The sequence below is a fragment of the Trifolium pratense genome, linkage group LG7, assembly GCF_020283565.1.
Source record: "Trifolium pratense cultivar HEN17-A07 linkage group LG7, ARS_RC_1.1, whole genome shotgun sequence".
NCBI lineage: Eukaryota > Viridiplantae > Streptophyta > Magnoliopsida > Fabales > Fabaceae > Trifolium > Trifolium pratense.
Window position 1 is genome coordinate 24344107 of NC_060065.1, and position 72089 is coordinate 24416195.

Sequence of the window (72089 nt, forward strand, 5' to 3'; positions counted from 1 at the left end):
ACTATTTTTAGTATTTTTTTTAAAGATATTTTTAGTTGTTTTAACACGTGGAATATACAAAACACATTATTATATATGGATTATAACTAAGGAGCTATGCCCCTTTTCCCATAAAAAAAAAATTATAGATTATAACTAAATTAAGTTTTTTTCGAGGTCTTTTAGTCCAAAAAAAAAAAAAAAAAAATTTGAGGTCTCTTTTTAACCCAAAATTGTGAGGCTTAAATCTCTAACTTAAGTTGTTTGGCCTTGAACCGACTATTTAAACGTTTGTATTAGTATTTGTGAACTTGAATCCTCTACATTCACCTCACCAAAAAATTGGTTATAAATTAAGGTACGGATATGTACCTTGATTGGTTAGAAAAACTAATATATATGTATTAGCATAAATTAAAGTATGGATATGTATTCGGTACTGGTACTCTTCTTCAAATGGAGTACATGTGCATTATAGTAAATGATACAATAAAGTAAGGCTATTTGTTTTGAAATATGCAGTTCATGTCCTTTATGTTATATTGAAATGGAGCAAACATAATAATTTCAAAATAAGTATATAATGTCCTTGTGTCGTATATTGATCAAATTAAAGTTACAAATTTAAGGTGGTGCACCAACACTACAAGATTTTTTTTTTTTTTTTTTTTTTGCATTTTATAACTTGCAGCTAAGGAGTACATATTTTCAGCAATAAAAAACGTCGAAAACGATATTGGTGGCTTTTTAGGCGAGCTTTACCGGTGGCCAAGCCCTAAATAACAGTGGCGTGAAAAATTTAAATATTCAAATTTTAGATTTATCAAAGATTAATGTCTTAACCAAATTAGATCTTCGTCTTTCTTCTCCAATTTTAGTTTCAATCATCCTTTTAAATTATTTCATCTTCACAAATTTCTAAAGTCACTTAAATCTTAATTGATCACCGTATAATAACTTTACTAATGACTTTTTAATATTTTCGAAGGCCTTTGTGGCCGTCGATAATGCCAATTTTTCTTGTAGTACAATGAGGGTACATAAATATTGCTACATATTTGTTTGATCACTATAAAGCATGTTATGATTAATTGATATAATTTGGGAAGATAAATATTATCCTGCTTTACTGCGTGCATCCTATGTTTGTGTACACACAAGCAACCTATCCAATGCATGAAATCATGCATAAAAAACAAATTAACATCATGGCTTGAAGTAATAAGTATACTAGGTTAATGGTTTTTTTAGTTTAACAACATAGTTACAACCAAAATCCATTCACATATAGTACATTGGTAATAATACTAATTGATAATTAAACATCTTCTCAAGACATGATTAACTTTATGAAACCAATTATGTGGTCCCTAATATCATGCTACCATTTGGGTGTAACAAGGAAGAAAATTGTCAGTGGCAGCCCTAACATGGAGGAAACATTTGAATGAATCCATAAGGAATACATCATCACCCTTTCGTTAAGCTAGGACTACCTTAAAAGTTATAGTAATATATTTGGATAAAATTAGCATAGTTATTAAGTAAAGTGCATCTTTTTGGACTTCATGCTTATTGGCTATTAGAGATCCAGAGAGACTCTAGTAAAATTTTAAACTATTTGTCCATCACATGCACCTTTTTTTGCTTTGGACATATATAACATTGCATAGTCGAGGTAAAAGGTATGACTTTTTTGCACCTTTTCCTTGAAAATCAAGAGGACATTGAATCTTGTAAATTTTTATTACTTTTTATGAAGTAGAAAAGATATTAAGGGTGTGGCTGGATGAACAACTTTTTGAGGGTAAACAAACATATCTTGCATTCTAGGTAAGATATGTTATCCCGTAGTACTTACTCATAAATAAGAATAATATCTCAATTGCCACTAGATTTCGTCTACTAGTAAGAGATTTCGATAAAATGTTAGAGGCTAAATTTGACCCTCAGCTCCATTGTAAATAATAAAAAAACAAAGAATAATATCTTAATTCAACCACAAAATATATGGGAGTTTGTTAGAAATATGCTTCTAATAGTGTATTTTGAAAGAAAACACTATTGAAAGCACATTTTTACACTTCTGTTTAATGGTATATTTACTTCTTCCGGATGCTCGGATTCAATTAAAAAAAATGTTATATTTTGAAAGATTTGAACCAATCAATCGGTACCTTAACCAAATTTACTGATACTATAGGATAGATAATGTTGTGATAATAAATAAATAAAAAAATATATAATTTGCCAATTCACCATTTCGCAATATTCAAATCAAAATTATGATTTTTTTTTATAATGTATTTTTTTTTTATAATCAAAATTTTATTATAAGGAGTACAAAGGGGTACTCAAACCCTTACAACAAATAACACTAAACTAAGTGCTCATAATACAAGATTTTTATTTTTTTTTATTTTTTACTTTTATAATGTATGTTCACAATCACTCAATGAAAAATAAAATATTGGACTCCAAAACTTGAATGAGTTAAATTCTATACTAATTTTCTATAATATTTGCGGTTTGCCAAATATGAAAGAAAATATGACTCTTATACATTTATTGACTATAATGACAACTTATCATATTCTGAGACAAAAATTGAATTTTTTTTTTTTGACAGGAGACAAAAAAAAATGATAATTTTTTTTTGAGGTGATATAGCTTTAAAGCGTAACTCAAATTATTCTACATAAATTCCATTGTTTAAATGATAAATTTGAAGAATTTTTCAAATGAATGAATTTTATGAATTATTTTGTCAAAGTTAAATTTTGGGAAATTTTAAATACCACCTAAAACTAAGAATTTGAAGCTCATTTCTCATATACCAATTTATAATTCTTTCATATTATGCAAATTGATTCCTTGTTTTTTTTTTTTTTATAAGCAAAAAATGAATTATAAGGAGTACAAGGGGTACTCAACCCTTACAATTCAGAATAGATCACTTTAGATACGTTGAAAACAATCTAAAGGATTATTACGCCATTCAGAAAAAACTAAATTAACATTGTTCCCTGTTCGGCCTATAAACCAAAACCAAGAAAAATAAACAATTTGCTCCACTAAAGATGATATGTTGACACAGTCTCCTCTAAAAATAATGTTATTACGCGTATGCCAAATACTCCATATCGTCGCCAGCCAAATTATATGACGAATTCGCTTGCTATGATTGTCTTGTGCTAATTCACCAAACAAAGTGAAATGGCTTGTGACGTCCTCAAAAGGGATCACATTAGTGCCCAACCAAACAAATATTTTCTGCCAAATTTGTGAAGTAATGCGGCAAGTGAAAAAGATGTGTTGTATGTCTTCTACCTCTTTGAAGCAAAATACGCAACTTCTCTCATGATTATTCGTGATAATACCTTTGCAAAATAAAGCCTCCCGGGTTGGTAATTTTTCAAGTAACAACCGTCAACCGAAAACGCTAACTTTTGATGGAACATTGTTCTTCCATAATCTTTTCAATGCTGCCACTGTATTTGTATCAAGAGTAGTACCTACACGTTTGTCCTGCAAAACCATGTACGTTGATCGAACCGAAAAAGAACCATCAGAATTTGATGACCATCTTCGCCTGTCGCTAGAAGCTCTGTTAGGCCGAACTTGTTCAAGCAATTGATGCAATTCATTGAGGGATTCAATATCTGCATCATCAAGTGCTTCCATCCAATTAAGTTTCCAAGACCACGTGTTGTTATTCCATATCCCCATATTTGAAATGCAAGCATCTTTATGAGTTGATTTTTGGAACAAAGATGGATACAGTTCACTTAACGGTTCCATTCCTAACCATTTTTCCTTCCAAAAAGCTATATTGTTACCGTCGCCGAGAATGCTACTAATATTATTAACAAACCAACCCCCTTCCTCCGCTCCTCCTGTTTTCCACATATCCCGCCACCAAATTGAAGCATGTTTGAGACTCTCCCTCCCTTCCCCATATAAGAAATTAGCAGCAAAAGAACCATAACGAAAATGCAAAAGATTGAACCAAGAAGCAGACAAATCATTCAGACACCGCCACTTCTATTTACATAAGAGTGAATCATTAAATGACTCCAAATTTTTTATGCCTAACCCTCCTTTATCCTTTGGTTGGCAAATATTATCCCAACTAACCCAACATATTTTTGATCTATCAATTCCTCCACCCCATAAAAAATTCCTTTGAATGCTCACCATTTCCTTCAACACACAAACCGGTGCTTTAAAAAAAGAGAAGAAATAGAGAGGTAAACTAGAAAGAACTGAATTTATGAGAGTGACTCTCCCTCCAATAGATAAAAGACGACTATTCCAAACACCAAGTCTCTTTTTCATGGAATCAATAATAGGTAGCCAAGTAGCCTTTCTTCTCAGATTAGCACCTACCGGTATGCTAAGAAAGCGAAAAGGGATAGAATCCACACCACAATGCAAAAAAGACGAAGATGCGCGCAAAAAACTATCATCCAAATTAATACCATAAAGCTTACTTTTGAAAAATTTTACCTTTAATCCAGATACTAATTCGAAGCTTCTCAACACCGTTTTAATAGTCCAAAGGTTGTCCCAATTGCCTTCGCCTACTATAATGGTATCATCCGCGAATTGCAGAGTATGAAACATTAAATTATTGTTTACCTTGTAACCATGAAAAGAGCCGCTTCCAACCGCTTTATTCATATGTCCCGAAAGACCTTCAGCAACAATCAAGAAGAGGAACGGTGACATTGGGTCACCCTGCCTCAATCCTTTACCAACACTGAACTCCTCCGTAGGACTGTCATTGACCAGTACGGACATAGAACTCTGACAAACACAAGCACGTATCCATCGCCTCCAACCTTCTGCAAAACCCATTCTAACCATCATATAATCCAAAAAATGCCAGTTCACCGTATCATAGGCTCTTTCAAAGTCTACTTTAAACATCAAGCATTTATCTTTCTTTCTTTTTGCCAAATCTATCAATTCATTCACAACCAACACACCATCTAATATCTGCCTATTGGGCAGAAAAGCCGATTGGATGGTCGAGATTACCTTTCCGAAAACTTTCTTCAATCTTGCCGCTAAGACCTTTGACAAAATCTTGTACAAACTAGAAACCAAACAAATAGGTCGATAATCCGATAAAGTTTGCGGATGATCCTTTTTGGGAATGAGAGACAGAAAAAAATTGATTCCTTGTTTGAAAAATTTACACAGTTGGCCCTATTTATTTTTCAAATTTTGCAACTTGCCACTAGATTTTCCAAATATTCCAAATTAACCCTATAAATTTTCAAAATATTGCAAAATGGTCCCCATTTTTTATGTTAAGAAATTAGTCCCCAAAATCTTCAATAATTCTTTTTTTTTTAACCACTTTTTATTATATATATTTATAATTACGCTAAAAATTTACAAAATAATTTAGAGTGCACCTAATATGAACATCTAAAAAATGGGTATAAATGTGAATCCTTACCATTTTTAGTCAATTTTAATAAAATACTACATTTCCCCCCCTTTTTTGAATTGCCTTTTAGTTCTAATTTTTCTAGAATGTCCAAATTATGCATGCAAACACACTCAAAGGTTTAGAAATGTTATATGTTTTTTGACAAAAGAAATGTTATATGTTGTCAATTAGATTTTGTTGGAATTAGTGTGTGGCCCGATTAGTTCGACATCAACTATAATTAAGTTAAATGAAGAATATACAAACAAACAAATGTGAACTATATATTTAACGTATTAAAGTTTTAGATAGAAATGTAATATTAAAGTCTTTTGGTTATCTTGGCAATTAATTAAAAAGTGATTTTTTTTTATAAGTAGAGATTGAATTATAGGGAGTACTTGGTATACTCAGCCTTTACAATTCGAGAGAACATCATTAGATGCCTTGTAAACAAGCTGACGGAGCATTGCATCAGTCAGAAAAAACCAAAGAGGAATTATTTCCTTTTCTTCCTATAAACCAAAACCAAGAAATATAAATTATTTGATCACAAGGGAGGACAAATTAGCCAAATCTCCTCTAAAAATGATGTGATTATATGCAAGCGCCATAAACTCAACATTGTTGCTAACCAAATAACATGACGCCCTTTGCATTTAAATAATATAAATGCACGTTTATAAAAAAAGAAATAAAAAATTATATAAATACACGTTTTTTTAGAATTAGCGACATCATTTAAGTATTTATGCACTAAAACTATAGTACTAATGCCCATTTTTAAAAAAAAAATTAAATAAATAGAAAGGATCTTTACTCATTATTGTTGTTTTCGGTGCTCGCCCGAAGTCCCAGCAAGGTTTGGCAAGCAAGGGTTTTTACAAATTCATGCAATGATGATATTAAGACCTTAAACTATTACTGGTCTAGCAGCCCCACCTGGTGACATTATTGCATCAAACTTTGTTGAGATGAAAAAGTAATCAAGTAACAAAATGATGAATATTCTTTTCCTTCTTAAAGTTAGTTAGAAAACACGTTGAAAGCAGGAAAAATATGGCAGTATATATACTTGACAGTTATTGTGTTGCCAATGCTATATATAATTTCCTCCTCAATCAAAAGAGGTTTCCTAATTTTGCTCTATGGGTCCGTATTATTAGTGTGACTTCAACAGTACTCAAACGTGGTGATTTGAAACTCTCAATGAAGAAATCAGTCAAAAGTACATTTCTATAAATACACACAAAACTCTTAGTTTTATATAACTATTTTATTTTCTTTTTCAATTTACAATGTTTTGTCACATCTAAAATGAAAATGTTTATATGCTATGTATTAATTCATTTGAATGTGATTAAGATATATATATGATGACTTGAGTGTAGCATAGTTGAGTTTAAGATAGGGTTGGAAGGATATAGCTTAATTGGTTGGACTAATTGAGTTAAGTGTTAAAAGAGTTAGAGGTTCAAAATTCAAGTTTTGACAATGTGTAAAAAGAAAAACTAACATAACAATTTTCCGACAAAAAAAGATTGGTGACAAAATATATTTTAGTTTCTGAAAGTTGACATTAATCCACATCCATTCTTCAAGCATGCTTATGCTAAATCTTCTAACACTTATATTAGCAAATACAAAGGATTTTTTTTTATTTTGGGTGACAAATATTATAGGTCTAGATAATTAATATAACTTAACCAACATCTCTTTTTTTGTAGCTTCAAGAATTCAAGTGTGCTCTTCTCTTTTTTGGTTTAATCCAAATATTTTTAGTGCATAATTACAGAAATTAATTACTTGAGTTAGATAAGACTTACAGAAAGTAAAATCTTCCACAAAGTTTTTAACATGTTGTATATTGAATTCTTGAAGCTAAATTCAAACTCAAAACGTTTAGTTAAATTAAGAGACGCCAACATGAACGTTCTTGGATTACAAGCGTTCTCTTTAGTCAAAGACATACACTCCATTTTTAATACACAATTACAAAGATTAATTACTCGAACTAGATAACATAAAGAGAAAGTAAAACACTTTCACAAATTTTTTAACATATATTGAATTCTCGAAGTTAAATTCAAATTCAGAACATCTAGTTAAATTAAGAGCACGGATATGAGTGTTTTTGAATTACAAGCGTGCTCTTTAGTCAAAGACATAAACTCTATTTTTTATTTTTGGATTTCATACACTCCATTTTTTATTTATGTTTGTTATATGTTGGTAGAAGATAATTAATGTGACTTAATATATAATGTAGTCAAAGGAATATGAAATAAGTTGAAGTAAGTATATTTTCCACATTGCACTTTTCCTTTTACTTTGTAAGTTGGAAAACTTTTTCACCGACACACAAGGGGAAGTGCTTAGGCCACACTTGACCGACAAGAGGATCATCACAATATGTTGAAAGAAATGAAAGTAATATGACTTTGTATGTACTATGCTTGTACCTCTACCAGGACGTGTCCTTACAATGCTTCAAAATTCAAACTAAATTTTAAATAAATGACTAAAAGAAAAGTGAAAAAAGTTGAATAAAAAAGGGCAAAGAAAAAGGAACTGTATAAAGGCAAAGTTAACCTATATAGCTATATAGATCAATGGTTGTTTGATGAGCATTATGATTTACCTTGTCCACCACTTCATGCAACAAATATATAACACACAGTACACCAATTATATTACAAAAGTATAATTTGCTGTCAATTTCTGATTTCTGCACCAAAGTGTCAAAGACAAAGTATTTATGGAATTTCAAGAGATTCCTTATGAACCCTTTATCTCAATAGTTTGTTCATACTTCATGCATAGCATTATTACTGTTGAGAAGATGATCAAATGTCATTTTGAATGTATGCCAATAATATTGTACTTTAAAAGACTTTATTCACCCTACTACTCCTATATGCTTTTACTTTTCCTGATTCACTGCATTTAGAAAAAGCGTGCACTGACTGAGGTGGATAGCTCAACTGATTGAGTTAAAGATAAAAGGAGTTAAGAAGTAAAACTTTAGGGTTTAAGTTCTGTCGAAGGTGAAAAATAGTAACACTAATAATTAATACTAATTTTGGTCGTTAAAAAAAAGTGTTGTGAAAAAATCTTGATCATTCGATGAAGATCAGACAACTCGTATTTTAACTTCATGAAATTAACTTTAAAATACAACGTGGAATATGAGTAATCTGATCTTCATCTAACAACTTATAAACCGCTCATGGTTTCAATCATGATACATATGACCGTAATTATTGTGATTGCTATATAAGGATTTTGAGTTCTCTGCAACAATATCACAACTGCAATCTTTACCATCAACTACATTTTTCAACAATATAAAGGTTTGCAGTGTAATCACAAATATGAAACTATCTAGTTTCTGTAGTCAAATATGACTTGGCCGCTAGACGAAGGTCTACAATACTTTACTAACACTTTACCTTTGAATTTGGATTCATTGCACTAAAAAAAACATGCAGATAAAGAATCTTCAGACAATTTATATTTTTAACTTCATCGAATTAACTTTAATGTAAATCTCAAAATATGAGTAATCTGATCTTAATCTAACAATCTCAAAAACCATCTAGTTGTTACGGTCAAATACATTTCAACGACTTTATGAAGTTTAAATATAACTATACCAAGTCAAATTTAAAATACAAATCTTGTAATATAAACCGGCCGTTTGATGTTCACTTAATGGATGAGATCAATCGACTATGAAAAGTTTTTTTTTTTTTTTTTCACTATACCAAATCATATATACAAGCTTGTTTTACATTTTTTTTACAAGAAGCATGTTTTACATTCATATTTACCCTAAACATAGAAATATGATAAAAATGTGTTCAAGGGATGTGATCATGAAACTTATAGATGCATTCAACTTGCACTCACTATTCAAACCATCTTGTTAGTCAAGTTTCACCTGAAAAAGTACTGTGTTCATTAATACCTATAGATAGGTTAATCAATGGGCTACTAGAAGAATCAAGATTATTGAACATTAAAATTGGTAGCATTAAAATAACCTTATATATATATATATATATATATATATATATATATATATATATATATATATATATATATGGTGTCTACTTCTCTACCCGTACATAAATTGAGGATATATGTCCTATGCTGATGTGGCATGATGTGGCACCAATGAAATTCATTCATATGTATTTAAGTCAAATATAAATAATTTTTTACCACAAATTAATTTTGACTACTTTTATTTTCAATTAATTATATTTTAGGTTACTAATTTTCTTTAATTATATTTTAGGCTATAATTTTCACTTTCTTATCATCGCCCAATTTCATCCAATTTCATCACAGAGCTTCAGCCACCATTTTTTTCTCCAATTTCATCACCAATTCTGTTTCTCCTCTTCTTTCTCCATTCTTATCATCGGCCAAACATTGACGAAGGAAAACGAAAACAATAAAACAAAATACAGCGATATCACACTTCTTCTTCGTCGTCGCCGCTTCTTCTCTTCTGCAGTCCTCGTCGCCGTTTCTCCTCTGCAAATGACGTTTCTTCTTACCCTTCCTTCAACCTTAAATCGCTGATTCATCTCTTCCTTAGGCTCCGGAATCACTTCTCCATCATCGGCTACGTTTGTTCCAAAATCGGGTTCGTCTAGATAACATTGATTTTATTTTTTATTCTCTTGTATGTTTTCATCACTCTTTGTCGATTGATTTAATTCAATTGGCTGATTTGTAATTGCTATTTGAATTGTTAAAGTTGTGTTAATGTGTTTGGGATTTAGAGTGTTTATTTTTACTGTTGTTCATTTTGTGTGATTGAATAATTGTTGAATGATTGAATAATATGAATGGTGCTGGGATTGAATAAGATCGAAGCTGAAGGTTGAACGAATCTGAGGAGAAGGTTGAATAAGGTGAAATCAGATAACGAATCTGAAGCTTGAAGGTTCCATACAAAAAACGAATCTGAAGCTTGAAGGGAAAATCAGAGAGCGAATCTGAAGGTGAAATCATCTGAAGGTGAAATCATAATAAAGATGAATTGAAAGTTTTTGGACGATAAGAAGAACGTGTTTTTTTATGCGAAGAAGAAAGTTGTTTGAGACCGTGAAATAATTTGAAAAAGAAGCAAACAAATTAGAAACAATTAGGACGAAAATATAAATTCATAGAATATAATACCTAAAATATAATTAATTTAAAAATAAAAATAGTCAAAATTACTTTGTGGTAAAAAATTAATTATGTTTGACTTAAATACATGTGGATGAATTTTATAGGTGTCACATCATGTCACATCAGCATAGAGTATATACCCTCAATTTATAAGATGGTTAATTAGAAAAAACCTGCTTTAAAAAAAATATGAAAAAATTGCTTTATGTATTATTAACTTTCACATCACTTGACAGAATCAAGATAATATATCATTTCACTTTCATACTTTTGACTCCTGTTAGTTATCTGCAAATGTTTTTTTGAGTAAAAGACATATACATGTATTTATTTTTTTGGTGAAAGAAGACATACATGTAGTCATGTGTTATCACACTAATATGACTACTAATATGACAAGAAAACACTAATTTGTACAAAATGACAGAAATTCATAGGGTGGATTCCCTTTTCCTTTCTTTAATCAGTAATCCCTGATAGTGTAAGTTATCACAAGACCTAATCCAATTCATGCATTGCATATTAAGGAAAAAATTATATGAAAGGAATCAAAAAACACTAACACAGACCTAAACTTTGGATATAATATCGACACTGATGATAATTGAGAAAATTAAATCAATTGCAATTCGTCTACAAAGATGCATAAACAATAAGGTCGGCACCAAAGCAAGTAAGTTTTAGTTTTACAATATAATACTGCCTTCGCTCCTATAAGAATTGAATTATTGTTAACTCATATCGGTTGTGAGATGGCCTTGACAAGTGTTTATACACAAGTGGCAATCTTCACCTTAAGCCGGTTTTATAAGTATCAGTTAGGCCCAATACCTAATTTTAAGGATGAGTTGGGCCACCCGTTATCAGGTTTCCGCTATTGGGTCATCCACGCACCAAGCCTAATAGTGCTGGGCGTAAGGGGTGTGTTAAGAAGTCTCACATTGGTTGTGAGATGACCTTGACAAATTTTGACAACTGTTTATAAGCAAGTGACAATGTTTATAATCAGGTGGAAATTCTCACCTTACAAGCCGGTTTTGTAATGATGAGTTAGGCCCAATACTCATTTCTAAGAATTATTTGCAACAAAATAAAATCTCAGAATAGCTATTACTTTCAAGTCGATTATTGCGAAACAGATTCTCCGTTGTCCATTTTAACACAGTTTTCACGTATTACTATATCAGGACCACTTGATCTATATACGGTCGAGATCATTTTAAGAGATTTTATAATAGGATTAAAATGTACCGTGTAATATATAATTAATAGCTCAGATTGAAAACACTGTGAAAATTGTATGATAATCTACGGTAGGAAATCTTGATATTTAGCAGAGTATATAATATCTTACTAAGTGAAAAATTTAAATACAAAACAAACAGGAGATATTACATCCTAAATATCTACAGAACATGCATTATTCATTCATTTAATTTAAAGTTTCTCATAATTAATCTTCCTTTGACTTGAACAAAAGAATAAATAAGTAGCTAACTAAAAGCATTCAAGTGTTAACAAGAAAATGAAGTTCAAGCAAGTTGCATCAAAATTCAGTAGTATTCAAACATGATCAGTGAGAGTGAGACCAACCACTGTTAAAGTTAAAATAAAATAATATAAAACAGTTATTATATGAAAAGATTTAGCAGGAAGAATCTAATTGAGCTACTTTATCTCCTGGCTGGACTCAGCTTTTCTAGAATTTGGTGTCAACCAATGACATCTGTCAAACATAATCCCTCCAAGATTTCCATTAACATGGAGCTTAGATTATAATCATTCATGTCAGATTTTGAAACATAATACTTCATGACATAGTCATATTAATTAATAAACATAAAGAAAACATAACATGCAAGGAATAGGTTGATTAATGAGTATTGGCTTTATTAGGCATGTTTGCTAATTAAGGAAATTTAGAGCAAAGGGCATTTAAGAAAAATTATGAATGTTTGTTTATATATATGTTATTCTAAATTCTTAGGCCCTTTGAAGTATCATACCAATAAAGAAGAACCAAAAAAATGGGTGACTCTCACTTTGTTGAGGCCACAAATCACATGGTAGAACCAATAAAATGAGTTTGTCGGCTACTTTTGAAGGCAAAGGATTGAAAGCCTATAGTGAACAAGGCACAAACATTTTGATTATGGTCTAGTATGTAGCAGAGGATAAACATTAATCCAAAAGTTGAACGTATACATGTCATTGACAAGATGAATCAAAAAGAAAGTGACAATGAGATTAGCAAAGTATATTTAGTGACAATAGCTTAATTAGTAGGTGGTTTTCTGATTCTAAAGCAATGATGTTTAGTGAAAGCATCAACTTTTATTTTCCACCGGTCCACTAGACCGCCTAATTTGGTTCGAGGTCAGTTTTGACATCAAGTGGTTTCAGCCCCCTCTCGTTCGCAATTGCGGGGGGTTGAACCGTGGTCCTCTCTACCAAGTCTAACGTCAATCATCACTGAACCAACTAACGATTAATTAAAGCATCAACGATTTTGTATATTAATAATTGTGATAATTTTGACACTCTAATTAAATGCAATTGTAGTAGTCATATTTTAAATTACGGTTGCAGTTGCAATGACAATGTAAACAAATGTGGCTGACATCGATTGTAATTACAGTTGTGATGTTATTGTAGAGACCTCTAAAATTGTTATATTATGGCCACAATAACAACTGCGGACTGCAATTTAGAACCATTATTATGATAAATATATAGTAGTGATTTAGACTATGAAGTTCATGTCAAATCCTAGAGTTCAACTGGCTTAATTAGCTTAGAAAATCTTTCGTCCCATCGTTTCATGTCGCCCCATATGCTAGGTAGTGGGACCTTTGAAATGCAAATGCACTCTTGACCTCAAGTACACTACAAAGTATATCTCTTTTAGATGATGATTGCAGCCATATGGACTGTTGAAGAGGGGCATGCTTTGATTTGATTTCATCACTCTCTTAATTCCATCTTTCCTGTTACCTTTTTGCCTTTTAAGTTTGTTTTTTGAGAAAAGACTAGTGGGGCAAACAGATAAATAAATTAATAAAAGGATAATAGAGAGAGAGGGAGAGGTTAAGACCATGCAAGGTGGGGAACATATTCATATAGATGTTGAAATTAAATTATGTTCATAGGTTTGTAGGTTTCATAAGGGCTTTCCTTGCTTTAAATGGGATTAGAATTTACAAAAATTTCCAATATAAACAGTGTTAACAGATATAAGCTGTGACCTGTGGACCATCATTGGTTGAAAGTGATGCTGGTTTTCTCTAGATAGTGCTGTGTGATGTACAGATATAATAACAATGTTTTTTGCAGAATTGAAATTTGACTTGTATTCTCTAAATTTGTGAGGTTGTAATGTTGAAAAATTAAGGTGAATAGGGTAACTGGTCCCATTAACAAAATTCATCTAAAACTAGAGAAGGGTGGTGTGCCTTGTCCCCCTAAAATTGACCCCCCATGAAAGAATGGAAAGGGAATTACATAATTGTGTCTTGTTTAGCAGTTTGTTTGTTTGTTTGGCCCCCTTCTATCTCTCATCCTTATGGAAAGAAGTGGACGAACATAAGAACAGCTGAGTTTGCCCCCACAATTCCATTTTCAATGAACTCATATTTAATTTAATGTTCCTTCAATAATGGTTTGTATTGATTACAAGTACCTAGACATTGTCTGTGATGACTTTCTCTTTAATATGAAAAAGTTTAAGTCAGTTAGGTCCTGATACTCAACAATATTCGATAAAGCCTCAAATCTTAGAGAACATTGATAAAGATATTTAAATATTATTCGCCAATAAGGCTTTCGCACCGGCAATGACAATCAAACTCTCGTCCTCGTAGGATATGGTTTGAATCTTTATCAACCTTATGCTGGCATTGTCTTTGATGACTTGTGAAAAGGGTAATTCACTAGGTTTGTGTGAGTTGATGAGTTTGTTGCTACAGAACTACATTTTATTATGTAGAAATATCCTTTTACCATAATATCTTTTAGAAAGTTATAAGGTCAAGAAAATCTCTATAGTCATGAACACCATATTTATGTCTTCTTTATATTCCATAGTGGGTGTGGAACAGGTTCATTATCAGCCAATTCAGAAGCTAATGGCAAACAACATCCCTGTCCATCTTTACAAAATGTAATACCAATGAGTACATATTATCAGAAACAGTTCTTCAATAAGAGGGCAATATATCAGAAACATTTAAAGCACTTTAATTTTCATCCATCGTAATAACTTTCTACACTATTTAATAACAAACTGTCACATCAGTATAGTTACTATCATATTTCACTATTGGTAAAAATACTTTAAACTGTTTTCAAAAAAAGATAGAACATCAATATTCACTACAATTATAAATTGGGTGAATAAACATTAAATCTTGCAGGAAAACAGTGAAAGCCATACATGTATGAAACAATCACAACAGTAAGTGTAATAGCCAAATGGATATTCCTTGACCCTTTTGGCAGTAAAATAGGTGCTATCAACAAACTCTCTTTAATTGGTTAAAATTCAAATGGATCTCGTAAATTTAACATGATAGAAAGTGCGTGTTGAGAAGAGTATGGTAGAAAGTGTTTTGCTAGCATAGTTATTGACAGAATTAAAACTAACATGGAATTGTTGGATGGTAATAAGAAACTCTACTCAAATACCAAAATACTTCCATCCCATGAGCATGAAGCAATAACATTAGGCATAACTGGGTGAAAGGCAATGTCCAAGCATGCTTGATCAAAGGCCTTTATTTTCTTCAAAACTTTGGAGGACTGATAATCATAAAGGTAAATAGATCCATCTGAAGAGCCAGATGCAAGCTTCTTCCCATCCAAGTTGAAATTGCACTTAATTGGGAACCCAGAAACTCCATGGTTCTCATATCTCTTATATTTGTTGAGTCTGTACGGTGAGGTTGTACCAAAGATTGCAATATAATTCCCGTTAGACTGCGCAACAAAAACTGGATCAAAGGGGTGCCGTCTAACACAGGGGCAAGTATAAGCTTCCACATAAACCTGATTCAGAAGCATAACATCTCATTAAAATTTAAACATACAGTATATTCGTATATACGGTCAAATTGATATTTGGAGAATAATGCATGCTTATAGCACTAGTAGCTATTGTTCCTTGAGTTTTATCTCAGCATTAAAATTAGTTTTTGTCTTTCGAAGAGGTGAAATATGATCTTTTAAATATTTGTTATTACTGCAGATCAAGTTAGTAATATCTCACAAACTTATTAATCTTCTTAGAAAAGTGAATTTTGCATTATTATTTATTAACTTGCACCTATAAACAAATCTCTATTTAGCCAAAAGACAGTCCCTTGAACAAAGACAAGTTAACATGAATAAAATGTAAATAAAACATTATGGAAGATTAATCTGATAGTAGGTTGTTGAAAGTCACATGTTGAAAGAGAAATAGCCTGGAAATGTGTTAATAAGGGGGATACATCCCTCACCTTACAATTCGTTTTTGTAGGGTTGAGTAGGACCCAACCCAAATTTTAAGATAGTATCAAAGTCTATCCAAAATTTGTTGGTCCATTCCCTATCGTGCCACGAGTCACGTTCAAGATGCGTGAAGGTTGTGTGTTTAAGAGTCTCAAATTAAATGAGATATGGTCTAAAAAGTGTTTATAAGGGTCATATATCCCTCACCTTACAAGCCGGTTTGTAGACTTGAGTTAGGCTCAACCCAAATTTTAACATTAGCAATGGCAATGTGAAATTTGTGAGCATGGGCATTTCAAACAATAGAACATATAACTTGATTGATAATTTAAACTCAATTACTTCTGGAACTATTAAAGTGATGAATTTAAAGAAACAACAGCTTTCTTCAAAAAAGAAACAACAGCAAGACAGGAGTCGGTCTCTAAGTTGTAAAATGACTAAATTTGTCAGTAGTCCGGAATACTAATTAATGTTCCGTTCACTCATGTTTTTCTATCCTCCATTAGAAGAGCTTTTTTCATTGAAAACTTGGTAAAACAAATTATAAAAAGTATTTATGTTAATTGAAAATAAAATAAAAAATACTTCGATTATATTTCAGAAAATCTATTTCAATTTGGTATTGTTGAGAGCTCGCTATGTGTTGCCTTCATTGCAGCTCTTTTTGGGTTGTCTTCCTTTCGTTAGGATCAGCGCTTTCTATTCATCAGTACAACCTAGAACCACCAATAATTTCCAGGGTTGCTATCAGAGAGGTCTGTTTTGTTCCCTGTTATGTGTTGCTGTTTTTCCTCATTTTCCTATGGTTGGAACCGATAAAATACAAACATAAACAAAGACCTAGGACATGACACTAATATGAGCAGTGTCTAATATATAGGATACTGGGAATTGGCGTGTATGTGGAGCATATAACACGAGGATTCTAGATACAGTCATATGATCATGATTATCTCTATTTACGTACTCACTTGATAAGCCTCCTAAATATATGCATGTGTGGGGCACATAGGATGAACAGGTGAAGGAACAATATGCTTGAGTGTATGTGAGATTTTTCTTAACATTTTTCTTTTTTTTTTTTGACGGGAAAATAGAGAATTATTATTCTTAACATTTTTCATGTTTAAACAATATTCACATTTTTTTCTATATTTTATGCTGATGAAAGTTACGATTAGGGAATAATAAGTAGTAAAACTACTTGATGACAGTAATTAGGAAATAATTAGTGAAAAAGCCGTTTAATGGCAGTTATGAATAAAAATTATGGCAGTTATTTATGTGATAGTAGATGTGACAGCAACTTGTAACCAATAACAAGTGCTGTTTTGCTCAAACTTCAGTGGAATACTTGAGACAAATCATATCCATCAAAAGGGGTTGCAGACTTGCAGTATACCCCAGTGAGGTTAAAGATCTGACAAATTGGCCGCAGCCTAAGAATGCAAAAGGGATGCAGGGGTTCTTAGGATTAACCGGGGATTATAAAAAATTCATGAAAGACTACGGAAAAATTGACATGCTTTTGATGGAGCTCACAAAAAAAGAGGAGTTTAAATGGGGGGCCTCACACTCAAGAAGATTTTGATGTGATAAAAAGAAAACGACTATTGCACCAGATTATATTCATCAAAGACGATGACTACAGCACTGGTTCTAACACAGCCTGATTTCAGCCACGAATATGTTATGGAAAAAAGTGATGTGTCATTAGAAGGGTTGGGGCCATTCTCACCCAAAATGGAAGAACCATTCCATATTACAGCAAGACATTAAGAGAAAGAAATTTGGACAAATCATCCAATGAAAAAAGCTCACGGCCCTTGCTATACAACACTGGCATCCTTACTTACTAGGCAGGAAATTTACTGTCAAAACAGACCAGAAAAGTTTACGGGAATTTTTGCTGCAAAAGATTACCACAATGGATCAGCAGACTTGGCAGCAAAGCTATTTGATGACCTTCAGCAGAACAGGGAGGCACAAAAGGGGGGGTTTTCTTATACCAATGGGGTGCTGCAATATGAGGGTTGTTTAGTGCTCTCTTCCAAGTCGTCTTGGATTCCTATTTGATTCAGTTCCATTCCACCCCTCAAGAAGAACTTATAGAAGGACTGCACTAATTCTTGGTTTGGCATGAAAATTTATATAAGCAATTTGTGAGGGAATGTGATATTTTCCAGAACTATTTAGCAACAGCTCCAGGGGGATTGCCCCAACCCCTAAATATTCCTGATAAGGTTTGGGAAGAAATTTCTATGGACTTTGTCACGTGACTCCCAATGTTGTGGTGGTTGTCCAAGTACGGTCATTTTATTACTACTAGTAAGCATCCCTATACAACCATGGTAGTCAAAATCGGGATAATGATCGTACGAGTTTACGATTCAGAGCAGCTGCAGTGATTACGTTCATGCCCAAAATCGTTGATTTGTAAAATCGTGTATAATCGTCCCCGTTAATCATGAAATCGTGTAATCTACGATTTTTTTCGATTCTGCAATACTGGACGCAGCCATGGAGTTCGTGACGGCGCGCTAGGGTTAGTTACTCATTCCTGCAATCGCGGGCCAGAGAAGACCCATTTCCGTGGGCCGGGTCAAAAGAAGCCTGTTTAGAAAGTATGTTTATTTTTATGGGAAACAGGGTTTTTAAAGTGGCCATGTGCAGATGCTTTAACAGTACAGTAATGACACGTATAATTCCAATACTCACAACCGTATCATTCCCTCCTTTGCACAACTATTTGCCTATAAAATTGGAAGAGGCAAAGTAACTTCTCCATTACAACTCTCACTATCAGTGTTTCTCCATCTTCCATTCCTTCCTGGATTTAAATTTCCTTTTTATCTCTGTTTTTCCAAATGGCTCCAAACTGTCAATATGCAAAATCTCAATCTGCTCGTGCTACTAAGTATCTGCAATTCCCCCCACCGTTCCTAAGCCTAAGATTGCTCTTGGAAATAGGACCGATCCTTCTTGGAAGTGTGGAGTTTCAATCAATGGAGATGCTTTAAAAATAAAGTGTAAATTTTGTAAGAAATATATTTATCAAGAGGGGCTTATCGCTTCAAGCATCACTTGGCTGGAACAAGCCAAAATGTGGCTGTTTGCAAAGCTGTTACTGATGAGGTGAAGCATGAGATGTTTCAAATTGTAATGGATTGTAGGGGTGGGCATGGTTCGGTTTTTAAGGAAAACCAAACGAACCGAACTGAACAAAACTGTTTTCAAAATTCATAATAACCGAACCGAACTAAACCATTTGTCTTTTAAACCGAACCGAACTGTTAAAATGATTTGGTTTTACGGTTCTGAACCAAACTATAACTAACTTTTGACTAAAAAGAACTGAACCATTAAGAGAACCGAACCGAACCAAACTGATAATCATGAACCGAACCAAACTGTTTCATTTTAGTTTTAAAACTGTTAGTTATGGTTCAGTTTTTTTTTTGTTTGGTTCGGTTTAGTTCTGCAGTTCGGTTCAGTTTTTGGTTTTTTTTTTGCCCACCCCTAATGGATTGCAAGAGAGATTGCTAAAGAAAACATTTCCTGCTAAATTCTACACGATCATTAACAATTTGAAACATTTCCTGCTTCACCTCATGAGTAACAGCTTTGCAAACAGCCACATTTTGACTTGTTCCAGCCAAGTGATGCTTGAAACGATAAGCCCTTCCTGATAAATTTTTCTCACAAAATTTACACTTTATTTTTAAAGCATCTCCATTGATCGAAACTCCACACTTCGAAGAAGGATCAGTCCTATTTCCAAGAGCAATCTCATGCTTAGGAACGGTGGGGGAAATTGCAGATACTTGACCAGTAGCACAAGCAGATTGAGATTTTTCAGAATGATAGTTTGAAGCCATTTGGAAAAACAGAGATAAAAAGCTAATTTAAACGCAAGGAATGAAAGATGGAGAAACACTGATAGTGAGATTGTAATGGAGAAGTTACTTGCCTCTTCCAATATTATAGGCAAACAGTTGTGCAAATGAGGGAATCAAATGGTTGTGGAGTATTGGAATTATGCTCATTACTGCACTGTTAAAGCATATGCACATGGCCACTTTAAAAACCCTGTTTCCCATAAAAATAAACCTACTTTGTAAACGGGCTTCTTCTCTGACCCGCGATTGCAGGAATGAGTAACGAACCCTAGCGCGCCGTGGCGAACTCCACGGTTGCGTCCAGTATTGCAGAATAAAAAAAAAATCGTAGATTACAGGATTTCACGATTATACACGATTATACAAATCAACGATTTAGGGCATGAACGTAATCCCTACAGCTGCTCTGAATCGTAAAATCATACGATTATACGATCATAATCCCGATTTTGACTACCATGTTGGGGGCTATATACACCCTTCTCATGCATTTTCTTACCTGAGTGTCGAAAGTCTTGCAGGTACACCCGCCCTTGGTACCACTGTTTGGATCAGCGTTTCACCGACCACTATCCTCCTGAGCAAATCGGTGGCACCGACTGTAGGGACCGCCTAGTTTCCTCATCTTTTCCTAAACTACCCTAACCAACCCAAAATGGCCGGCGAAAACAATAGTGTTGCTCCCAATACCAACCAGGACTTTGACATTGTCGTCCTTAGAAAACATAGAAGTTGTACTGGATTATCGTGGAGTCCAAGGAGAAATCAAGTGCACGTTGTTTCCCACAACTTTGAAGAAAGGCGCTATGAATTTGGTACAAGAGCCTACCCCCGGGGTCTATTGACTCGTAGAGAGATCTTTGTCACCAATTCACCATACATTTTACAGCATCTTAAAACAGAGGCAACACTCGAAGCTATAGTACAAGGGAATTTTAGTATCAATTTTAGTATAATTTCTCATTTTTGTAGGAGCTGACAATCTTGTTACAATCTTACATTTTATGATCTTCTACCCACTTCCCAATCCTAGGAATATATTGATCTTTACAACATTGGACAATTGAATGGGAAAGCAGATTGAAACAAAGAAAGCAGCATCTGATATTTTCTTCTGCCAAGAAAGAAATGTCGGACGAATGCAATTAGAATCTCAATCTTCATCTGACAGAATCTGTTAGACCATTTATTAGTATTGTTGTTATATTATTAGTGTTGTGAATTCGTCTTAAAAATCACACCAATGAAAAGAACTTGATGTGTGGAGCAATAGAACGGCAACCAATAATTAAACGGAATAAGCAATAATAATAACCGATAAACAAGATAAAGGAGAAGAAAGAACACGATAATTTGTTTGCCCAGTTCGGTCCAATAATGACCTAGTCTGGGGGAGAGAGCAGCCCCTCCGTTCCACTATATCAAAGAGTAACTTTACAAAGAAATTCTCAATTGGGTTACAAGAATTAATCCTAATTCTACCCAAAACCTGAATCTCTTTCGGTGGCCAAGAGACTCAATTTTATAAGTGTTTCCCAAGGTGTACCACAAAGATAGTTCGCTCACCCTAGAGTTGTACCAAGAGAAAACTTTTTTTCCTCTCTAAAATCCTAGCCCTTGTGTGGTGGCAAACCCTAATGTTTGCCTCTACATCTCTACTCTCTTGAGTTGCTCTCTTAATTTTTATATTAATAAAGCACTCCCTATTTATAGAAAATGTATGCCAAAAAATTAGTAACAAATCTGTTTTAAAATAAAACAAATCCAAGTCAGAGTGACATCCAAGAAAAGATATTTTTTTCCCTAATTAATTTCTCCCTCAAGGACGAACAAGGAATGCACAGCCAGTTTCCCTTAAAAAGAAACTCTTCATGAACATGAAAATCGTCACAAGGATGTTCACTGCATTTAGCCCATAATTCTTTGAACTCGGCATCATTCCCATACAACTCCTTCAGACATTCAAAACCTACTACCTCCTCTGCTAAAGTGACAAGCAAAGAATCCCTCCTCCTCAAAGCATCAGCTAGGGCTCCAGATTTATGTTGAATAAAAAAAGGGAACTTCTGCAGAAAACTAACCCACTGAGCATGCATCTTGTTGATCAGTTTCTGACTATGGAGAAATTTCAGAGCCTGATGATCAGTGAATAAAATGAATTCTCTATGAATCAAGTAGTGTTCCCATTGGCGAAGAGCTCTAAAAACAGCATAAAATTCTTGATCATAGGTACTCCATTTGCGGCGAGCTTTACTCAACTTTTCACTAAAGAAAGCAATGGGTTTCTTCTCCTGAGACAACAAAGCCCCTATTCCAATTCCACTGGCATCACACTCAATTTGGAACACTTTATCAAAATCAGGAAGAGCTAAGACTGGGGCGGTACACAACTTCTCTTTAATCAAGGCAAAACTATGCTCTTGCGCAAAACCCCAATTGAATTTTCCTTTCTTCAAACATTCAATGATTGGTGCAGTGATAGTGCTGAAATCTCTGATAAATCTTCTGTAGAAAGTAGTCAACCCATGAAAACTACGTACTTCAGTAACTGATGTAGGTGCAGGCCAGTCTCTGATAGCCCTCACTTTCTCTTCATCCACCTGATTCCATCGTCACCAACTACAAACCCCAAGAAAAGTAATTTGTTGGTACTGAATGTGCACTTTTTCAGATTAATGTACAGCTGATTCTCTTGTAACACTTGCAAAACTAGCCTCACATGTTCTAGGTGTTCTTCCTTGGTCTTGCTATAAATCAAAATATCATCAAAATAAACCACCACAAAAGAACCAATAAAAGGACGCAGAACTTGATTCATCAATCTCATGAAGGTGCTAGGGGCGTTAGACAACCCAAAAGGCATCACCAACCACTCATAAAGTCCATCCTTACTCTTAAAAGTTGTCTTGCATTCATCTTCAGGACTAATTCTTATCTGATGGTATCCACTTCGTAGGTCTATCTTTGAGAACACCTTAGATCCTGCCAACTCATCAAGCATGTCTTCTAAACGGGAAATTGGAAAGCGATACTTGATAGTGATCTTGTTGATGGCCCTGCTATCAACACACATCCTCCACTGATTTCCTTTCTTAGGAATAGGCACCACAAGGACTGGAACGACACAAGGACTCATACTCTCCCGGATGAACCCTTTTCTTAGCAAATCTTCAATCTGCTCCCTTAAAATCTCATTCTTCTTAGGACTCGTGCTATAATGAGGAAGGTTTGGTAGACTTGAACCTGGAATCAAATCAACCCTCATGGGCAGTAAGTCATTTGGCAGCTCATATGCAATCAACTCGTTGAAATCCCTTAGAATGTCTGAGATTTCTCCTGGAATTGGAACCTCTTCTTTCACAGAATTCATCACCCCTTTGAAAACAACCGGACAAAAACACTCGGCTTCTCTAACAGCCTTATCAAGTTCCCTCTCATCCTGAGTCATCAATAGGAAACTAGATTTCTTTTCTTTCAGATTCTTATCAAAATGTAAAACAGGAGCCATAGCAATTTTATGAGTGCCCCAAGTAAACATCATCACATTATCTCGTCCCCGTAATATCATTATCAAACTGCAAAGGCCTACCAAGTAAAATATGACAAACATCCATATCAATAACATCACCAAGTACCTCTTCTTTATAATGTTTGCCAATGGAGATGGGAACTCTGCAGGACAGCGTCACTCGTACCTGGGATCCCTTGCTGACCCAACCAAGGGCATACGGCTTCTCATGAGGATCTGTTGGTAACTTAAAATAATTCACCAATTTTTGTGACCTTAGTCCTCTGTGCTTCCATTATCTACTATGAGATCACATACCTTATTCTTGACAGAACAATGAGTCTTGAATAAGTTTTTGCGCTGCCCTTCTTCTTTAGATGCTAGTAACATCCGCTGCAACACAAAATTCACCCTTTCATCAGATTCTTCTTCGGCGAACTCTACCTCTGCATATTCATCCTCGTCAGGTTGCTCTCTCATCATCATCATCATCCCGTTCTTCCACCACAGCTGCAACTCTCCTTGATGGACAGACATTGGATCGGTGACCTTTCCAATTACATCTAAAACAAGTATCGATAGTGGGTTTAGCATATGGATTGTTTTGTTTTTGGGTTGGGGCCTTGCCTTGTGGTGCACTTCTAGAACTGCTAATTGCCTTATAACCAGGAGTAGAATCCCTGGTTGTTGCACTCTTCTCTTTGTCACCTGATGATTCATTATTGTTTTAGGGAGAATACTTTCTTAAATAGGAGAAATTTCTGGGGGATTTCTCCATCAATTCTGCCTTCAAAGCTAGGTTGGACGCTTCAGCAACGGTCCAAACGGTTTGCAAACCCATCTTCTCCATCCTTTCAATCCACTGATATAACGAGCCACTTTCTGATTTTCTGATTCACTCAATTCATTACGTTCAGAAAAACGCACAAATTCAGCGGTATATTCCGTCACTGATCGCTTGCCCTGAACACATTCAATATACATCTTATACTGAATTTGTCCATAATCTTCAGGTAAAAATCTCTCAAGCATCAATTGTTTCATCTTCCGCCAAGTTCGAATGGGATTCTTTCTCTGCCTCTACCTCTGAACGACGAGTTTGTCCCACCAGACAGCGGCGGTACTTTTCAGCCTGATTGTCACCATCTTAACCTGCTTGTGCTCAGGGACGTCCATGACGTCGAAAAATCTGTCAACATCAATCTGCCAATCTAAAAATTCCTCTACACTCATCGTTCCGAAAAACAATGGAATATCTGCTTTCACACGGTAATCATGGTGATTGCCACGATCGCTTCCTTCTTCAGTCACGACCTCCTCCTCTTCTGAATTCGAATCATCCATCGTATGATTGTTTCCACGACCTCATCCCCTGTTCAGATTGATTCTGTTGTTCTTGTTAATGTTGTTGTTGTTGTTGGATAACGTTGTCACCTGTGTTGTCAGAGCGGTGATGGTCGCAGTTAAAGCCGCTATGGCACTGTCAAACTCTGCTTTCGTCACCGGTTGATCTCCCATCTGATCACTTCACGAAAGAACAGGGAAAACCTGCTCTTATGCCAATTGACGCAGAACGAAAGCACTAGGTTAGCAAAACGCTAAAAACCTAAATGATAATGACAAGCCGCCAGCACAAACTTGTCAAAATAGGGTTTCGGAGTCCAACGAAGGTTGAGATGAAGCTCGAATATTTTTATTGAATGAAAAAAATTGACTGTCAGTTTGCAACCGTTTAGCTTAAATAGGGAAAAGACAAAACCCTAATGGGCCGAAATTAACAAAGCGAAAAATAATAATAAACTGACTAAAATATTAAATTGCTAAATAAACCCCCCTCCTACATCAGTATCTATGAGCCATAATTATAGACTTGAACCATTGGCACCACAAAAGGAAGTTATGTTCACTGTGCTTTTTTGTGACTAGATGAGAAAACATCACAATTAGCAAAATAAGGAATCATGGTGGAAACATCTCTAGTGATCCGAGAACGTGTATTCAGCGAAGCTTGAAACACATGTGGAAGGTAGTGGATGAAGAGAATCTTCGAGCGAGACCATCAGTGACCTAGGGATCTTGTATTGATACTAACATGAACTTCACTTTCTTCTTAAAAGAAAATGAAATTATGTCTTTTTTTTGTCAAGTAGTCTAGTGGCTAGAAATTCCATCCTTAAGGTGCTTAAATGGGATGACCAGGGTTCGAACCCCAGCCCCCTGCATATATAATGTAATATCCCTGCCAACTGAGCTAAGCTCGCGGGACAAATGAATTATGTCTTTGAGTTAGCAAAAAGAATTAATATTAAAAAATAGGCTTTAATGCAGTTTTGGTCCCCCTATTTTGAAAATCATGAACTTTTGATCCCCTATTTTAAAAGCCAACTTTTTGATCCCCTATTTTAGTTTTTTATGAGTTTTAGTCCCCCAACTCATTTTGGCCAATTTTTTGATGATGTGTCGAGCTAATTAATGACGTGGCAGTGTCCATGTTGGACAAAAATATTTCATGTCATTATTTTTTTTCTTTAATCAAATATTAAAACAATAAAATAATTAAATAAATAATTAACAATAATTAGAAATTAGTAAAATGAAGATAACAAAAAAGAAAAATGCAGAAGTAAAAAATCAGAAACTTATTCCCAAATCATGGAACCAACCCTAACGCAGAGTTTGAATAATTTGTTACCACCTAACTTAATCCATTACAAGATATCTTAGAACTTAATTAAACCGCCTATTTCAACATAAATGTTGCCACCAACAAGAAAATTCTCAAAAACCATGACAACTTCATGGATCCCTTGTTAGGGATGGCAATTTGACCCATACCCAGAGGGTACCCGCAAAAATTACCTACAACGGGTATGGTAAAAACCCGCATTTTGGGTACGGGCACGGGTATGAGTAATAATCCGCAAAAATGAACGGGTACGGGTGCGGGTACGGGTACCTTAGTACCCACCCCACCCCATACCCGCATAATATATATTTATATTATTATATTATAATATATGTAAATCAATTTAAAACAATACAACTCTACTAATCTATTACATATTTTTAATAAAAATGTTTATTTATAACATAATATAAAAATAATGTGAATATTTAACAAAAATTTGAACTTTAACATAAAGTTAGTAATAATTTTGTTTATAATTTTCATTAGTCAATATTAAAATCTTTGAATTTTTTTTAATTCTATTAAAATTATATGATATTTTATAATTGATCAATTTATTTTTAGTAAAAATGCGGGTAACAGGTACGGGTATGAGTACCTAGGTACCCGTAGGGTATGGGGACGGGGGCAAAAGTTGTTACCCACGCGGGTATGGGGATGGGTACGGGTATTTTTTCAATTCGCGGGTATGGGGATAGGTACTATAGTACCCTACCCATACCCTACCCATTGCCATCCCTATCCCTTGTTTGCCACCAACTGCATTAAAACTTCGTCTTCGTCTTCAAGTCATCCTCCTTTTTATTTGCCAAATTTGAAACCTTCTTCAACTTTCAATTTTTTCCAACAAAGACAATATCACTTTTTTCCCTCGAATAGTTAGTTCTTCATCAAACCAATCAAAATTGTTACAACCTTTTTTGCCCTTTAACTGTGAAAGGATAAACATATTGATCTTTTGAAAATAGAAATCAAAATAACATGGAGCTGATTATACAGTTTGAAGTAGACATATTGAGAGGGAGAGAAACGATTGAGAGGGAGATGTTGGAGAAAGATTGTTGCGACGAAGAGATGATGAATGATGAAAATCGAAGAAGATGGAGACTGAGAGAGAGGAGGAGCAATATGAAGGACACGATTGAGAGGAAGAGAATGATTGAGAGGGGGAGAAACTTTATGCATTGCTGCGTTTTTCATATTTGGGTACTTAGGGTTCATGATTTTTATTGGAATTAAACTGATTTTCTAATTATTATTAATTATTTATTTAATTATTTTATTGTTTTAATATTTTTAAAATATAATATTTGATTTAAATTTAAAAAATAATGACGTGGAATATCTTTGTCCAACATGGACACTGCCATGTCATTAATTAGCTTGACACATCATCAAAAATTGACCAAAATGAGTTGGGGGACTAAAACTCATAAAAGACTAAAATAGGGGGATCAAAAAGTTGACATTTAAAATAAGGGGATCAAAAGTTCATGATTTTCAAAATAGGGGGATCAAAACTGCATTAAAGCCTAAAAAATATTAAAAACATCATCAAAGAATTCATATATTAAACTTTTTTTTAAGCAAAATTGGAAATGTAGAAGCAATATAATGATTTGATGATATCCTACCAAAGTCGGAACACCATCAAACCAACCACCAACAACAACACCCCAAAGATAACATTGATAAGAAATAAAGAAAACAAAAAAGATGGGGGGCTACACCAAACCCATCAAAGAAGATCAACAAAATCGAAAATTAGGGAGACCGACCCAAAATGATATATTAAACTTTAATTCCAATCACAATCCAGTCAATTAGGTTCGGTTATAAGTCTGATTTTAACCTTTAAAACCATAACTAGAACTTTCAAGCTATGATGACTTTTACTAGGCTATTTGCATTAGTAAATTCCCTCTATAACGATTTATTGTTCCAAAATAGTTGTAATCAATATCAACAATGCGGCCTAAAGTAATGATAAGCAACCTTCACAACAATTTTAAAGAAAAAATTAAGCCATAAAACAATAGTAGAGTTAGCTCACCTGATTAGACAATGGTACCTGTCTTGCCACATCCCAAACAATAATCGAATTCTCACTGATATTACTCCCAGATACATCACTAGAAGAAATGAATTGCTTCCCATTCATTGTAAATTCAACATCTAGAATAGATCCTAAATTTCGATTGTAGTTATGCACAACTTTTCCAGTTCTGATATCCCATAGTTTAATATGTCCCTTTGATCCCCCAGAAAGGAAGAGGTTTGAATTGTCTGGGTGGAATTTTATAACTCCAACCATTTGGTCTTCTCTGAAAACCTGGGTTTCCATCCCCTTTTCAACATCAACCAACCTTGATGTGCAATCATACCCACAAGAAATCATGAAGTGCCCCTGTTGAGACCACTTTACATCTTTCACTGCAGCATTGTGGAAGTTTAGCACACATGCTTTCTTCTTATCTCTGCTCCATACGTTCCATATACAAATGGTATTGTCCATCCCAGCAGATGCAAGGAGGTGAGCTGCAAAGAAACTACAATGAACAGATCATTACTAATAACATATACAGCAAGGATATCTCTCTTGCTCTGGTCTATCCTCTCCTCCTTGAGCAGGTGTGTGATACTTTTAAATATTTTGATTTAATATTTATGCCAGTTTTGAACAAATACTCACTCTAAACAAAAATATATAATACAATATTTTCACCAGTAAGAAACAGTATAAGAAAACCACTATTTTCTAAAAGTTATATCACAAACAAGGGCAACAGTTTGTCAACGAAGAGAATTTACCATGAGTTGATGACCAATGTATAGCATTGACAGCTCTTGTATGTCCAGATAGAGTTGCAGATAGCTTGTCAGGTACCAAGTTCAGGTTTTTATGACCATTTGCTTTACTTTTCAACAATGCTACAATGTTATGGGGTATATCAGCATCCGAGATACTCCCTATGTGTATGAAGTATGAACAAGAAAAAGGTCAGAGTAGTTGCCTCTGTCAATGGTTTAAAGTTCAATATAGAAGTGAGGGAATATATTGAAGCATTAAAATATCAAGCAAGCCTATATCTTAGAAAATTAAAAGGTCGAGCTCTGTATGGAGAAACAAAGAAATTGTAATTATACAAGTTCATCACTCAGCCTGAGCCTCAGATTATAAGATACTGAAATGCTGCTACAAATGGACATCCTTAAATTGTGAACTAGATTATGGGCTAAGATAAACCCATGCCATAGGAAGCTAGCTAAATATAAGGCAAGGGGTCTCATTGTTTCTTTTCTATAATATATCTTGTTTCACATTTATTAAATTCACTTAAATGCATTAACCTATATCAAGGTTGTCAGTAGGCTTAAAATAACCTTCAGACTTCAGAGAGCAGAGCGATGAAGGGGAAGAAGGAACAGAGCAGAGACAGAGAGATGAACTTGAAGATTGAAACGGCGCAATGGACATTTATCACGTGATTTTGAGAAATCAGGGCACCCAAAGGGGGTGTGAAGAGGACCGAAATACAGAACTGCTATCATGCCGTTATTCACGGATGCTTCTCTAAATAGCGGTTCGCGGCCCTCTGGCGTAGCGGAGAGGGGGGTCACCTCTACTAACATTATAGGTATTTATATCATGGAAGTAGATAAATATTGCGCTCATAACCCAAAGTTAAAAGCTCTTATCCTATTAATGTTATAACAGATTATGAGCTTGTTTAGATAAACTTCTTCAGCACTAAAAAAAATATATATAAAATAGATATTGTATAATGCTTTCTATACAACTCATAAATTGAAATATCTGGTTTTCAAATTTTTTAAAATGTAATATCATTTTAATCAATAGCAAACTAACAAAAGGAGAGAAATCTCCTTCACAGGGTTTCGTCATTTACAATTTAGCTAATTATCAGGTTTCCAAATTCTAACTGTTAAAAATGAATATTCTTCCAATCCCCTATTGAAGCTAACCCCATATCAAATTCCTTAACTAATTTCTTTAGCTACCTAACTGATTCCGTCACTCGAACAAAGTCTATACACTCTAACTGCTTTACCGCTGCATCTTTCATTCTCATGTCCTAGGTCCTATCAATGCCACCCCGTGAAAAGTTCAACCATGTCCTATTCCTGTAGTTAAAAATTAGGGATTCCTTCTGATCACATTCCTACATAACTAATACTACCCCCTCTTGAATCTTGACAATCTGCACACTCTTATCTGAATAACTGCTGTGAGACCCACTCTTGACTGGGCCAAAAGATAACTACCCTCAAGTTGGGTGCTTGAACTAGACTGTCTAAACCCAAAGGAGCTGCTCCAATGGGATCCATTTAGGACACAAAATCCTTCACCTGGGAAGGGTTATGCTACAAACTAATAGTCTGTGCCCAATGCAGAAATATTTGGAGGAGCTGAAAAGAACACGGATCCTCATCCACACCCGGGATATTTCGTTGGGAACATGGAATAATACCATGAAATACCCCAAGAGTTATACCTCTGAAACTTTTGATGCCTAGGGTTTTCCATTTTACAAATTAAGAAATGGAAGAATTCTTCTTCCAACAGTTTTCCCTTCACAGAGGGACAAAATAAAATATGATTGAAACCAAGTTATTCTCCATTGAACAAAAAAAAAAAAAAACTAAAACCATAACTAAATAAAAGTATACACAAAAACAAGAATCAATATTTAAAGTATGATTGAAACAAGTTGAACAATTTGCAAAATAGAGATAAAAAAAGAGTTGAATTGAAGAGCAGATTAAACGTAAATGAGAAGAAAAAGAAGAGTACCAGAGAGTGTGAAGGAAGATGATGAAAGGGGAACAGAGTGGGGAGTAGTGATGGAAGCCATAGATGCGCGTTGTCGTTTGGAAACGTAGCTACCTGGAATGAGAGCTTGTGTATGGAGGTTGGAAGGAGGAGAAGGAGAAGGGAGATAGGGTTTTGGTGGGTTTGAGAAACTGTGGGAAAATTTCTGTCGCTTGGGTTTTTCTTTTTCTTCTTCTTCATCTTCATCTGAGGAATTCGAATAAGCGTCGCACAGAAGATCCATCTCCGTCTTCGCTGCTTCCAATTTCACCTTCTCTTTTTTCCTTACTTTTTGTTAGGTTTTCAAGGGAGTTGCCCTTAGCAATAAATATAATACTCCTCCGTGGGGAAGTTTATTTTTTAAAATTAATCGAGAAATCATTCCTATTATAAATGAGTTTAATTGTTGTGCACTGTCGGTGTAAATATTTTTTACACATATATCTAATGATGTGTTGCCACATTATTTAATGAATGTGACACATCATGTGTTTTTAATTACCATACATGATGTGTCGGTATATTATTGGACGCATGTGTAAAATAATTTTACACTGACGGTGCATATAAATTAAATTAATTATAAATTAGATATATTAGATTTTCAATAAATCTAAAAAATAAATTTTTTTCTTATATTTAGGATGGGAGGTAGTAAAATAAATCCTTTCATTTGTCCCTAAATAAATAAATCCTTTCAATTCCACATTATTATGAACAATAATGCTAAATGATCACAAATTCCTACTTTTTTTTCTCATTTGACACTCACAAATTCCTACTTCTAATGAACTATTCATGTTAAATTCTTTTAATGAAATTTTTTTAATCAATATTAATATTTCATTAATCACAAAAATAAAAAATACATATATTGTTAACCATATTTTAATTTAGTAAAAAAAAATCACTTTTTTAACGTTTATTGTATTTTATTAATCACTTTGACAATTTCGTTAACTTTTTTAACTTTTAGTAAAAATAAAATAAAATAAACTTCTTTAATTTGAAATACAATTCATTGATCACTTGTTTTATATTATATATTGTCAATTTTGTTTTGAAACTATTTAAAATAATAAAAATTTATGCCATAGGCAAAATAAAATGTTGTGTGGCTTGCTAAATGAGAAGAGAAAAGTAAAAATCTTAACGATTGTCAATAATATTTTTTAAAAGCAAAAATCACGACTCTTCTTATTTTTATGGCTAAAAAAAATGATATTATTAACGTCAATTCAATATCAGTTACATCTTTATTATATGTTGTTTTAATTAAATCGGTGTCAATTAAGTCATTGATTCAATCATAAAAATAAAAATAATCATAAATTATACTTTTAAACATCAACATATATTATATTTTCTCTTATATTAATTTAAGACCGGAGGGAGTAAGTTTATAACAGTAATCAAATAATAAAAATTTATGACATAGGCAAAAAAAAAGTTACTTAAATGATACATTAACCACATTAAATGGTAAATATTCAAAGTTTCTCAACAACAATATAGTTATTAATCATATTATATGGACAATGAAATGTAAGTATGTCTCCATTCAGCATATTGTTAGCAGCACAATAAGTTGTTCAACCATGTGCGATTAAAAGCTTTAGATCAGCTGTGTCATGACTTATTTTCAATTTTCATAGAATTTTTATGTTTGATAGTCCGCATAAATAAACGTAATTTTTTATTTTTTTTGCTTTAAATATGTAGTTGACAAATTGATGAGTGGCTGAAAATCAAATGAAAAAATAAGTAACAATGATGTTTTTATTTAAGTTGAATTGAAATGAACTAATGTAGTAGCTTACCAAAGGTGTAGTAACCTCATGATTTCTTTGAAGAATAACATGAAATGATGGATGAAATTTTGGAGGTGTGCTTAAAGTATGAAATGGAGGAAAAACATTCGAATTGACATCAAGTAGATCAATTTTAATTTTGAAGAAATTATCTCCTAAGTAACTAAAGTAGACTTATTTATAGCCGATGAATTCATATTGATATCTTAGTTCATTCCAACCAGTTGTTAGCATATGATGCAATATTGATTTATTGAATGTCATAGTGTGAAAAATTTTGTTGTTTACTTGTAAATGTCATTTTTCTGGCAATTCATCATAAAACTCAGCAACAAAAAATGGTCCGATTTCACCAACATGCTACAAAGTGAAGAAAAAAAATCGTTAGTTAGCAAAATAAATTAGGAACGTAAATAACATAAAACAAATATGGATATGATGCCATTGTTAAAAACCTGATTAGGTGCATGAATTGTTACAAAATTTTATTTGACATTTGTTTTGTTAACATGATACATAATTTGATAAAATGAATAATTTATCTAAGTGAAAAATTGTTAAGAAACCTTTCTATACAAGTAGCAATATTTATAAGGATTGAAGGTCTTGATAACACGTGATAGAGTACTCATATTAAAATTTATGTATTATTTAATCTATTAGGGAGGTTGGGGAAATTAATTTTGATATCAAAGGTGATTGACATGATATGGGTTTTTATTGTGTCTAGAGATCTATACGTAGGAATAAACTATGTATATTTAGATATCAACTATAACTTTATAAAAGAAAATGAGTTAGTTTAAAGGGGTCTCTAGTTTAAATGGTGTAAGCATTAGTGGAGTATAATTTTGTTACTCTCCCATATCATTAATATAAGAAAGAGTTGAATATTTAGATACATTAAAATATTGATTTATCTAATACATCGGAGTATAATTCATATACATTAAAAAAAAAAGTGAACTATTTTGTTATAACCAGAGTGAATATTATTTTACTCTCTCTGTCAACCCACTTGGATTGGTGCATTGGTATTGGCTTGGGACCTGGGAGTGTGCTTCTCTTGAGGTCTGAGGTTCGATTCTCTCTGGTGCCAATTTGAGTTGGCTAATTTAGCTTCTTCAAAAAAAAATTTACTCTCTCTGTCGTAATTATAAGAAAAAAATTTACTTTTAAATAATACATTCATAATATTTAGATACAAGAAAAATTTTATATTAAGGACCAAAGGTAATATTAGTTCACTTTTATAAGAAATATTTTATTTTTTAGATATATTGAAAGTTTGATGTATCTAATCTATATTAATATATAGATACATCAAACTTTCAATATATCTAAAAAATGAACATTTTCTTATTATTATGACTGGAGGGACCATAATATGTACCAATTCTAAAAGTGAATCAAACTTAGAGAGTATGTATATTTTGAATTAAACTGAAGATTTTTTTAGTAGAATATTGATAAAGGTGGAGTTGTCAAATCACAATCTTAGAGATTCTTTAGTTGCTTTTATGTTTGCTTGTTGTAGTTAAGATTCCTGCATATTCCTGCGTATCACGTTAATGAATTTGATGTCAAGACAACAATGAAATTGATTAGGTAGTTGAGTACTCGCTCAGTACAGTGGCGGGGAAGTATATTATACGATTAATAAAGTACCATATAGGAAATAATGTTATTCTCTTTGTCTCATTCTAAATTACCATATAGTAATTTTTGTTTAAAAAAGAATTAAAATAGTAAAATGAGCCACTTGAGAATCAAACTCGCGCCGTTCGCGCCGTTCACAATGCAGGACGTCGTTTGCTACTACTAGAACATTGCAAACTTTTGTTATAAAATTGCAAACCATATATATATATATATATATATATATATATATAGGGGGGGCTGCTAATTTAGACCCAGTTGGGTCTAAATTAGCAAGGTGCACCTTTTGAGTTGGACAAAAATACCCTTTCTTTTTTATAAAAAAAAAAAAAAACATATTGGCGCTGATCCAGTGTCGCGCGCCTACCGCAGGACCACCGTTACAGACCGTTGATTTCCATCAGCCGGCCAAGAGATGATCTCATCATGGCTGTCGGATCAATCAGACAGTCCAGATCATCCATCTCCATGATAAGCCAGCGCGTGCACCACACTAGATCTGCGCCTGGAGAGAGAAAATTTCATTTTAAAAAAGCAGGACACGTGTCAACTGCTGGGTGGTTGGCGTGTTTTTTTTTTCATTTAATACTTTAAACTCAATTATTTCGTTGTAAATTAATTTTTTATTTTTTTATTTTTATACCAAAATTCATAATTTTTTTTTTGTCTACAAATAGAGACTTGGTTCGTTTGATTTGGACACAAAAAAAAAAACTCAATTTTTCACTACCTTTAATTATCTTTATATAATACTGTGAAACCATTTAGCTGGTAGAATGGTTTCACAATATAACTCTCTGAAACCATTTTACTGGTAGAATGGTTTCAGTGAGTAATTTCTTAATTGTTTGCTTCTGAAACCATTCTGAAACCATTTAGCTGGTACAATGGTTTTAGAGCGTTGTACTTTGAAACCATTTCACTGATAGAATGGTTTCAGGGGAGTTGATTTTTAATTGTTTGCTTCTGAAACCATTTTACTGCTAGAATGGTTTCACAGTATAACTCTCTGAAACCATTCTTCCAGCTAAATGGTTTCAGAAGCAAACAATAGTTTTTAATTACCGTTTTATCTCATTTAATTAACGAAAAATAGTTTCAGGTCTCAAAAAATTTCATAAAATATAGCAAAAGTTCCAGAATATTATCTAATATTTTATTAGAAACAAATAAAAACACAATTGGTTTCAGAGTACAAATCTATGAAATTATTATTATTATTTGTTAAATGGTTTTAAATAATCAGCGGAATTTGTGAAAATAATTTGATGACTTGAACTAGGGAGAGTGAGGTACACAAGAGGGTTCTAAATAATTCATAGTACTTTACATAAAATTTTGGAAATTTTTTATAGAATTATAATATTTTTAATTACCTTTTTACTCATTTAATTAACTAAATGAGTCGTGCGACCCGGTTTTTGACCCGGTTCGATCTCCCTCAATACTCAACGAAACTCGACGTTCCTTATATGGATTTTGATCGTGTTTCAATTTTACAAAGGTTTCCGGTATTAGTTTTTGAAATCGGCGTTCGATTCGCACGTAAAATGAGGTCGAAATTTGGAAGAAATTTAAAAAATGTAATAGTTGTTCTATTGTTTCAAAAAAAAAAAGAGGGTATTTTTATGATGCAAATTACATACATGCCCCAGTTGCTCTATTGTTTCAAAAAAAAAAAAAGGGTATTTTTGTCCAACTCAAAAGGTGCACCTTGCTAACTTAGACCTAACTAGGGTCTAAGTTAGAAAACCCTATATATATATATGGGGTTTTCTAACTTAGACCCTAGTTAGGTCTAAGTTAGCAAGGTGCACCTTTTCAATTGGACCAAAATACCCATTCTTTTTAATTAATTAACCAAAATACTCATTAATAGACGCGGATCCAGTGTCGCGCGCGTACCGAAGGACCATGGTTACACACCGTTGATTTCCATCAGACAGCCAAGATATGATCTCATCAAGACTGTCTGATCAATCAGACAGCCCAGATCATCCTGATCCATCAGATTCCAGCGCGTGCGCCACACTGAATTACACCCTGGAGAGAGAAAAATTTGCTTTTTAAAAGTAGGACACGTGTCACACAATGGTTGGTTGGACGTGATTTTTGTTCATTTAATACTTTGAACTCAATTATTTCGTTGTAAATTAATTTTTTATTTTTTTATTTTTATACAAAAATTCATAATTTTTTTTTCTACAAATAGAGACTTGGTTCGTTTGATTTGGACACCGAAAAAAAAATGCAATTTTTCACTACCTTAATCTCATTTTTTGTCTACTAAATACGTTACTTGTGTGTTGTAATTTAACACGCACCACTCAACCAACTCACTGAAACCATTATACCAGGAAAATAGTAGATAATATTCTGGAACTTTTGGTATATTTTATGAATTTTTTGGAGACCTGAAACTATTTTTAGTTAATTAAATGAGATAAAACGGTAATTAAAAACTAATGTTTGCTTCTGAAACCATTTTACTGGTAGAATGGTTGCACATAGTTGTATTCTGAAACCATTTTACTGGTAGAATGGTTTCAATGAGTAATTTATTAATTGTGTTTGCTTCTGAAACCATTTATCTGGTACAATGGTTTCAGAGAGTTGTAATCTGAAACCATTTTGCTGGTAGAATGGTTTCAGTAAGTTGATTATTAGTTATTTGCTTATGAAACCATTTAGCTTGTAGAATGGTTGCACATAGTTGTATTCTGAAACCATTTTACTGGTAGAATGGTTTCAGTGAGTAATTTATTAATTGTGTTTGCTTCTGAAACCATTTATCTGGTACAATGGTTTCAGAGAGTTGTAATCTGAAACCATTTTGCTGGTAGAATGGTTTCAGTGAGTTGATGTAAGGTAGTGAAAAATGAGATTAAGGTAGTGAAAAATTGGGTTTTTTTTTCTGTGTCCAAATCAAACGAACCAAGTCTCTATTTGTAGAGAAAAAAAAATTATGAATTTTGGTATAAAAAAAAAAAAAATTAATTTACAACGAAATAATTGAGTTCAAAGTATTAAATGGAAAAAAATCACGCCCAGCCGATCAGACAGCGACACGTGTCCTGCTTTTAAAAAGTAGATTCTTCTCTCTCCAGGGTGTAATCCAGTGTGGTGCACGCGCTGGAATCTGAAGGATTCGGATGATCTGGGCTGTCTGATTGATCAGACAGTCTTGATGAGATCAGATCTTGGCTGTCTGATGGAAATCAACGGTTTGTAACCATGGTCCTGCGGTACGCGCGCGACACTGGATCCGCGTCCATTGATGGTAATTTGGTTAATTAATTAAAAAGAATGGGTATTTTTGTCCAACTGAAAAGGTGCACCTTGCTAACTTAGACCCAATTGGGTCTAAGTTAGCAGCCCCCTATATATATATATATGGTTTAACAATAATATGTATATAAAGCTAAAAAAAATTGAGACTTGAGGTGGGCCATAGCCCTGCCCTGCTCAGCCCATGAATGGTTTTGCCCCTATATATAACCCTATTTTAGTAGAAGAAAATAAAAAGCTTTTTTTTTATAAGGTAGAAAGGATATTAATAATACTTGGTAGGTCCCATGGTGCAAAGTTAAAAAGTTGAATATGAGTTATTTTGTTGACTATGAACTCATTACCAATAATCTTGTGTTTCAGATAATGATTTACAAGTTCTTCATCAGATGAATCAAATCTAAATCTTATTGTAGACTTTTTTTATGGCTATTGAATTTTGCTTTATAATTTCAAATTTAAAGGAGGTGACAAAGAAGTGGTACCAAAACATTCATTCATTCATCAACAACAAAACAAATTATGGCTTTGATCGTTCAGTTCTTATTCCTATTTTCTTGCCTTTTCTTCCCTAGTTTTTTGGTGTTGATTAGTTATTGTTATAGGAAATAATGTTACTTACTTAAGATATTCAATATAGTAAATTACTTAAATTGTCATATAGGAAATAATGTTATTCTCTCCGTCAAATTCTAAATTGCCATATAGTAATTTTTGTTTAAAAAAGAATTAAAATAGTAAAATGTATCACTTGAGAATCAAACTCGCGCCGTTCACAATGCAAGACGCCGTTTGCTGCTAAGGGAACACCGTAAACTTTTGTCCAACCCATGAATGGCTCCGCCCCTATATATAACTCTATTTTAGTAGAAGAAAATAAAAAACTATTTTTTTTAGAAGGTAGAAAGAATATTAATAATACATGGTAAGTCCCATGGTACAATGAGTTATGTTGTTTACTATGAATTCATTACCAACAATCTTGTGTTTCAAATAATGATTTACAAGTTCTTCATTAGATTGATCAAATCTAAAACCTATTGTAGACATTGTTTATACTATCGAAACTTACTGTATAATTTCAAATGTAAATCATAATCTTTATATGTTATCACATCATTGCGTATGTATAATATTATGACTCATTTCAAGTCCAGTGACATATATCTGATGTTTGTAAATTTATTCAAAAACTTACAAGATGATTTGATTTCCAATATGACAAGTACTCTCTCCGTTAATAGGATACTTATAACAAGTACTCTCTCCGTTACTTTTTATTTGTCGTTTTAGATTTATGCACATATGCATGCAAATGCACAAATTTGATCATTAATATCTTTTATTATCTTTCATAATAAACTATGAAAATTTTATATTTTGTAAATACTCGTCGAGACAAATTTAACAACATCTTATCTGCTAATATTTATTTTTATATATTAGTAGAAAATTACGATCAAAGTAGATTATATGAATAGTGCGCACGATTCTCAAACGCCAAATAAGAAGAAATGGAGGGAGTAATAGACTATAACCGTCATCAATTATTTCTATGTTTTAATCATTCTCAATAAATTTTATATTAACAAAAAGATCCACAACTTTTATCTATAAAAAATAATAGATCAATCTAATTGTATGTCAATTATAGATTAATCAATATTAAAAAAGTTATAATGTATAAAATATAGATAGTTATGGATTAATCTCATTAGTATTAGTAATTAATTTGTGATTCTATTTACCAAATTTCTCAAGTTTAATCTTCCTTTTCCATTCATGCATCAAATAGTTAACTAAACAAAACCACACCGATTAATGATATTTCAGATGTTTTAGTTTTTTAGTTTTGTGTCAATACTTTAGTTCTTTTAAAAAATTGTACTTGTGGCATTCATATTTATTTTAAATTTTAATTTCAATTTATTTTTATTAATAAAATTAATCATAAGTCACAAATCCCTAAAATCAAGTTTCTTTACTTGAAAAACTCATTCCAATTTCAAGCTTATATTTAAATTCCTAAAATTATCAATTGTATTATACATATACTATATTAATTTCGTCAAATAATACACAAAACATTTACAACATTGGGAACAATAGCTAATTTTTTTTTTTAAAAAAAATAACTTGGTTAATCTATTCGTACTAACTAAAGTGCACGTTTGTGTGCTATGAGGACTTTGAATTAGAACAAAATATAATACAACAGAACCCCGTCAAACAAATACTCTTGGATTATTTTTTTACAATTAGTCCTATGTATTAGGTGACCTTTGACATGTACTCCTACTATGCAACATCAGATTATTTGGGGAGTGGATTTTTTACACCAAATCCCGTGTTTTAATCTATACTAAAATACTAGTATTAGCTTGCAATTACACGCCCGTTGTTGCTAATTAGCAATACTTACATTACCAAAACTTCTCATTTTGTTATCTTTAACTCTTATTTTTATCATATTCCACGCTTGCTTCCTGCAACAGAAACAAACCATCATCATCCACAATGAAAAAAAAAACACCTGAGAAATGCACCAACCCTGAAAATGATGCCAAAAAAAAAAAGAGCAAAAGATAAAATGAAGAATACAGTCATTCACTACATGTTAAACAACAAATCAGTGAGACTCACAACAAGAACAAAAAAACTGAGATTCATAGGTAAATTCCAAATCACTTTATGTCATCATGTATTTTCATATTTTCTTTGGAGATTGTTGTGTGTGTGTGTGAGTGTGTGTTTCAATATTATTAAACATAAAAAAAGTGTATATTTTCATATTTTTTTTGGAGATTGTTGTTGTGTGTGAGTCAACATATATGGTAATCAACAAATATGCTAAACTTCAAAGACTGCGTATGCGTGTCTGTTTGAAACTTAACACTCATAACTGAAAATTGTGTGTGACTTTGTGTCTGTGTGTTACTATGTTAGTATAAGGATATTAGCTAAAAAAATTAGATTTTTGGATATAATGTTAATCGTTTATAGATTTTTAGATATAATGATAAGTTAGACTTCATTGTTATGATGAATACCATATAACTGCAAATTATTAACCGACATAGTTGAACTCACTGAGAATTAAACATACCAAGTATCATTTAATTAACTAAATAAAGTATTAGAAATAGAAACTTAATAGTTATAATGAGTGTAGTTGAATGTGCTACTCTTTTTTGTGCAGTAATCCAACTGCTACCACTAACAAGGACAACAAGGATGATGTAAAAGATAATGACTCCACAACATCTTCACATATTTTGAAACGCAAAATGTGACAAGGAAGTCTAAGTTATTAGAGACTCTAAAGACATCCTCCTCAGCACCATCAAAATTCAAGCTAAAGGAAAAACTAGATGATATGGTATTCAGTGATAAGGAATTAAGTGATATTACGAATCATCGTTTATCTCGATTAGAGGAAGAAGATGATAATGACTTTTACCTCAATTACCATCCAGCTGACCGTGTTGAATATGAAGATGTTGTTCTTGATTTTTCAGATTTCTATAGTAAGTATTGGTTATTTATTTTGAATTTAACTTAAAATTACATATTACATTATTTAAATTTCTGCTTTACTAAAAATTGTTTAATATCTTTTATGGCAGTGGATACCAAGTGAAGAAGATATGCGTACCTTTTTTCGATGTAGTCTTCGAGGAAGAATGTGTTTGTTGTGTGTCTACAATGGCGATGTAGTCAGCGAGGAAGAATGTCTTTGTTGTGCGCCTACAATGACGGACCAAGAAGTTGGCAGACAAGATAAATCAAGGTCGAAAAAGAGTGGGGAAGAATATGAAGTTTACTTCTTTTTTTTGGTCAAGAAAGTTTATGTTTTTCTGATCAAAAGAAAAAATAAAATGCCTTTTTTATTTTACAAACATAAACTTACAATTTAAAAAACAATATATTTAAGAGTTAAATATATTAAGTTAAATATGTTTAGCGGTCATATATTTTAAGTATAATATGTTTGGGTCATAGTAACAATTTAAAAAGATTGAGGATGTATATGTACATCCTGCACCATGTACATCCTACGCACGACAAATGAAAAGTCAATGCCCTTCTGATTGGCCGGTTAATGACTTTTCCAATATTATCAATTGGCCGTTTTTTTTTTTTTTTTACAATCACAAACTCAACTCATTTCATTAATCAAAATAGTTTCAATACAAGTAGGTAATATCTCAATTATAGAACAACTACCTTGCATCCAAGAGGTTCCAGCCATGACAAAATATCTCATATGATCCCGCACACACCAACCCGCACTTGATTTTCCTATTGTATTGTGGAAGCCGGCATCAACATTGCATTTATACCATCCAAACGGCGGTTTCTGCCACTGCTGGCCATATATATGTGTTGTTGTTCCTACGCTGCTGTTCATGTGATGATGGATTGGTTCTGGTTTGGAAATTTTGTACATCGTGCCACTCGTGCCACCTACTCGAGGCTTCAACTCCTAAGTCGCGACTCGGTTCTTTTTTGCCATTCCAAACATAATTATTTCTATTATTCTACAACATACACATTATCAAAGCAACTTGTCCAGCCACTCTTGCCTCCTCAATACGACATATGTCCCTAATTACCTCTTTAGCCCCGTTATAGCGTTGCACACGTGATGATAAGATGCTATCTAGTCCAGCTCTTTGCCATGTCGTGACACTATTATTACAACCAAAAAAAGTATGCCAATCATCTTCGTGTTGTTGGTCACATAGAGGACAATTTAGATGATAATTTACAAACCTCTCTTGTAGTCGAATTCAGGTTGGTAAACATCCTTTACAAATCCTCCATAATAAGTGTTTTGCCTTTGGTGGACCATGTATTTTCCATAACCTTTTCCATTCACCTTCCTCTTGTAATTCCTCAACCTTCGCTGAATTTTTCGACATCAATTTATAGCCACTTTTAACACTATAAATTACCACAAACATCATATACTGTACTAATTTATCTTCATCAACCACATTAAATAAAGACACATTGAGAATAATATTAGCAATGTCTATAGAAAATATAGACTCAATTTTTTCTTTATCTCATTCTTTCATATTAGGAAGAAACAATTGATTGACATACATATACATATGATACACACCTTGCATTTGTGGTACTCTAACCCTTAGTCCATCCTCCTCTCTAAGCCACAGCTCACCCATAACTTTGATATTAGTACTTTTTCCTATCTTCCACCTACAACCATTCATAAGTACTTGACGTGATTTCCAAATACTCTGCCAAGCATAACTCGAGTTACTATCAAGATGAAATTCAAAAAGAGATGAATTAGGAAAGTATTTTGCTTTATAAATTTTTGCCACTAAGTAGTCTCGTTTCATCATATGTTCCCACCCTTGCTTAGCTATCATGGCCCTATTAAAAAAGGGGTTAAATATATTTTTGGTCCTTATAGTTTCACAGAATTTTCGTTTTAGTCACTGAAGTTTGTTTTCAATTTATATTTAACCCTATAAGTGTAGGAGGTAAATACTCATGAAATATGATGGGATGACTTGTAGTACCGACTTGATCATCACTTCCTTCCCCGCTTTAGACAATGATCTTCCTCTCCATGAGTTTATGTGTTTCCAAATCCTATATTTGACATATACAAAGGTAGCATTTTTGCTTCTTCCCAGCATAGATGACGATCCTAGATAAGTACCGGTCCCCAACGCATGACGTACATCCATTATTTTTGAGAGATCTTCTTGGGCCAGCTTGCTCAAATTCCTGCTAAAAAATACTTTCGACTTATTCATGTTGATGTCTTGACCAGATGCTGCCTCATGTGTTTTGAGACCTGCAAAATATGAAACAATCATCAACAACAAGAAGGTGGGACAACCAAAGTGGCGCTCTGCATATCTTTACTCCATGAATGTCTCCCCGAGTTTCAGTCTATTTAATAAGTGTTGTTAGTCCTTCGGCTACCAATATGAATAGGTAAAGAGACATGGAGTATCCTTGCCTTAGACTTCTACCAAGAAAAATAGGACCAATCCTCTCAAAGTTAACCAAACCAAGTAGTCAAATGGCCGACTTTACCATAGAATTGAATTTCTCTTCATTATATACTTTGCATCCAACTCACTTGTGCTAAATGTTATACAGCTTTTGAATAATAAAAAATCTTTTAGCCTATAAAAATAATAATCGTAGTTAGTCGAAGTCAATGGCTTTCCTTTTGGGGCGTTCAATTTGCTGGTGAAGGTACACCTCAAACGTTAGTCAATCTCTGAAATTATATCAGTTGAATTGTGTCAAAACTCAAAACCATATACTAGTATATTTGTTGACTTATGACTAAACATTAGTACTAGGCTAGTAGCAAACAATGAAATGGACCATTGTAAAATGAATCTATCAAATCAAGCTAATTGCTATCTATCACCCACCCATGTCCGTGAAAATATCTAGCACACATTAACTTTGACATTGAGAATTAAAATTTCCAAGTCAATCTACATATAATTATGTTTTTCTTAAAGTACTCCCTCCGATCTTTTTTATAACGAATACTTTAAAAAAATTGCACAGAGCAAAAAAACACATTTAATATAGTTATTTTCTTTTAATACTTTTGTAAATTAAAATTTATTCCATACCCTTATTTAATTACTCTTTATTCAACCAACTTACTTACTATTTTTAAATTCTCTTTCATAATAAATAAGAGTATAAGTGAAATTGAACATTTAAAATATTTGAAAATTGGTCAAAGTTTTTTATAAAAATTACCAATTTTTTTTCCAAAGTGTTCCTTATACAAAAGACTAGAGGGAGTATATATTTGTTCCAGACTGGTCCAATGTCTAATACAATCTTCTCAAGCGCTTTGAATCCAATCAATATGATTCCATCACGGAAGCTTTTGTTATATGCCAACAATAGTGGATACGATAGTTACTATACACCGCCTGCAACGATACTCTCTTTATATGCTCCAGAGACCGTTGGATTCATCTCAACAACCCTCATCATACTAAATACAAGTTGTTGACAACTGTCACAAATGGTTATAAGCATCTCTCCCCTGTATACGGCAAGCTTTCGCGTCGATGTAAAATGAAAATTGCATATATCCATACAAATTAACTAGTTGATCGTCTTAATTAGCTAATCGGTTAATCAAAAGTTAAGAAAGAAATTTGGTGATGATGTTTGAGAAGTAAACGAGAGCATTATGAGTGATCTTTGGCGTGCGAAAAACAGTGCGCGTATAGTTCAACTTTAAATATCTATTTGAGGCTGACTTTACAAAATTTCAAAGGAAAATCGTTAAAATATTAAGACAAGAAAACAAGTCAAACACGTTGCCGGATTAACAAAAACACGTGTGGGCCATAAGACATTGGCCAATTGAAGCTAGTTTGTTGTCTTAATCTTCTTTCCACTATCATTTTCCTTGTCTTAATTTGTTTCTACTTGAAAAAAAAGTGTGTGCCCTACATTATGATTTTTTAAAATTCGGTTAGAGAAATACAATTTTCAAGTTGGTTAGAACAATAGCAAGAAACACAATTCTTCAAGAGATTTAACACTAAGGTATTTTTCCAATGAGTTTGAACTTGATATCTTTAAAGGTCATGTTGTTAACATATGTCCTAAGGACACATGTTAAACATACTTTAAATAGTAATTTTATCTTAAAAACAACAATGCTTGACTTCTAAAAATATGGAATGCACAAATTCCAATACCAAATTTCTTTTAATAGTACACTAACAAGTGCCCGGAAGGTACATGTTAGTTTTTCCCTATCTTTAATTAAGCTGAAAAAAGACTTACCATCTCATTAAAGACTTTTTTTAGGATGAGTCTGCTCACGATCCTCCCTATTTACATGCATGTCTCTGATTGAGTGAAACAATGTCACGATTGTACATGAATATTATTCCATCCATCTTTAATTATAATAAGATCTTTTTATATAAAAATGCATGTCTTTAAAAATAACACGTTCCACAAATTTTTAGATGTATTTATTAATGCTACAGTTTGTCTTGGAATATTAAAAGTCAATAATAAATACAAGAACATTGCATTATATATGAAAGGGGGCTGAGTTCGAATTTCGGCCATCACACTTATCCATCTTGAGAGTGAAATTTATAGACGTTAGACTACTTGACCAAAATAAAAAAAAAAGTCAACAATAAAAGCTAATTTAGTAGTACTCACACATTTTTAAAAATAATTTATTGCTCGAACAAATTTTTTTAATTAGTATCCATAATTTTTGTCAATAATTCATATAATAAGAGACCGCGGGAGTAAAATTACAAAAAATGTATCCACCGACTAGTGACGTTTATTAGTCAATTTAATTGTAATTTTATTTTGTTGAATAGTTTAGTACTAAAATGTATTTTCTTTAAAACCCAAAAAAAATAAAATATATATTCTTTTAATTAAAACGTTAGAATTCAAGTGATTAATCAATTTTTTATATAAGATGAATCATTCAGAAGAATAAAATTCAATTTTTCATAGAAATAATTTTTTATCAAAATGTATTTACCTCATTTTTTAAAAATCAAAAGGTTAATACGAATAAATAATAGTACCTATATGATTTAGTCAATTATTTACTCCCTCGTGTGGCTTTGTCCCCAATCCTTCCCCTCTCTATATTTTTCTCTCTCACACTCAAGTGGGAGAAGTCACCAATCACTACTTTGTGTCTTCAGTCGGTTTGTCAGCTTGTACACCTCAAGCTTACTACATTATGACCTCATATTATTTCTTTTAATTTGTTCTGTTTACAATATATCATGCATGACTGTTTATAAACAACAATTCATTTATTGAATAATTAATATATTTATTTTATGATATAATTCGATATATAATGATCTAATGGAACGTACGTAGTTACTTATATATAAAATTATAAGCTTGGAGTTAGTATATCAGAACTTTTGGTGTGATATCTATTGTCAATTCTATCATTTATATAATTTTTTATAAGTTAAAGAGAATAAAAGAAATTAAATTATGACATAACGTAAGTTCATCTAACAGATTGAATTGTATATCAAGATACCGAATGATGATAATTTTTAATCACATAGTTTAGGTAGACATATCAAACGGTTGATTGTAACTTTTGAATTAACGCTTTATAATACATTTATAATTTTCAAATTTGCCTTAGACAATATGATTTTGTTATTAGTGAAAACGGTACTAAAATAAGACAATGTTTTTTACTATTTAAGAATTAATTCGTCGTTATAATAAAAATTAATTGTGATATATAATCCCAGGTCATCAAATAATGAACTTAACTCATCTTCTCCTCTTATTTCAGAACAACCGTAACTTTCTCGCTATTATTCAATTAATTTGCAAACCACCCCTCCCCCCAATTAATTTCAATACTAAATCTCTTTTAATTGTTTTATTGAAATTCACAATCACGATGGAGACGAACTTTTCAGAAATATTATTACTTTACGACAATTTAGCACACTTACTAATAAACCATCAAATTTTTGGCGTCGTTGGTAGGAATTATTGAATCCTTTCAACAAGACAATTAGAATTTAATTAGAAATTTTGTTTTCATTAATTATTTTATAAAAAAAGAATTATGCTCCTTATGTTTTTTTTTATGGTGCTTTACTACTAACCGGTTTCTCTGAATTTTATAGCAATGACACTAAATTGGATTTATAATAGACTGATTAACTGTAAAAAGATAAATAGCATTCTATATCAACATCCTTTGCTATCTTGGAAGATAAAATCTTGGATTATGAAATTGCAAGAGTGAAGGTGATATATATATATATATATATATATATATATATATATATATATATATATATATATATAGAGTCAGGATCCGTTGACACCAACTAGTTTGACACCAAATGTTACACCTCTCAATAACGTTTTAACCGATATAAATTTTATAAAATCCACCGTTGGATTGAAAGTTTACATCATATAGATCATTTGTGTAAAATTTCAGACAAATCCAAAATCATTTGATATGCTATTGAGACACATAAAGATTAACGGCATTTAAAAAAATACAAAAACCGTTAATTTTGATGTATCTCAATAACATATCAAATGATTTTGGATTTATTTGAAATTTTACACAAATGATCTATATGATGTAAACTTTCAATCCAACGGTGGATTTTATAAAATTTATATCGGTTAAAACGTTATTGAGAGGTGTAACATTTGGTGTCAAACTAGTTGGTGTCAACGGATCCTGACTCATATATATATATATATATATATATATATATATATATATATATATATATATATATATATATATATATATATATATATATATATATATATATATATATATATATATATATATATATATATAGAGGAGGGATATATTGACTCTAAGGGTCCGATTGGTTCGAGGTAGATGGAGAGAAGGCGGTAATTTTGACAAAAAAATATTTTTTTTATTAAATCAATTTTTTTTTTTTTAAAAAAATGTTTTTTATTCTTGAAAAAAAGAAACAAAATTTAAAAACAAATTTTTTTAAAAGTTCCCTCACAATTTAAAATGTTCTATGAATTATATTCTTTTTGCCAATTTAAAACGTTTTTTTAACCAATCAAATCTCTCTAATAATTGAGATTTTTTGTTTTTTATTTTTTTTTAAGAATAAAAAATGTTTTTTTTTAAAAATGATTTAATAATTTTTTTTTGTCAAGATTACCCCTTCCCTCCATCTACCTCAAACCAATCGGACCCTAAAAGTAACTCAAAAGAGTTACTCCCTATCCTCACCCTTCATTCTATTTAAATCTAGGCGGATTCTAGGGTGGGAGATCATGATAGGTCTCTCACCAATGAGCCATGTGTTTTGTGAACCAGATTGAATGTGTACGTGATATTATGGTGTATTGCCAGTGTTATACTATTTTCTATTTTTGAAAAAAAAATTCCCGATTTTTTCGGAAAAAAGTTTTCGATTTTTTTTGGGGAAAAAATTTTCGATTTTTTTTTTTCGGAAAAAAATTCCCGATTTTCGGGGGAAAATTATCGATTTTAGATAAAAACAATTCAGGAGGTTTTGTCTGAACAAAAAAGTTTCCGTTCTTTTTTCGGGAAAAAAGTTCCGATATTTTATTCGGAAAAAAGTTTCGGATATTTTCCGGAAAAAAAGTTTCCGATATTTTTCTGGAAAAGTTCTAATATTTTATTCGGAAAAAAGTTTTAAATATTTTCTGTTTTTTCACTCTTTTTTGTATCAACAATACTTTTTCAGATGAACATTTCGAAATTATTTTCCCCAAAAAATCGGGAACCTTTTTCCGGAAAAAATCGAAATTTTTTTCCGGAAAAAATCCGAAACTTTTTCCCGAATAAAGAACAGAAACTTTTTTTTTTCAGAAAAACTCCGGAATTTTTTTTATCTGAAATCGAAACTTTTTCCCTAAAAAATCGGAAACTTTTTTCCGGAAAAAAAAATCGATAATTTTTTCTCGAAAAAATATCAAAAACTTTTTTTTCAATTTTTTTTTTTTAATACTGACAGTACATTATAATATCATGTACACATTCAATCCAGTCCACAAAATACAGACTCATTGGTGAGAGACCTATCATGGTCTCCCACCCTAGAATCCGTCTTAAATCTAATGGATTATTATTTAATTTTAATTGTTAATCATGTGTCTAATATTTTTATTTTGATTCTCGCCGGACAGCCAAGAATAATTCATCGTGCCTTGGTAATTAAATTAAATTTATATAGAAATCTTCTTAAAAAAAATTTATATAGAAATCTTGGATCACATAGAAAAAAAAAAGAAAGTGATGAGGTTTTCTATCAATTTGTATGAAATTCAAAGGCGTGATAAATTGAATTCAACGAGAACAACATGAAAGTCTACCAGACTATACCACCGATCAGTCAATATTTATAAGTAGTATTTCTAACAAGAATGACCACAATCCAAAAAGTACAAACTAATAATAGTTCATGGGAAACATATGGATTGTGGGGTACGAATGATAACAGATTTTTAGAGGTGTTTCCAAAGATCAATTTGTGAATAATATGGATCGTGAGATTAAAATTAGATTGTTGTATTATTGAGTAAACCACAATTGTTTTTTTTTTTTTTTTTTTTTATAAGAGTAAACCACAATTGTTTGATTGGTAAACTACAATTATTTTTTTGACAATTGTTGTACAAGGAAACCGTAAATTTATGCTTTGAAAGGGAAAACCATAAATACTGCGAGAGTAATCAAGGAAAGGAGGTCACAAGATTGTTAAATGGAAATTAATATTATCCATTAGATTAAGATTAAATAAATGATGGAGATGTGGAGTAACTCTTGGAGTCAATATATGATGTACATAATGAGAATGATAAAAATATATGAGAATATAAGAATGAATATCAGCCATTAGATTAAAAATAAATGGTTGATATATATATATATATATATATATATATATATATATATATATATATATATATATATATATATATATATATATATATATACTAGTATGAACACCCGTGCCAAGCACGGGCTACAAATTTGTCTGAATGTTTTTTTTAATAGGTTTAATTAATATTGTGTTATTTACGTATTATTATTTTATTTTATTATTATTTTATTTTATAATTAATTTTTTCCATAAACTAAAAGTTTATTAAAAAAGGAAAATAGAAAATGGGGACATGGCTTTCAGCCCCTTTTGTATCCAAAAAAAAAAATATGGGGACATAGACATAACTCAGGGAAAGAAATAAAAATAGAGTAGACATAAATCGAACCGTCGATTTTTCCCTTTTCCGCTTCGTTGATTTTCCTCCAATTTTTTGGTTGGTTGTTTGGTTTTGTAGTTTCCAGCCCAATTTATATCATACACAGGTCTAGTTTCCGATTCAACCGGTCGGACTACAAAGTTAGCAATCACTTTTATTTCCTTCTCAAATATAAAAGTGACATGTCTTTAATATTTTATAAACATCACCCTGTATATATGTTACATATTAAACGTGTTAGCAAAATTATGTTAAAAATAAAAAATGGAAACTTATCATAATCAAATAGCTAGCCATGTGTTTTACATGTATAGGGATGTCAACAGGATAAAGATTGAGCGGAGAGTACATCATCACTTCCTTCTCCACCATCTAAAAAGATCCGATCATCCCCATCTACATTCCCATTTTAGGGAATATTCTTTCGCATCTCCATCCCCATAGATCCCCACAGTTCACACGGGACACATCAACATTAAAAAAAAAAAGCCTTAATTGCACGTTTGGTTCCCTTATTTTAAAATTAAACTTTTTGGTCCCTCTATTTTCACATTTTTTACAATTTTGGTCATAACTCATATTTTTTGCCCTAAAAGTGACGATTTTTTTGTCAGAAGCGGTGAATTTTGATTTTAAATGTGATATTTCATCTTTAGATTTAATGTTGGAGAATATAAATCACCTTTTAGGATGCCAAAAATCACCATTCTTAGAAAAAACAAAATATGGGTTGAGACAAAAGTTGCAACAAATATGAGGCGGAGTCTTCAAAGGGTGGGGGATAGAATCATGTCCCCATCTCCAAACCTCCATTAGGGGGACTTTCTCCCCCATTCCCGCGAGAGAAAAATTCCCGTCTTTGGAACCGCAAATAGAAAAATCTCCACGGGAATTCCTGCACGGGATAAAAACGTGAATAATAAAATTAGAAACACAATTAATAATTGAATATAAAACAAATATATTTTAGAATTGATCTTGAAATTTGACTTCTCTAATGTGAATAATATTAATCGTGGTAAACTCACTTTATTTAAGTATATAATTTAGAAGGACAACATCAACATAAAAATATTACACAATAAGTAGAAGCAACTAACACAATTTTAAATGCATGACATTTTTAGTGAAGATTTTGTTTTGAAAGTTTGAACCGAATAAAAATAGACCCCCCCTATAAATTAGCAACGAAAAGGTCATCATATTAATATATATATATATATATATATATATATATATATATATATATATATATATATATATATATATATATATATATATATTAATGAGTTAGAAATATAAGTCATGTATTAATCTATGAGTAAAAATAATATATGCTCTCATATAAATTACAAACAAAAATGAGTAAAACGCCACCCGTATAATTTTTTTAAAAAAAAGCCTCCAAACAAACAAAAAAGTTAAATTAGTCTTATAATATCTATAGTAAAATAAACATGAAACATAAATAAATTAAAGAAATTTCCCGAATATAGCTTATATTATTTAATTGTACACATAAATACCCTCCAAATAAAATAAAAGTAGATCATCACATAAATTATTAAAAAATTCAATGTATTAATATATGAGTAAAAATAGAGGCCCCGTATAAATTAAAAAAAAAATCTATATAAATATTACAGGGGTAAATCAAAACTCGTCCAAATTGCAAGGGGGTAAACACCTATTATCCCTAAAAAAAAAACCTCAATTCTAGCAATTTTTTAAGCAAAATTGTTGATCAAGTCTTCATATTATATATTTTTCAAATGATAATCATTGTCAATTGCTATCAATACTAAGTCATTAACTCTTTTTTGTAACATAATAGAGCAGCAGTAAAACTTCATGTTAAAATCTACTACTATTTTTTATTTTTTTAAATCAATCTCTTTATTTTGTTAGAGACCTATTACCATGTAAATTTTTTTTGAGGCCCCCAAAAATTGGAGGCCCGGCTGCGTAGCTCACCCTGCACTTGTGCAGGGCCGACCTTGATATGACTATAAGTATCGGTCTCATATAAATTACAATAAAATAAAATAAGCCTTGCATTAATATATGACTAAAAAAAATAGGATAAAAAAAAATATAAGTCATCATAGTAATATATGAGTATAAATATATGTTTTGTTTAATTTTTTAAAAAAAAGGGTGTCGTATTAATATGAGTATAAATATAGATCATATATAAATTCATTCATTTTATTTCCTTAATATAATTTATAATAATTTTTTGTTTAAAATAAAAACTTAAACTTGTTTTTTGTTAAAAAAAAAGATATCCTGCAAGTAAAAATAATTTATTCGAGTTTTCAAATTATTTGAATTTGTAATAATAATGATTTGAATTTGAATTATTTCCTTTTTAAATATGCAACTTAAATGAAATATTATATTTGTCTTTTTAGTGAAAGTCATGTGTACATGATCATTAATTGAGACTTAAAATTGTCCTAAAATATATAGCATGTATGTAGCTATAGATTAATATACACAATTTTCTCAAAAAAAGAAAATACTCTCATAAAATCTTAATCAATTGTCCACAAATCCTAGCTCAACTGGCAGAAACGTCGAAATTGCTAGTGTCGGACGTCTGGACCGGGGTTCGAACCCCGGTCACTCCACTTTGTGTGTGTGTGTGTGAGTTTTCAATGACTTTGTCATTTCGTCTATCAACCAAAAAAAAAATCTTAATCAATTAAATGTTAATTATTAATGTTTATCTGAAAATCTGATTTTATTAATTATTAATATTATATCTTTCAATTCAATATTCAATCTATTAAAGGAAGCCAAAAAATCTTGACCAAAAAAAAAGGAGCCAAAAATTTCTTAAAAATGGAATCAATTTAATGTTATTTATGTATGACAAAAATAAAAACAAAGAAAATCAACAAAAAATATAAAAAAAAATATTTAATCTTTTAAATAAAAACAATGAATCTCATAAAAATTCATTCAATTATAAAAAATAACAAAGAAAATATTTAATCTTTTATATTTTTATAAATAAATTCGTTTATTTATTTAATTTTATTAAAAAAATTAGTTTGTTACGCACTACACAAAAATTCGAAGAAAATATTTTATAATTTATTTATTTTATAAATTAGTGAGGTACCATTATTTATACTTGAAGTTAAATATATTTATAAACAAATTTGTTTATTTATTTGAATTCATTAAAAAAAATTAACATTGTTACATCCTGTATGAGAATTCATATAAAATATTTTATATGTAACCAAAAAAATATAAAATATTTTATAATTTATTATATATATATATATATATATATATGGAAAATGCTATTTAGCAAGAATTTTTTGATGCAAGAAAGAGAAGAATTTTATGTGGCAATATTTGATTGGTCAATTTATAATCACTCTCTCTCCCATGTATGGTTAGCCAATTTTTGATTGGTCAAATTCCCTAATTTTGTGGATTCTTCTCTTTCTTGTATAAATATTTCTTACTAAATAGCAATCATATATATATATACACAACACATTTTCATTGAAAACATTTTTCTATAAATTCGTTATGATATATTATATGTATAAGAAAGACTCTTAAGAAAATCAAAATAAATGGATGAAAGTTAGTATTGAAAAAGTAAATTATATTAAAGCAATAACATAATCTTTCAATCAAAGCAACACCATTTCTTAAGCTGTGAAATAGTATTAACAATATATTACACATTTTCTATAAAATAAAAAATACACATTACATCTTTAAAATTAATTTACACTCAAAATACTTGTGAGGTAGATTAAACATCACTTAAAACTCATACATTATGATCAAAATGTATCTGGTCCAATTTCTTTAGAGTTCGCATATCATTTATATTCTTCTTTTGAGTTCCACATCTGCAAAAATTGAAATGAATGATGAGTATAGATTAAGATGAAAATAAGATAAATTGAAAATAATACAAAGAAAATAACTAAAGAGAAAAGAGATGGAAAATGTGTGATTTGAATGTTCAACCAAAGACCATTTATATAGGAAAAAAAGGGGTATATAAGTAATTTTATCCATAATATGCAATTAAACGGATTAATAACAAATATATTGATTCTTTTTTCAGTCAATGTCATCTTATGACTTTTTGTAGGAAATTTAATATTTAACACACAAACTTTACTAAAATAAACTTTGAAAACTTTATTAACTTTTAAATAATTTCGTGAATTATTATTACTATTATAAAAATAATTTTACAAATATTTTATTTATATAAAATATATAAACTAACTACAATTTTTAGAATTTGTTTTTAATTATTTTCTCTATTATTTAAATTGAAAAAGGAAATAAAAAAAATTGAAAAAGGAAATAGTAGAAAATAAATTTATAAAAGATAGTATCAAGAATTACGTAAAGAAAAATTTGTGATTGACTAATCATGATTCAAGCATTCTAAAAATGACCTCACAAAAAAAAAGTTTTTAATTCTTTCCTTTTTTAATAAACAAAATAATTGCAATTGCATATATTCTTTGTGGGAAGTGCCATGTGTACGTGACAATTAAATGAGGACTTATAAAATAAGCCTCAAATGTATAGTATTAAGATTAAGATATGTATGATTTTTGTGGGAGAAATCATGAGAATATATAGTGACACACGCTCGCAAGTGAACGACGCTTCCAAAATTCTCCCACCTTAACCAAACACCTTAGCACCCGAAACGCCTCGAAACTTCTCCCACCTCCTACTTCCTACAACCTTTTCAAGCAACTCCTTCAAAATTCTCTCTCTATGATTAAGTTTTCCAAAAACTCTCCCTTTTAGACCAAGTTATCTTACGTCTCTTTTTACGACAGCGTTTTTTTTTTTTTTTTATATATATATACTCCCCCCGTCTCAAAATATAAGCAAAAATTGATCAATGAAAGTTGATGTATTTGGTTTAAAATTTAGTCCAGATACATTCACTTTTGTTGACTTCCTTTTGCTTATATTTTGGGACGGAGTAGTATATATATAAGCTATGACACCGTAATTGACCTTAATTAAGGGTACACTTTATATAGATTTGGTCATCTTCCCAAGACTGCGAGTTAGATCACATGAGCAATATTCATTACAACCAAGCTTCAACCAATTTTTAAGATTTTCTCATTTTGATGTATTTGGTTGCCTTTTATTCATTCTTTTTTTCTTTTTCATTCATACGTACATTTTTTTCTAGTCATTTGAGGATCAACAATCTTGTCGGATACTCTTCTTAGTTCAAGTAGTTGTCTTTTATCGACATTTCATTCACATATAAATTTCACATAGTTTTGCTCAAGAATTACATGAGTTTTAAAAAGAAGAATGACTTACGGATGAAAGAGTGCCAGTAACCTCAAATATGTTTCATAAGTAAAAAGTTTTCAAACAAGGTGTTAAAGTTTATGTTTTCAAAATCCCTAGGCATAGAAAAGAAATGAGAAGGAGAAGAGCTTAAGCTTAGAGCCTATTTGCAAGCTCTCATGATAAAAAACTTAATTTAATTATAAATATAAGAAGCAAATAGAAAATTGCTAACTTATCAAACTTTTAAACTTAATTTTTTTTTTTCACGTTTCACTCATTTGAGAAGAAGAAATGTTATTGCTAAATAGGAGGAGTCAATGAAATGTATTAGGCTCAATAGTTAAGACCAGTTTTGATTGACTTATTTTAGAGTTTATGCAAAATAGTTTAGACAAATAAATAAGCTTTTAAACATTATTATAAATATTTTTAAAATAGTTTATGAGAAAAAAAAACTTATAAAAATATAATTTTTATTAGTAAAAACTTCTAAATTAATATAAAACTTTATTTATTTGTGTAAATTATTTTCATAAATTAAAAAATAAGTCAAATTCAAACGGACCTTTAGCCAAACTAAATTTTTAACTTAGATTTACTTTATTGTAAAAAAAAATAAAAAATAAAACATAAATTTACTTGTGCAATAAAAACAACCAAATGATTTTTTTTTGGTACACCAAATGAAAGTTATTTTACCTCAAAACTCATATTTATCTTCTCCTTGTTCTAAATTATATTTATTCGTTACAAATAATAGTAATAAAAATACTTGCAAATTTTTTTTTTGTTTCCGTAAAAAACTTATTTTACTTATATGTAAACTAGCAGCCAGCCAGACTGACACGTTCTGCCCCGATCTGTGTCTATTATGCAAACATATGTTTAAAAAAAAGAAATGTATGTTATGTTTGTTAATAAAAGATTTTTGCTGCTAAAAAAACAAAACAGACATATCTTATGTTATGATGAGTTTGTAAAAAAAAAAAATTGAGGGTATTATTGATATTATGAAAAGTCTACACTAAATTTTTTTATATCCTCTATATATAGGAATAAATACTTTCTCTAAAAAAAAATATGGATACTTTTAATGAGACGTAATAATACTTTTTATGGTTATAATCAACAATTAGAATTTTACTATCAACAATTAGAATTTGGTCATTAAATATTGTGACTAGAAAAAGAATAAATTCCTTTAAAAAAAAGAAAAAAAAAGAAAAGAAAGAAAAGCGAAAATGATTAGGCAGAAGAATATTGGAAATATGTGTCATTTTCAGGGCTCTGACTCTCATGGAAACGGAGCGTACAGCTACTACGGATCCAATTTGCGACCGTAATGTTGTCTCACGCGTGCAAGTTGCGTGGAGCCCACTCGTTGCACTCCTTTATTTAATTTATTTTTAGATAAATAATCATATTTGGATTATTTACTAGTAATTTTTTATTTTTCTTTTATCTTCAATTCTCTCCAAACTCTATTTATCTCTTAATTTTGCTCTTCCATTTTTTTAATAGATAAACAAAATGATAACACTAAAATAAATAAAAACCATAATAGATATTTAAAATTCACACACACACGTGAAGAAGTTGAAAATCCCGACTCTTTCACATATGTGTAAATTTTCAATATTTATAGTCATTTTACTCACATACAATCAACTTTTGTTGACCTAACATTTTCATGCAAACACATCCACAAGTATCACTTATATATATATTTTTTGTTTACGATGTTTTTAGTTAGTCAATTTAATTTTTAAGAGAAATCTTATAGTCACACTTTCTATCACACTCCACTAACGGACACCAATCATGGTGAAAGATGTTTTTTGCCGTAAGCATAATCTCTCATTTGTTGCCCAGTAAACCTTAATTTTGTTCAACTCAATAACCACAATGACATTAATTATTACAGATTAAGTACTTGAATACACGAAAATTTAGGGGTGCAGAAAAACTGATTATTTAACCGGATATCCATATCCAAAATCATTTTTTTTTTGTTTTTGTCAAAGCAATTTTTTTTCTTGTTTAATTTTCTTACACTAATTCCTAGTTTAATTTTTTTGTCAAAGCACACATTTTTTTTATAATTAGTTTAATTAATCTCTATAAATTTGTGTCAAAAAAAAATTAATCTCTATAAATTGTCAAAATCAAAATTCCTAATTTAATTTCATAATTCTTAAAAGTGGAACAATCATTAAATTATTCAAGTTTTTAAATTCCCAATTTTTTAAATGGGCCAATTAAAAAACCCAAATGTCAATTTTTCAAAAGGTCCAAATAGTCCATTTTTCAAACACATTAAAGCCCAATTTTTAAATTTTATTTTTGAAGAAGCTAAATTAGCCCACCCAAATTGGCGCCAGACAGAATCGAACCTCAGACCTCAAGAGGAGCACACTTCCAGGTCCCAGCCAATACTAATGCACCAACCCAAGTGGGTTAAAATTTATAATTTTTAAAATTTATTAAATTATTTATATAATTTAATAAATAAATAATTAAACAGAGGGGTGGGGGCTGGTGGTCAACGGTATGGCGGCGACATATGGTTTTTCGGCGAACCACAACAGACCTCTGGTGGCCGGTATGGCAGCCTGTGGTGGTGCTCCGGTGGCCGGCCACCACCACCCACCCTTTAATATTTTACTATTTTATATTTTAATTATTATTATTATTTTATTTAAAAAACTTTGTTATTTTTAAAATAATTAAAAAAGACAGATTTTTTAATGTATTTTTTTTAAAAAAAAATCAAATCAGTATTTTTTTCCTATAATAAATATCAGTATTTTTTGTATATAAAATTAAGTTTTTTAATATTTTAATTTTAATTTTATTTAAAAAATTATTTTTAAAATAATTTTAAAAAACAGATTTTCTAATGTTTTTATTTTAAAAAATCAAATCAGTATTCTTTTAATATTTTTTTCCTATAATAAATATCAGTATTTTTTGTACATAAAATTAATTCAAGCAAATAGAATTTATTTTAAAAATTAATCATTTTAAAAGGAGAAGTAATCAAATTTAAAATGAAATTTTGGAAATATCCGGTTTTAAATCTAATTTGGCAAACACCCAATTTAAAGTTCGGTTTATAATTTTAACTAGTTATATCTATAACTAAATATTATAACCAGTGTAGTAACCGATTTTTAAAAAAAAGTGAATTTGATTTTGAATCCTAATACAATAAATGGTTTATGAATGGACATGGTTTGGAATGAACACCCCTACATGAAATGAATGAAGAGATGAAAACAACAACATTTCTCATTTTTCTACGGCTATGATCATAGCACAGCACTACAGAGTAGTAGTAGCAGCCTTCTGGCGCAAAAGTATGGCTTTTGACTTTCTTGCTATGACCCTAGTACTTTCCTAAGGCCGGCCCGTAGCAAGCTCGAGATTTTGCATTTTTGGTTTTTTTCGCACTCTAACTTTTAGCGACGTTTCCATGACCCTATGACAATGGCCACACTATTCCAATATTAAGGGATGCTCTCTACTAAGCCTTGGACTTCAAGACACCATAATATGCATCAAATAAACTCTTTTCTTTAAATTTCCTTGATTTGTTCCTAATAAACATAAAAGTAATAAAAGAAGTAAAATAATCTAAATAAACTTTAATAAAAGATTAATTTATTTAATAAAAATGCTACAAAAAACCATGCATATGTTTGCATGTCATTAGGAAGTGAAGATGAATGATACAACGAGTTTGATTTCGGCCCCCAGCTCAAAATAAGTGAATACATCGCTTGGTCTGTTTATTTCCTATAATGCTCTTTGTTATGTCTATATATATGTTTATTTCCTATCTTATTTTGCAGACATCGTGAAACCGAGCAATCTATGAAAGAAGTACAAGTTACAATATGCCGACTCTAGTTCCAAAATTCTTCAAGTTCAAACCCCCACACCCTCGGTCTCTATGTGTTCGATGGCCACAAATGTTGTGGATGTTGGAGGTTCTACCTAGAAAGAATGACACAAAATGATTTTATTAATTTGGAAGCCACCCTAGTGAGGTCTAGGAAGAGGAAATTAAGTAAGAAAATATGCTATGTTGGAAGAAGAAGAAGAAGAAGAACTTGTCCTGCTGTAAAAGTAGGTATGATATATATTATCGGCCGGCCTTAACTTCAACCATTCCATCTTCGCTGCGAGTCCTTCATACTTTGAGGCCGAAAATAGAAGCTATTGGCGTGACAAACTTGGGCTCTTTGAGGAGGAAGAAGGCAAAATGTGAGTGCATCTCTATTATATTGTAGCAAAACTGCTCACCCTTAACTTCTCTATTTTAATGTTCGACGAATTATCTTCTAAAGAGAAGAAGCTAAGGTTGACCCTAATTTAGTGTGCCTCTAGGGCGTATCTATATGGTGAAAATTGATAGAGTTGGTTGAAATGATACTTCATCCGATCACTATTATAAGTAAAAAATTATTTTTTAGATTCATTAAAAACATAATGTATCTAAACAATAATATAAATTAGATACATTTTCAATGAAACTAAAAAATAGTTTTTTGTTTATAATAATGACCGGTAGGAAGTACATATTAAAAAGTCTCATATTATTCTAAGAATTGTAAAGAAGTACGGGCAACCAAAACTATATTTGGTTTTTCATTAAAAGATGCACGAGTTAAAAATACTTTAAATTTTTATATGACTTTCTTAGAAAGTTGGAAGATGTAGTAAGATATATTTAAGAGTATTGTATAAAAAGAGTATTTTTAAATAACATAAAACCTAATTTATATTGCATAAGCTGTTTGCATAAGCTCAAAAGAAGAGGAAAAAAAGTTAGGCCAAACGGTACCTTAAATTAGGAGCAAAATCATGTTTGGACTTTATTGTTTTCTTGGAAATGATTACTTTTTTCTGAAAAAGATAACTAATAAAATTATATGAATAATGCTAGCAACACACTCTTTAACAAACACACTCCAACACACTCTTTTTTATTGGTTGAAATTCACATGGGTCCCATAAAAAAATGTAGACCCATATAAATTTTAACCAATTGAAGAGAGTGTGTTAAAGTGTGTTTGTTAAAGAGTGTGTTGCTAGCACTCCTCAAATTATATTTATTAATTATTTTGAATCTAAAAAGCTTAATTAAAAAAAAAAGTATTCTTCAAAATTTAAATTGAAATCCTATAGGCGATATTATTATTTGATAGAATTTAAATTTTATTTTTTGAAAAGAACAATTTTTGTTCATGATTTACCGGCTTCTCAACCAAATTTCGGATTACTATGCCGTTTTTCTGGTTAGATCGTAGGGTTAACACAAAAAAAAATTAAACAGAATTAATATTATGTTATTATGTTATATCTTTTTTAATAATTTTTTGTTTTGAATTTTTATTTATTTATTTACCTGTCATCAATATGAAATTTTATCCCCGTGAGCTTTAGCTCAGTTGGTAGGGATTTCACATTTTATATATAGGGTCGGAATTCGAACTCCAGACATTTCACTTATCCACTTTAAGGGTGGATTTTTCTAGTCATTAGGCTACTTGAAAATAAAATCAATACGAAATTTTTCACTACTCCCTCCGGTCCTATATATAAGGAACACTTTGAATTTTTTTTTTGTCCTTTTTATAAGAAACACTATTTAAATTTATTTTTTATTAAATAGATAATCCCTTTTATACCCTTATTAAATTGTATAAAATGTAATCTATTTCAATGCTATGCATTAATTACACATCCACGTTCTCAATGTTAGTTTTGGAATAACACATAACATTTTAGAATTTTTAATAAAAAAATAAGTCTCATTGGTATGCGTGTTTTTCTTAATGTGTTCCTTATATATAGGATCAGAGGAAGTATCATTTAACAATAATAATTCATCTTTGTCGAAAAACATGTCCGGTGAACAACCTCTCTGAAATTAAATTTTTCTCATAGAAAGATATACTATCAAACTCTTAATCACTTAGTTGAGAGATTCAAACTCCTTATCATTTTTTTTTGACAAAAAACTCCTTATCATTTGAATATTGTTAGTTCTTCAAACAATTTATGAAGCAACAACAAAAAGTAGGAATTCTTGAGAAAGAACAAAACAAACAAAAATAGGAATTCTATAAATTAATATAATAAGCTAAGGAATGAAAAAATTCCATTTCAAAATGACATATAATTCCACTGTCTAATCAATACCTCCTGAATTGTCAAAGGCGTCAACTATATTCCTTCTTCTTAGTCTTGTTACTTTTTTCAATTTTTTCTCAACACATATATCATGATCATAAATATTTTCTCTTCACCTCTCAATATAAATACTCACAAGTTTTGAACCTTTTTTCCATTCATTCATTTCTACTTATTATTATACACTCACTCTCTCCTTCACACAACAAACACAATACAAAGATTATTAATTATTAATACTAATAAAGATTCATATAGCATCAAACTTGTTTTCATCTTTAAGCATATTGTATAGTGAAAGTGAAAGTTCAATCAAACAACAATAACATTAACATCAACAACAACATAAATTACAACATCAACAACATCTTCATCAAGATTAATTGATATCAAGCTATGTCTGAAGAACAATTTCAAGCAAGTGGAAATTGGTGGGAGACTCCAGCTAGAAACATGAGATATGAAAGTATTGAACAACAACAACAACAACAACAATCTTCTTCCTTTGGTGGTTGGCAACAACAACAACAACAACAACAACATCAACATCATGATACTATGTCTGCTTCAGGTAGTTCCTCAGTGGTTTTCCATGATACTACTCAAAAGCTTCAACCTTCAGATTCTTCAACATCAAATAATGATTCCAACTTGCATATGATGGGTTTAGGACTTTCATCTCAAACCATTGATTGGAATCAAGCATCTTTACTGTAAGTGTCTTCTTTCACAAGACAAATAATTGAATTCACGCAGCAGATTCATAAACCAAACGAGTCAAATTATACATAGTTCAAGTTCGATTCATTTATTTAATGAGCCCAATTTTTAGTTCGAGTTTAACTCACTTGTTTCATAAACAAAGTTCAACAAATTAATTACCAGCTCCAAATAGAACAATATATAAGCATCTAAAGTTGCAAAAAATATTTTTTGAAAAAGTAGGATCTTTCATTTTCTTCATTCCATTTTAGCAAAAGAGAATAATTTATGAGAGAAAAAGTGGTAAAGTAACTAATTTTTTTGTGTTTATTTGATGCTAATGATATAGAAGAGGTGAGAAAGCTTCAGAGGGAAGTTTCAGGTCTATGTTGCAAGAGAATTTGAACACATCAAGTACAAATTTTGAGCAAGAAACCGGTGGAGTTGGAGTTGGAGTCGGAGTTGGATTATCTCATCAAGTTAATTGGAGATCACAAGAAAAATTATTCACAAATGAATCTTCAAGCAATGAATTCAAGCAAGTGAATAGAGGTTTCTCTTTAGATCAAACACAATTTAGTCCTCAATATAGCTCTGGTGATAGTAACATGATAAGCCAAATGGATTCTTCAGCTTTATATGTTAACACTTCAATTTTACAAGGACTTTTAGGAAATGAAACTAATCAAATTCAACCTCAACATGGTAATAATTCATTTGAGAATAGATCAATGAATTTTCCATACTCAACAACAAGCTATGGTTTGAGTACAAATGAGTTAATGCCTTCTTGGTCTAAATTACCTCATCAAAAACAGCAACCAAATAATCAATTGCATTTTACCAACAATGCTCCTTTTTGGAATGCTAATTCAGAGACTACTATTAAGGATGCTTCATCTAGCTTCTTGCCCCCATTTTCCACACCAAATTTTAGTGCGCAAACAAAGGTATCATAATTAACCAAACAACATTTTTGCATAAATATATATGGTTGAAAATGTAAATAAATATCTTTATGTATATAAAGTATTCATGCATATATTAATATATTATAAGTTTTAATATGTTTTGATTATGTGAAAGTACATAGATTTATATTTTTTTTTGGTCAAGTAGTTTGGCGGATAGAAATTTCACTTTAAAGGTGAATAAGTGGAGTGTCTGGAGTTCGAACTCCGGCGCCTGCACATATAGTGTCATATTCCTACCAACTGAACTAAGCTTAAGAGAACACTTAGATTTATAATTTTAATCTAGGTAAAAGAGTACAAATATATAGAAATCAAAAACATATTTAAGACAGTCATATTCTCTAATTTTAGAGTAGAAATGAAAGTATAGTTCTAAGTTGTTTATAAAAGTTTTAAATGTGTCTACAATGAAGTGCAATTATAATTGTGGCCACAATTGTATGCATTTTTGTCATAATTGTGTTCGCAGCGTAACAGCAACTGCAAGTGTAATTTATATACTCATGATGAGTGGCTCCTAATTAAAAGTTATTTCCAATTGAAGCTGCAATATAAAAGTTTTAAATGTCTCTTTCTACCAAAAATTTAAAAAAAAAAAGTTTTAAATGTCTCTATAATAAAATTGCAATTATAATTGTGGCCTGCATTTTGTCGTGATTGTGACATAACCGCAACAGCAAGTCCTAGTTAATTTGATATGGAGGCTTAAATTTTAATTTGATTTGTGTACTAATGGTTTTGCAGAATATATCTGAAGGTAGGGACTCAAGTAGTGTGGTTAAAAAAAGTGGGAGTGAGCCTGCACCTAAAAGGTCCAGAAATGAAACCCCATCACCTTTGCCAGCTTTTAAGGTACAATAAATGTAACTAACCATTTAACAACAAGGGGATGCTAGCTTTTAACTTTTTATCTTTAATTCTATATATCTTTACTCTTTTATATGTACTTTTTTATCTTTACTCTTTTTTTATTTTTCTATTTTTGTGTCATAAATTAAAATGGATATGAAAATGTATGGTATTTCTTTGTCTAGGTAAGAAAAGAGAAGATGGGTGACAGAATCACTGCTCTCCAACAATTGGTTTCACCTTTCGGAAAGGTGAGCTAGGTTCTCATACAATAGAATGGAATAATCCTAATCATTTTCTCCATATATAAAATATGGTTTTAAATTACGGTCGTAGCCGGTTATTCAAGATACCAATTATTCTATTTCCTGATGTTAGCAATGTATAGCGATCAATATAATTGAAGTTATGTTGTGAGTTTTGATATTATAGTAGCAATATAGGGATGAATAAGACCGATACGAGCAAAATTACAATGGTGACCATGTTGTGAAGAAATTTAAAATATTTTTATTGTAACTGTAAATATAGTTGAAGATCACAATTTAAATTTATGATATACACTACTAATGATGTTTACTGATTTTATTTTTAAATTTCTTTTTGGTATGTTGAGTCAGACTGATACAGCCTCAGTGCTCTCTGAAGCAATTGAATATATCAAGTTTCTCCATGAACAAGTGACTGTAAGTCCCATTTCCCATTATTTTATTTTATTTCTAAGAGTTTAAAACGTTAATTTTTTTATTTTTATCTTATACTTATTTTCTCTTTCATAATCTATAGGTTTTAAGCACCCCATATATGAAAAGTGGAGCTCCAATACAACATCAACAGGTAATATATATACACTTATATTTTATGTATCTCATTTTAATAAGAATATATATTTTTTCTTATATATTTATTTATAATGCCTAAGTTTAGGTTTATTTTTTATTTATTTGTTTTATTGTAGAGTTCTGGTAAATCTAAAGAAGCAGAGGGTCCAAAGCAGGATCTTAGAAGCAGAGGATTATGCTTAGTACCTGTTTCTAGTACATTTCCAATGACTCATGAGCCCACAGTTGAATATTGGACACCAACATTTGGAGGAACTTTCAGATAATTAATAAATGTTTTTGAAGAAAAAAAATAGTGGCACTGAACCAATACTTTGCAACTAGGGCAAGTCTTATCAAAAACCATGTCAAGTTGGTAATGATATGATGAAAGAAAAGAAAAAACACACAAGGCCATATAAAGTTTGTTATCTTGAAAATGTGTTTAAAGAAAGGAAAAATTTGATCCGTTTGGTCGGAAGAAAAGAAAGTAAAAAGGAAGAAAAATACGGTAATCGAATAATGAATTTAGAGTAAAATTTAGTTTAAATTCATTCATCGATTTCCGTATTTTTTTTTCTTCTCACTTTCATTCATTTCAACCAAACAGACCAGAAATGACCCTTTGATTTAAAGGACATATAGGAGCCAATTGAATTCAAGTTTATGAAGAATGATGAAAGATTTAGGCCAATTTTGGGGACCAATGTGAGCACATTAACTTAATTGTTGTAATAATTGAAAGATTATATGCTTACAAAAAGTGGGACTATTTGAATGACAAAGTTGCTGAATATAGGGAGGTTCTAATTCTAAACTAGAGGGGAAATTTGTTGTTAACAAAAAGATAAAGAGGCTTTTGTTAGTTTCTTCTTGTTTTTTATTTTGACACGTAGTTTCTTCTTGTTATATAATATATTTTGTTAATAGAAGTGAAAGTAGCTTTAGTCCAAGTTAAAGAAATCTACTAATTTGAAGGAATCATTGAAATATAGAATTAGAAGAATGAGCAAGTTAGTGTAGGATATGATATTTGATCGGAAAACTTACTTTTCATTTTTTATTTATTTGGAATATATGAGTGGAAGTCAGAGGGTGGCCCACACTGCTGCCACTTTCAGTTTTTTATATTCATAATTTTGACATTACGCTTAACATAGAGGTTTATGATTTGATCCTTCGTAATTACAATTGAGAAGAAATTGAAATCACTTAATGTCAGAATTAAACCTCAAATCAAATTAAATGGTTCAATGAACCGGATACAAATAAAAATTAGTGTACTTTGCATTTGTACGATTATGGGCGTGAGAAAATATTTATCGTCAGAAATGAATATTTAATATGTATTTGGGGAGGGGATTGTCTTCCATGACATTTCCCTCATGTGACATCTCATTCACCCATTTTTTTCTTTATTTTATTTAATTTTTATTGTTAAAAAATATGAATGGTGTAGATGTACACTTGAGGCCCTTCGGTTAAAATTTCACTGAGAGCATCCTCCTCACTCATGTATTTGAGTTATTTTGAAAAAATTAGTTTATATGGTTTTGTGAAGAGAATATTTTTTATTTAAGAAAGAATCTTCGATGTATTTTTTGATGTCTGTTTTGTATAATTTTTAATTGAACTAGCTATTATTTTTTTAAATTGAAATTTTTTTATAATTATAGTAAACTTGTTTTACTTAAAAATTATATGAAAAAATCTAACAATATGCACCTAACTTTTATCCTCGGGTATATACCAACAAAATTAATGATTATAATATATGTGTATGTATATGTATATTGAAGATGCTTTGCACACATGCTTTTGTGCTTTGTAACGAATGGTCACATAGAAGAGCTTCAATTGGAAGCACATGTATGAAAAAGAGAAAGCCCATAAATGGTTTTATCTCTCGAAATGGTCCTTCTTTTTAATGACGTTGTGCACACGTAATTATTATTATTTTTTTATATTTCTTATAAGACAATTGTAGTTTTGCAAGAAATTCATTTTACCACATATGTAGTTAAAATAATATTGAGGTTAGTTGTTTGGGTTTATTCTAATAACAATGAATGTATTTATCCATTATCATATGATGATTGTTGTGTGCAGGGGTGTGAGTATCAAAATTGATCTACGGGTATGTTTGGTGTGCAGTATGATAGTGACAAGATAAAATATATAATACAATAAAAATATGATAGGATAAAAGCAGGATAACAGTTATTGTTGTTTTCGGATTTTAAAAACCCGTTAAAAATAATTTTTACAGCCACCGAAGAGATTACTGGGTTGAGTCGCGGGCTAGGTCGCTCTCTTTAAGACGTTTCGTGGCACTGCCCAAAATCGTGCAAGCAGACTATCAACCACGCCGTCCCCAGGATAAAACAGCCCAGTTACAACTGTATACCGATATGCTACTACACGGTAGAAATCGGTCAAAGAATACACCTTCTTGAATGGTACTACAATACCACTCGAATTGATGCTACAACATCAATCTATGATTCATCGGTGATTCAGTGGTACTACAATACCACTCAAATTGATGCTACAACCTCAATCTATGAATCAACGGTACTACGATACCACATGTGGTACTACAATTCCACATGTATTGATGATACTACAATATCAATCAATATAATGACACTGAGGTCACTCCAATATGGTACTAAGACCAATCTTCAATCCAAGGGATAATGGTATTAAGACCATAATTTATTTGAAGGAACTAGTGATATTTTGATCACTCTCAAACCAATTAACACTAATAATAATATTATCAGTATCACATAATACATAGAATAAATTTTTTCTTCTCTAAACAATTATTAGCATAACCAAAATAAAGAACTAATTTATGTGTCTACACTGACAAATTCTTTTATTCTAATTTTAACATGACACAGTTTCAACGTACCTGATTCATTGAAAAAATGCACCACGAAATTATATTACTAGCAACTTATATGATTGATTTTACATTACCACACATATTGTTAACATAATTCCAATTTAACCATTAACACAATTTTTATCCAACTGATAGAAAAACAAGTTGACACAAGTTGGAGCCTTTCACGTTTCCTTATAACATATATATATATTATAATGTTGAAAAATCATTCGTATAAATTGAAACAATAAGTATTATGAAAATTATAATAATAATATCAACAACAACAACAAAATAATAATAATAATAATAATAAAAAAAAATGATGTAAATATAAGATAGATATTAAAGATGTGTTTATACATTTCGAAAAGATTACAATGGATCCTATTGCATCTACCAAAATAAGTTGTTAATCCATAAATTGTCATGTCACTATGAAAACGGTTTGTGGTCATACTCATACATTGTGGTTAGATTAGTGCTTGCACAACTATCTAGGAATTATATATATATATTTAAAAAACTTATTTATACATCACATTTGAAGTTACTTTGGTATCTTCTTCATTAACATTGATTAGCAATATCTTTAATTCATTCTTCAAAATAACTATGGAAATGACAACATATAATTGATCATGGAAACCAATCGATGTTGAAACATAAGTTTTTATTTATATTATAAATCTCATTGAAGGATTCTGAGTTGTATAAACTACTTCATTATCTCTTACCAAAAAACTACTGTATTATCGAATTTGACATTTATATTAATTTGAAACTTATTGGAGCAAAGATAAACCAACTTAACTCATACTCAAATATCGAATATGATAAAAATCATATGGGGCATAACAACCATTAGTAAATATTATTTTATCTATTTTTTCTTACTAACATTAGAAAGTAGTCCTGACAATCGACCAACTCCTTATATTTACAAAGATTAGACAAAATATTATTAGCAAAAACATTAACTTTTTTGAAAAACAAAAAAAACAAAATACACAAAATAATAAAATGAACAAAAAAATTTAAAATGAATAATAATAATAATAATAATAATAATAATAATAATAATAATAATAATAATTACAATTAGTACCCCACATTAAATGGATGTAAGTGGATGATGTGGCTAAATGAAAGGTTTTCATTGGTTTATGGATTAGGGTTTAGATAGACAATTCCACAACTATCTAGGATTTATATATATATATATATATATATGTAATAACGCGGAAGTGAAGGAAAACATAATCCATAAAATATTATGATCAAAAGTAGGTAAATCATCAAGAAGTAGATCTAAATCAGAGGTTATATAGAATATAATTTGGAAAGTTAATATAAGAAAGAAGAAATTATAATAAAACATTTTTATTGAATAATAATACTTACAATAATTGAAGCAAGTCAAGTATCTTCAGGTTTTGATCTGAAAATTTTGCATGCTTCCTAATACAAATGAAGGATCCTTTTATAGAGTAAGGAATCACTTCGGACTTCAAAACTAATACAATATAATTCATAAATCCTAACAGCTGTAAAGAGACTTAATTATTACAAACGACAAACAGCTGTAAAGAGACATTATAATTATTACAACCGACAAAGTAACAGTAGAAGTAATACAATAATTTTGAATAATCCAAACTAAGTGGCCGGCAAGAAGATTCCTTCACCGAAAGAAATAATTTGATATGACTAGCCACTTGTAGATAATCTTTTCTGATACCTTTAATCAAAGATCTGTAATTCCATAGCAATCATCTTCATTGATATTATCCGATGTACTGGTAATGCTATCAGTGTCTGAGAAGGCAGACACGGCTTCTTGTAATTTGCTCATAAACTGCTGAGGATTAGAAATAGCAGCTAACGATGCTAAAAGCCGAGATCTATCTGATAAGAAATTAGCATCTTCCGGAGCAGAAATGGAGGTTTTGCAAAGATCTGGATGCTTTTTAAACCATTCTGCTAATTTTTTCGACGAGATTAATTCTGGGTTAAACTTAGACCACCATTTAACTGAATATCTTTTTACTAATTCTTGAGCAGGAGCAGCAGCCCATAAGGGTTCTGTTCCAAATGTCCAGGATGTAATCCAGGTAATCCCGAAAGTAGCACAAAAACACAGTAATGATTTGTAAGCAGGACAAGTGGTAACTTGAGAAAATTCTTCAAATGATTTCTTAGCATAATCTGGGAAAATTTCTAAAATTGGTCCAATGGTTTCAAACCATTTAATAAACCAAATCGGAAACTTTAATGAAATATCTTTATTAAACCATATAAACCAGGTATGGTTAAATGGCTCAATATCTAGAAAATTGTACCAAGCAATCATGTAATCATGGTAAGAGTAATTTTGCGGGATAAAGGTTCTTGAAAAATTTTTTACTTCTGAGGGAGGCTGACCCCAATCAGAAGGAGAAAGGACTTTATTAATTTTAAATTTAGAAAAAATAATTTTTTCTGGATCATTTTTATCATAATTGTGGGTAAGAGAGATAGATTCAGTATCAATGAGTATGAACTCATAATATCTTCTATTTTTGAGACGGTTTAAATCAGTAGGAAGAAAGAAGAATCCTGATGGTAATGCTTTAGAAACAATCTGTAATAAGGAGGCATCTTGAGAGAGGTATTGGTTTTCTAAAGGAATAATGGGAACATAAGATTTTTTGGTAATGAATGTGGTTTTTGGGGTAGTTGCCGGAGGCGTATAATAGTTTATCTTATTATTTTGAGGTCTAGGACTTCTTAGTGTGGAAGTAAAGGTCAAAGGAGATAATAAAGAAGGTCTAATCCCGGCTGTTAGAGCCGAAGGAGTAATTGGGGTAATAGCCTTAGAAATGTAAGATGAAGAACTGGCTAATGTGGCGTCTTCTTTTTTAGTAACTGGGGGACCATAGGCGTCCCGAGGGTCTGACTTTTTACTCATTTTTTCCCTGTAAAAATTCCCTAGTTAAAAAATCTGGCAGGGAATTCTCAATTCCTTTAATATGCTCAATTTCAAAATCAAAACAAGAGAGTAATGCTTGCCATCTTGCAAAAATATACTTTGAAACTAGATTTTTAACATCTTTTTGTAACACACTAGTTGCAGCTTTGCAATCAGTTTTTAATAAAAAGGGTTTTGAAAACAAATCATCTTGAAATTTGGTAATGCATAAAACAATTGATAAAATTTCTTTTTTAATAGTACTGTATTTTAATTGGGCTGGGTTCCAAGCTCCAGAATAATATCTGACCACTTGTTCCTTATCCATACCCGGCAATTTTTGCTTTAAGATTCCTCCAAAACCAAGATCAGAGGCATCAGTTTCCACTATTAATTTGGCTGTAGGATCTGGTATTCCTAAGCAGGGTAATTTCTTAACTATTGTCTTAAGTTGTAATATACTCTGGGTCATTGTATCATCCCAAGGAGGTGGGTTTTTCCTAAGTCTTTTAAACAAAGGAATACATATAGTTCGTAAATTGGGAATAAAGTCTGACACATAGTTGACACATCCTAAAAACCTTTGTAATTGGGTTTTATCTTTTAATTCATTAGGAAATTTACTAACAAATTCTAAAGACCTACTAATTGGGGTGTACATTCCCTGAGCTATATCAAAGCCTAAAAACCTAATCTTTGACTGATATATTTTTAGTTTTCTCTCAGATAATACTAATCCATTATTTTTAATAATTTGATAAAATAATTCCATAT

General features: G+C 31.1%; 2 protein-coding genes across 3 annotated transcripts; one reads left to right on the top strand and one right to left on the bottom strand.

The window, feature by feature from the left end:
* Positions 1-15121: 15121 nt before the first annotated feature.
* LOC123898575 (WD repeat-containing protein 25) lies at positions 15122-31346 on the bottom strand. Its single transcript, XM_045949564.1, has 4 exons — positions 31015-31346; positions 29010-29168; positions 28252-28736; positions 15122-15655 (listed from the first exon to the last, which is right to left on the bottom strand). Exons 1-4 carry the CDS (start codon positions 31274-31276, stop codon positions 15284-15286), a joined length of 1278 nt encoding a protein of 425 aa, XP_045805520.1. The 5' UTR covers positions 31277-31346; the 3' UTR covers positions 15122-15283.
* A 30747-nt stretch (positions 31347-62093) lies between these two features.
* LOC123899541 (transcription factor bHLH123-like) lies at positions 62094-66401 on the top strand. Of its 2 annotated transcripts, none has more exons than XM_045950705.1 (7): positions 62094-62836; positions 63175-63775; positions 64544-64651; positions 64834-64899; positions 65269-65334; positions 65435-65485; positions 65607-66401. In XM_045950705.1, exons 1-7 carry the CDS (start codon positions 62520-62522, stop codon positions 65754-65756), a joined length of 1359 nt encoding a protein of 452 aa, XP_045806661.1. In that variant the 5' UTR covers positions 62094-62519; the 3' UTR covers positions 65757-66401. The 2 variants fall into 2 exon arrangements, with proteins under 2 accessions (XP_045806661.1, XP_045806662.1); XM_045950706.1 differs by having other exon boundaries at positions 62203-62836; positions 63178-63775.
* Positions 66402-72089: the final 5688 nt, after the last annotated feature.

Excerpts from the sequence above, each read along its gene's own strand:
- LOC123898575 (XM_045949564.1), bottom strand. The coding sequence starts at position 31,276 with ATGGATCTTCTGTGCGACGCTTATTCGAATTCCTCAGATGAAGATGAA. Across the intron at positions 28,737-29,009 it reads ACATTGGTCATCAACTCATG|CTCACCTCCTTGCATCTGCT; the intron begins GTAAATTCTCTT and ends GTTTCTTTGCAG. Across the intron at positions 15,656-28,251 it reads AGGTACCATTGTCTAATCAG|GTTTATGTGGAAGCTTATAC; the intron begins GTGAGCTAACTC and ends CTTCTGAATCAG.
- LOC123899541 (XM_045950705.1), top strand. The coding sequence starts at position 62,520 with ATGTCTGAAGAACAATTTCAAGCAAGTGGAAATTGGTGGGAGACTCCA. Across the intron at positions 65,335-65,434 it reads TTCTCCATGAACAAGTGACT|GTTTTAAGCACCCCATATAT; the intron begins GTAAGTCCCATT and ends CATAATCTATAG. Across the intron at positions 65,486-65,606 it reads CTCCAATACAACATCAACAG|AGTTCTGGTAAATCTAAAGA; the intron begins GTAATATATATA and ends GTTTTATTGTAG.